Here is a 72,089-nt window from a genome sequence, read left to right on the forward strand (position 1 = left end):
TTTGTATTAAATACAATATTTATTGAAATATGTTAAATCACACTGTAGACTGGTGTTTGTACGTTCTCCCTGTGTTTGTGTGGGTTTCCTCCGGGTGCTTTGGTTTCTTTCCACAGTCCATAAACATATGTCTACTGTAGGGTAACTGGTTACTGGGAAAGTTGGCCCTGGTGTGAGTGTGTGTGTGTGTTTGAGCCTGTGTGCCCTGCATTGGACTGGCGTCCTGTCCATGGTGTACCCTGCCTTGTGCCCGTTGTTTGCTGGCACAGGCTCCAGCTCCTCCATGACCCTGAATGTTATGCCATGGGAAACTGAGGAGGACAGGTTTCGCAGACGTCTGCTCTTTATTGTGCATAGAACTCACAGAGAATGGCAAAAACTAAGGCACCTTAGTTCTGTTACACAACAAGCAAAACATAAGCACGACAGCATCAAAAACAAAAACAGGCTCTGTGCGCCGACATAACACTGAACTGAAAGAAGGTATTAGAAATGGAAGGATGGATGTTAAATCACAGACATGCATATGTACCACGTCTTCAAACTGCACCAATGCAGTCATGACCAAGGTGTGTAGACCCATCACACTGGTCTGCAGAATCTCTAAGATTATATCAACTAGTGGAAACACTGGTAAAACATTTGAAGTGTTATTTGTCCAAATAGGGTACAAATACATACTACATTAGTACTGCAAGGAACCACAACAGTCTGACCAAAGGGATCATGTATTTATCTGTTTAACTAACATTTTAATATTAATTTAAAGTAATTCTCGCACATATATTTTACAACAGCCCCAGGATCGTATGAAGAATAGACGAAAACATCAGACACTGCTTTTCTGCGATTAAACAGTGTGACTGTAACTTCCTTACAACGCCCTCTGCTGGCATTTGGATATTACCACCTTATTATTCAGATTATTCTAAACTTTGCAATCATTATCTTGGTTCAAAACAAAATCTATATATATATATAAAATAAAGTTCACTCATGCTGTAAAGTATGAAATGTTCACTCTGCAACATTAATTGACGGCTAAAGCATTTAAGCTCTTGTGAGCCTCTTTACCTTCCCCGCATTCGAATATCTGCCTCACAGCTCAAAAGCAGAATCTTGCAGCCGTGCATCTGCAGACTGTAATTCCCTTGCCTGAGCATTTTACACCTCCAGTGTCATGTTAAATAATTTGTGCTGTTTGTGAGCTTAATAACACCGAAACAAGTAAATGATTCTTCCTTTTTCAGAATGTTTTGTGGTCACTTTTTTATAAATGTTTTGTTATCATATGCATCAAATAGTTACTTATCTTGGGAGTGAGAAAATATGCAAAGCAAGATTTAAATGCCATGAGCTCTGAAGCTGGAGTAAGAGGTGAAAAGGAGATAAAGACTGATAGTGTCTAATAGTACACCACTGACACAACCCTTAATTAGTAGGTGTTGAACCACCCAGCTGCTCTCTTTGCCCAATTCCAAAAGGTGAAGTCACAGTGGATAGGGCATAATTGTAGGTTAAAAGTGACAGAGGGGACAAAAGATTTGTGTTTGCAATAATGAAGAGGGCTCAATTTGGAATGTATACAAATATAAAACATAAACATGCCTATGCTGTTAATCTGCTCACTTTTGTCATTATTTCTGATCAATTTTAAGATTACAGATTATTCAGGCTACTGTAAAGTTAAAGCAATTTTCTAGCTGCGGAGGCATGAGCAGAAATGTGGGCATGCAGTAATATAATTTCTAGCTAAGTGATATTTTCCTCTCTTTAGAAATCAAGCAATTCACCAATAAAATAACAAACTGGCCGTTTTTATTCTTGGTAATTATCCTAATTCATGTGCACACAGAAAAGCGTCAAACATTATGTGTGTGTTATATATAAAGCAAAAGGAAAAACCACCAGAGTCAATTAGGGATGGTAATACTTTTTATACACAGTGTTGATTCTCACGATTCACACAAGCATCTCTTGTTTGAGAATTTAAATGTGTATTTCCGCTGTGGCACATCTGGAAGGTGTGACTTTCTGAATGGTCTCAATGAAGACGTTGTCAGGATAGCATGCTTATAATAATATTGTTTTGTATTCATATATGTGTGTTTGTGAATTTGCAGTTATAGTACAACAGCCCTGAGACTGTATAAAAACATCAATATCTAGGGAATTTGTCTGTGTCAGTATATGCATTTAAGGGTATGCTGATATTTTTGTTACAACAGGACACTAATGTTTTTTTACAGATGTATTATTTTGACATTTCGTTTCATAGGTTTGGATTTAGAGAAAAAATATGTTTATGTGTCTATACACAGGGGTCAGAATGACCTGCGTTTGATAGCTGTAATTCCTATTCAGACCAGACTGAGCCTAAAATCCCAGTTTACATAACCAGTACTCTGAACACTGCGGTAGGAGCAAAGCTGTTAAGGTGAAAAGGGTCTCTCAGCGGAGTGAAAGAGACTAAAGCAAGTTGAAGTTCTTTTGTGTGTCGGCTCTTGATCATTTACATCAAGTTGACATTCGGAGAGTTTACTCTGGGGTCTGTAATTGTATTCTTTCGCCAGTTCTGCATTGCCAACCATGAAAATGGAATCTTATCATCCCTGACCAATTTTTAATGTACAAAATGAATTGGCAGAGGTTCAAAAAGGGAGCTACAATTCAAATCAGGTGAATGATACATGTATTTTTTTTCAAATCCGCTGTGCTAGATCCCCCCCCCTTCACCATTACATTACAATATTTTTCTTTTAGGGGAAAGACACGCAGCGAGAGGGTGTTAGTGGGGAGATGGGGGTGGCTCTTGCAAGATTTATTATCATCTTAAAGGTGCAGATTCTAATTGAATTGGTGACCTAAAACAAGGACAAAACTCCTGTCTTACAAAAGCTGAACTCACGCCCGTATCTGAAAAGACACCTGTGATACAGTACGTAGCTCAATCTTTCATTTCATGTGCTTGAACACACAGCTTATTTGAAGCAAATGTTTTAGTTAAAAATGAACCTTGTTGGACTTTACACTTTTTGCCAACACATCAGTGTTAGATGGATGGTGAGGTTGGTATAATTGTTTAATTGAATGCCTGAATATATCACATTTTTATCTCTGTAGGTGATAAATCCCTAATGTAATTACTAACAGTAAGGCTACAAATATTCAGACAACAACATCTTAGTTTCCTGTGGTGCTTTCTTAAAATGCTCACTTCCCTTTGTGGAGCAAGATTTGGTAAGTTACCAAAGTCAGCATCCTCAGTCACATAATTGTTAAAACACTAATCAGGCTAATTTTGTAAGGTGAGGCCCTAGGAGCTCCATACAGCTCCTTAGGTCTTACTGTTAAAAACATTATGAATCCTTTCTATGTCTTGACCTGAATTCTATTGACAGGCATTGACTGACATGGCTTGTAAGATAAGATAAGATCACTTTATTGGCCATATACAATTCCTCATATCAGGAATTTGTCTTTTCGCATACCCCAGCTTGCTCTCCATGAGACGCACAAACAGGGAGAGAAGCTGGGGGTCAGAGCACAGGGTCAGCCATTTATACAGCACCCCTAGAGTAGTTGGGGTTAAGGGCCTTGCTCAGGGGCCCAACGGAGTAGCAGTCCTCTGCCGGCCACGGGATACAAACCTGCAACCTTCCAGCCACAGGCACAGATCCTTAGCCACAGAGCCACCGCACTGCCCCCAAAAATAGTGCTCCTTGTGTTTTGTATTCAGCTCCCCAAAACACAAGAAGCACTTAATTTCACTTTCTCTAGTTTCAACATCATACCATCTTGGTTTTACATTTCTACTTGTGCAATTAAATACATTATAAATTAATTATATGTCCAACTATGATTTACTGTACTCAGACTTTTCTGATTCATTTACTGTATTGATTTAACTCAACATATATTGCTTTTATATAAAGCAGTTTCACTGCAAGTCCTTTGAATATCTCAAAACTGAAATTAGGTTGGTTTGCTTGTGCTCACGGTCAGCAAGAACGGGAGCTGCAAACAGACTCTTCTTGTGGGTGTGGATGAGTTCCTGGAATGACTTACAGGTACAGTGTGTTATCTTGGCTTTGTGGAACACTGATGGTTCCATAACTAACTTAGCAGAGCTCCCTCAAAATCATTCAAAAAGCTAAGAGGCCAAGCTAATCCCTAAGGTGATAAGGGGTAACACAGCCACCCTCACTGCCGATTACATCCAGTGGCATCACCCTTTCCTTTCACCCTTAATATGCAATTTACTAGCCCGATATTCTTTCATAAAAAAAGAAACATTTGCTGTACATTAACTGATCAACTCAAATAAAAAAAACATAAAAAACTAAATTTGTATTTAGTAGCTAGAATTAAATATGTCTATCTCAGTTTTCTAATGTGTTGGTTCCCATTTTTAATCTATTAACAAAATGGTTAACACCACCTAGCAGATGTAGATGGGATCTTGGACTAATGTTTATTTCTCTGTGGTTTTCAGATTATTAAAATGAGTCAAAATCCATCTGACATTCCGTCTCCAGTTCACATTCCCACTTCTCTGTGACGGTGCGTCAGGTCTCCAGTAAATGGTTGTTTCTCCTGTATTTTAGTAGACACTGCTCTGGAAAAAATTGGAAGAAAACAATAGGAGCGAGACGAAAGCCATACATATGTTAAAATCACATCAGTAATAAAGATTAAGTAGAAGTTAATAGCATCCTCAGTCATGCTTGTGGAGGTAATCTCTCTTTTTTAAATCAAAATTAGATTTGGAGGAATGAAACAAACAGGGGGCGAGACTTTGGCGTAATATTTTAATCAAATTGTCATGAATGAGTGGATACAATTAGAAATTCTGTCAGTCACTGATCCACAGACCCTTTTGTTGCTCAGCTGTCTGAGAGAGATGCAGTGGGGCATTATAGGGGTGGGATTAAACCTGACCTTTCCCAGGGTCCACATATGTGACCCCTTTGGCTAGTCTCTGTATGTCATATGGCCACTATTTCATTTTTTGGGGGGGTGGGGGTGGGAAGAAGAGTGAAATTAAAAAGATAGCCTTACAGGCAGCCTAAACAGTCAGCTAGTAGCAGATGTAAAGTCAAACTGCAGTGAGAGACGAATCAGCTAATCTCATCAAACGATACTGCACAGTTGAGCTGCATGGGTTTGTTTGAACTGGAATACTGCAATAAAAATTACTTGAAAAAGATTACACAAGTGCACTTATTAAATGGAAGTGGTGTATACATTTTTCTTTTTGTATTGTGCTTGAGCACTTTCAAAACTAAAAGACTGTGAAAATGACAAGTTATTAGACTCATTTAGGCCTGAAAGTTCTTGACAGTGTGAATAAATGGCCTGATTCTTTTAACGCCACAGTACTCTTTGAACATTGGGGTATCTACTCAGGGTGAGATCATAAATTTCTTGCAAACTTAAATTAGGTAAGTGTGTTTATTGTTGTATTTTAAAATGATCCTGGGGCATGAAATAAACTGAAAAAGTATGTTCTTATTAGTGTTGTACTGTATGAGATGTATGTATGAGAGTCTCGCTCACCCTTTTCCCTGTCTTTGTATATAAACACACTGGAAGAAAAAAAATATTTGTGAAGGCTCCTTCAAATGCTCTTGAAATCCTGCTAAGAAAGGACAACTTTTTATACATAGCTCACACAGTATGAACTTGAAAACTGCTTTATTATACACAGTCTTGTGATTAAATTTTGATTACTGCGATTCAATCATTGGTAAAGACGTTTCTGATGAGATAGATGTTGTACAGGTTCCTTGGGCAAGTGATAAGCATCTGGTGTGTCTGGAGTACAACATGCAAGAGATGTTACACAGGGAGCACAGAGACATTTCTTCAGCCTCTGAACTACAAGTTCAGTAAAGCTATTTGGCAGCTCAAGACCGCCACCCCCATTTCCTCAACCTGCCTCACAGCAGTCCAGCACAGGTAAAGGTCTGGCACAACAGTGGGACAGTTGATGACACTGACCCCAGATGGAAGCAGAAAGCCTTGAGTGACCTGTGCCATAAGGGGATGAGTGTTATCATGATGAAAGATGAATGGATTGCATTGATTTACTCACGGGAGTCTCCAGTGTTGCTTTAGAAATGAATGGAAGACTGATCTTGGGAGTGAGCCACAATAATGGGCTGTGAAAGCATTGTAGACTGAAACAAAGCCAGTGCCCCCTCCTTCCCCCACCACAATAAAATTGCTACCACTCAAAAATCTGTGTAGCCTTTGAAAGGTTTTGATTTCACTCGTATACATGTGTGGTACCACCACCAAAAGAACAGGGTTAAGCAGTAAGAGTAAATTCTGTGAGTATTGAAGGAGTTGATGTGCAACTGTAGCTGTGGAGCTCTTGGACACTGAATTGCCTCTTTGCTATTTAGGAATGCCTGCTGGATACTGGGAGCTTGGCATCCTCTAATGTCCTCAATCAGGCTCCAGGGCAGGCCCTTCTATGATGTGCACTCATGTTAGCACCTATACAGTAGCTGTGGCTGTCTGGAACCAAACCGGCTGATATTTACTTAGAGAATACAAAGTCCCTGAGGCAGGTGATAGCGTCTGGTCCAGCTGAGTCTGTTGATTGGGCTGTCCTCTAGGATGTGCTGATAGTTTGGTCCAAACCACAGGCACAAAGAAGGCTGCACTAATTACCTATCTATACTGGTTAGCAAGACATAGACTGTGACCAGTCCTAATGTGATTCAGAGTGGGTCGCTCTCTCCTTGAATGGAGAAAGCCAGGGGGTTCTCAGATGGGGCTTGTGATGAGGTGCTTGTTTTTTAGGCCCTGTGATTCCCATTCTTGATTTCAGGTGGAGTCTGTGGTGAAGTCTTGCAGGGGAGGATGTTTCCAGATTGGTTTTCTTGAAGGCAGGCCTTAATGCATAAAATATGCCTCATGTAGTGGCAGGTGTGGACCGTTTTGGACCTTTTTGAGTATTTTGTGGGTGATTGTGAGTCGACGGATGTGTGGAGGAGTGATGTTTGCTGAGAGGGAACCGGGAGAGTGGGGTGGAGGGTAGGATAACGATGCACATGGTGGCATTCAGCCGCGTGTCTGCTCTGTGAGTGTGTGATGATCTTGACCACACAGGGGCATAGTACAGTACTCTGCTGCTGAGATTGACAAGTGCTCTATCTTGTACCAGCAAGTTTAAGATCAGATGGTCTTGGCTGCTGTTGTCTTTAAGTTCTCTTGAAGGGTCAGTGACAGTCCAAGTTATGTTGGAGTAGTGTGGTGCTTCAGTTTCTGTTTGCTCATCTGAATGTTGCTGTTTTTTTAGCTAAACCCGATGGTGCACATTGTTGACTACGTCTATCTAGGTTTATCGAGGTTGATTCCAGCCTGTTGAGAGTGGTGCTCTAATCCCATTAATAGTGCATGCGTCCTGAAACCTGTAGTGACTTCATGTTCCAATATTCCTACCAGCAACATTCCCAAATTGCATCCTATGTTTTAGTGAGCCACAGTTTCATGTAAACCATCCAACTTCTGCAGCTTTAATGTATGCAAAAATTACCTCCTCACATGCAAGTACAAATTTCTTACCACACATGAGTTGACCCACTTTCTGTCATTTCAGACTCAGGAGGTGATGAGGATGTGAGTTCTAACATTTTAGCGCAGCTGATTATGTATCACAATGCGTTTTCTTTGAGGGGGGGTCCTATTTTGTTTTTGTGTTTAAAATGTATTTAAAAGTTTAAAAGGCCTATCAGAGTATCATATTCACATTAAGTTGTAATCATTTTGTAATTGGTAATTATGTTTCTGTTTCTGAATAAAAACAGGGCTTCCTATATACTGTTTATACAGTGTTCCATAGTCAGCACATAGTCGCAGTAACAGTGGTTATAAGATGTTAATTGTAAATAGTCTCAACAGGATAATGATTTCACAATGATTTATAATTTATAATTCAGACCTGCTTTTCTGTCTTATTCGTTTGAGTCAGTTATGAGTGTTCAGATTCGCCCCCTTCCATCATTTTGGAATATGTAATAATTTTGATCTGTTAAATTCATATGTCAGAATCCATTTGTCACTTTATGTTACACATTGAAGAATAAATTGACATCTTATCATACAGTGCATGGATGAGTATCTATTAAAACAACAAATTAAATATGCTGTTTTCTAGATCATATGAATGATCCAAAACATAATGACAGGCATTACAGAAATTAGTTAAATCAATACTGATATTCAAAAATACCATGTGACAGCATCATTAAGACCTGCCTGTAATCCTTTTAACATTATCATTAAGTACAGTAACTGCTTACCAATGAACTGAAAATAGCTTTAGACTTCTTTCTGAAGCAAATGATCTGTGTAGAATCCTGCAAAGTGGTCATTGATTGCAAATATATATTGTGCAACTCATTGATCTTTCACAAAGCCATGTGAAACCCAGGAATTATGAAATCCAACTTTACTGGAAACTGCAGAAAATTCAGTGCTATATTGATTTTAGACTGGTGATTGATTTGGATCTCTTTTGAATCAGAAATGTGTCAGTCTCCATATATCTCTTGATAGATCCCCTGCTCCTTCTGAATGTTGATTTGCACACATTCAGTAAGAACTGCAATTGACTTAAGGAATTCTATAGCTCATCCCCTGAGTCAGACTCATTTCCCAGGCTTTCACAGATTTCGTCCATCACCGGTGTTGGCATATTAGTAAGAGGTAGCTCTGGAAAGCATGCAGGCTCATGATATGGGAAAACAATCACCTCTCTCTTGTTTGATTTAATGGCAATTTCTGTCAACACAATTTAAAAAAGAATTGCAGAAATAATGAAACATTTTAAATTTGAAACATGAACATCTATGAACTTGCAGCTTTCACGCCTCGTTGTAATAATAGTGAAATGTAGTGAACAAGTACAACACTAGAAGGTTTGGAACATACAGTACATATGGTAGATATACAGTATGTCAAAATAATGGTTATTTTTTAAGAGGAAGGGAATCTGCAATATTAGAATAGAAACACATTAGTTCTTTAATGCTTACAGGGCTCTGCATACTAGCAAGGACCACAGAGCGGAGATATAAGATCAGTTACGAGCATGTACAGAGCTAGATAAAAATGCATCTTATGTGACTTGGTTCATTTCCATGCTGCGAAAGATGACAAGCATGCCTCTAGAATTCAATCAAATTGTATAGATTGTATGAGTATGCCACAAGCTACCCAGCCATGTTGTTGAAGCTAGTAGCCCGGCTTCCTTCAGGAAAAAGCTTGATGAGATCCTAACTAGAAAAAACTTCAAGAAGAAACTAACTTCCGAACAAGTCAGATGGGCTTAATGGCCTCCTCTTAATTCTAAGTATTTTCCTGGGTGAAGGAGGAGACACAATAGGATAAATGACTACTATGTCCCATCACAATTCATCAGCCTGTAGTCCCTAAGTGCAGTTCAAATGTTGCCCTGGAGGGGGCAGGAGATAATAGAAAGGACCAACTCTATTATAAGGAATACATAACTTAACTTGAATCTGTGATAGTTACTCCGGGCCGTAAGTGTATGTGTGCAGTCTTTTTGTATACAAGCAGGCAATCGGTTTGGAGCAGTTGTGATCTGATTTATATCTGCCTTTTTTAGGAGAGTTTTTTTAAATCCCACCATAGTGGTTAGTTTGCTCTCCTTTCTAACTGGTTTCCCTTGCTTGATTTTGGATAGTAATTATTTTTGCAGTTGAAATATTTTGAAGCACGTTAAAACTTGGAGAACAGTCATTTTAATTTTTATTAAACTTCCATTTAATACAATAAAGTTTACATTACAACTTCACTCAACCAAATGATAGATTCCACCTTGACTTGCTAAGAAGGCAGCCATCATTCTGAATATGTGCAGGAGTCTTGGAAGGTTTCATAATATTTCGCTTATCACTTCAACAAAGAAACTTGGAATTCCCAGGAGCATTCATTCAGAAACAAAGAGAAAGCACCGAGGAGCCTAATTCTTTCTGGTGTAAAGGGCAAAAATAGAAATCAAATGCAGGAAAGTCTCGGCACTGAAGTGATTATTAATGTCAGTTGTCAGGATTGTGTTCCAGCAGCAAACATCAGGCAGGAGAAGGGTGTTAGCTCTGCCTTGCCGCTGAGCGGATGGCATGGGGCACGTTGGGACACCTCATGGAACCAAGCTCGCGCTCCAGACGAAACATGCGCTGTTTTATCACCAGGCCCGAAATATTGAAAAGCTGTTTTGGAAGCGCTGGGGATGTTAAGGTAGAAGCAATGTTCATCTAACTGCTGGCATTTAAAATGGCTGGCATTTCCTCTCCTCTTTTTTTCTTCCTTCTGCAGGAACGTGGCTGCCCCATGAAATATAGCTGGTGGTATCTCAGGCCTGCGTGTGTTCTTCAGCAATATGCTCTCAGTCAATCAGATTTGCATAAGTAACCTCTCAGCAGGCCCGCTCCACTGCCCAGGTGCAGAGTTATTTGCATATAGAACTGTGAGAGGGGTCCCCAGAGTCGCTTTAGACTCCAGTGACTGCTGAGTGAGCTTACAGTCCGGAGCAGTGGAAATGAAATTTGAATTAAAAACCTAGCTGGTGCTGTTTTGTGCAAGGGGAAATGGGCTCATATTGAAACACAGGCATTGAATGGAAAGATTGATAGATAGACCTAAAAGGAGGCAAAAAAGTACGACAGACAGACAGATAGATCACTAAAGTACCAGTTTCATAAAACCACCTTTGTTTTGAATACGTGAGCCAGAAATACAATCCTCCATGGGCATTTCTTCTGGTCTTATTTAATTCCTTATTTTAATTAATAATATATTTTAGTAACACCTATGTTGCTTTCCCTAAGTATAAAAATATTATTTTTCTGTGTTCATATCTTCTCCTATTTTGCGTGGTGGACATTTGGTTTAAGTGAAAGGCCACTTACATTAACATACGAATAATTATGAGGGTTACAAATCCAATTCTGAAGGAATTTAATAAGTTTGTGTTTGACATTTCTGGATAGTTCAAGTGAAATTGCTATTACGAACAATATACTGTAACTTGCCAATTCAATTAGGTATCCAAGGCAAACAGATATGTTTATAAAATTCTCAACAATAACTTTCAAACAGTTATTAATAAGCTACTGAATGGTAGCTTAGTTATATACCAGCAAACTCCCATTGCATTGCACTGTAAACAACAGGTAGGATTTAAAAAAGAGCACATTAATTGAAAGAAGGTGAAATGACAATTCCAGAATACCCCTGCAGGGAAAAGATAAAAAAAAGTGCAGTTTATACTGTATGTACACTTTTATTAATGAAATGTTAGTCTTTATGGAAATTGTTTTCAAGTAATAAATTGTCTGTCAGTGACAATTTAAAATAAAGGTCAGAACTAAAAAAATATAAAGGGTATTGTCTTATAGCCATAGTTTATTAGGAAAAGTTGCTTAATTAATTTCTTTTGGACAGAGGAAATACACTTCTCTAGGATAAAAAATACTAAATCAATTTATTGTAATATATGGAAACTCACAGATTGTGTGAAACAAAAAGAATCTGTAATTCTGGCTGATTTATTTGACCTTGATACAAGGGCCTTGCTAACTAAAGGCTATATTCTGAAACCAGTGGCTGTATGTCAGTTTTACTTTTTACATGTTAATGCACTTCTGAATTTATTCTAAGTCCATAAAAAAACAAGAGGTTTGCTATATAAGAGGATTTCAGGAATTGCAGCAAATCCTTACTTTGTGAAAAGAGGAAATAAAACTTTTGATCATCCATCCATCCTTGATCAGAAAGCTGCTTACCCCTGGTCAGTGTGGCGGCAGGCTGGAACCTGTCGCAGATGCTGCAGGAGGAGGCAGGTCTACACGCTGGACAGCTCACCTGGCCGGTGCAAGACCCACAGCACAGCAGTTCATGTAGCCAGCCTGTCCTGGAAGGTGGGCAGGGATCAAACCCAGGACCTGAGCATGGGGAGGCAGCAGTACTAATCATCACGCCGTCAAGCTCTTTGCTTTTAGGGATTCCAAAATATGTTTTATTTTATACGGCCCAAGATGTAAGGAATATCACCCTAATATCAAGTGTTAAATAAATTCAAATGACTACATAAATTCTCTGTATAGAGATATACAGAGAATATTTTCCATTCAGACTGATGGGAAGGCAGAACTCGAACTGCAGTTCCATGGCACAGTGCTTGGAGAATTGGGCTTCAGATCACTGTTGATTTTTTTAATTCACTTTCAGTTCTCCATTTGTTCTGCTTAGTACTGAGAAGGTAAGGCAACACTTTTTAAACGTTTCTATTGAGTAGAAGTGCTGTTACACAGAACAGAAGCTGTATTCAACAGCATAATTCTTCAGTATTCATGAAGTATCTTTATTCCTCCCTTTAAATAAACACAGTTCTCCAAGGAACAGCCAAGGAGGACACTGGATCGATTTGGGGGAATGTTGTACAAACAGGAGCACAAGTCAAGGCAGAAGAGATGTACAGGACAGAATAATTTCTCACCATCATTTACTGTACTGTATGTTTGCTTTTGAGGAAGAACAGAGTCTGGGTTGTATATCTGCGAAAGAATACACATAACACCTTGAGTGAACTATGTAGAAAATAAACAGAATAGGTTGGTGAAATCCCAGAGAAAAAAAAAACTGTTATAAACTACGAGGTCTTCATTACTCATGTATAGAAATTGCAAACATCTGGCCAGCATACTTTATTTTTCTTTTGAGATACCATCACAAAACAGTCCTGTAATGACTGTATGCTCCATTTGATAATCCAAGAGCTTGGTCCAGAGATACATTTTCAGAACCACAGCTTAAGGCTTAGGGCTAGGAAGCATGAGGGCATTACTAATACAAAGGAATGCATTTGGCCTCTCGGCATCGGGAGTGGGTTAACATAATAGCTTCCCCTCCTGGCCCTTGCCTTGTTTTTGATTGATACTTTTCAATTACAGCCTTCCATTCCCCAAACATTCAAAATGCTATTTTTCGTCTTTGATAACTTCAAACATTTAGGGGTACAAGGGCTCCAGTAACCCTGTTTAGCTGTTGCAGTAAATTGGTTCCATGTACAACATAATGGCGCTGACAGGCTTTTGCTAGGGAAATCAGTTCTGCAAAGGGACATGCCAACGATAAGACATCCAGCTTTGAAATTCTATTTCTTGGTATCAGAATTAAATCTGGACTTTATATTTCTTTCCCGGCAAGCACTCTGTAGTTTTCTGTCTGTACTATTTGATCATAGGCTGACAACTAATACTTACACGAGATCCTATTTCTCCAAATTGGATTTATACCCTTTTGTCGTTTTCTCCATTTTGATTAGCTATTAAAATCTGTAATAACTTGTTGTTTTTTTCTTGATCTAAAGTGTCAACTACAGATTCTTAATTTGCTTCAAAAGCTGCACATGTATTGTTTTTTTTTTGTATTTTGTGCTTGCCACAGAGAAAAATAAATACATGTTATGTGGGAAAATGAATCAAACAGTCAGGTTGTCTTTGCATTCAAAACATTTTTGCAATTTAAGGAGAAAATAAGCATTGCTGGTATTTAATGTTTTCCAGAGCAAAGACTGATACACATTCATAATGTATATATATGCCTTGCATATACCTTGTTTAATTCAAGAGTTTTGTATGGCTTTTTGTTTTTATATTTATTGTTTTAGACACCAGTGCTCCACCAGTTGAGAGGTCGCCAGCTCGTAATCCCACAGCATATACATTAATTACACTCATGTTATATATAGTGTGAAACATGTTAACAAATTCAGGTAGTGTGCACTCCCTTGGCAACTTTTTAATGGACTCATTTCAGGGGCACACACTTAATGCTTTAAAGAGCTGCTGCTTTGCTATAGAACATACATGGCTGCTGGAAATGTTAATTAATTCAAGACATTCTTGCAACTGTACACGGAGCAGAACTGAGAAGATTCATTGTGTTATGGTACTCCATAAATTCACTGTTCGCTGAACGTTTTTAATTTCTATTTTTATTGAATAGTGATATTTGCTCATTTTATTACACGCATGTACATTCACACGGCAGACTACAATGTGCGCAAAGCCAATTCTCACTCGTTTCAATTTCATTTAGGTGAGGGTACAGAGTTCAGTGAGAAAAGTCATTGTAACTTTCTGGCTGTGTGAGTTTGGAAGACTGACATCAGAGGCAGGGTGTGGGCTGCAGGGTTGTGCAGGTGTGCAGGTGTGCTGAGCACCGGGCTGTCAAGAGTGTGAGCCTGTCGACAGATTGCACTTGTCACTGCAGGCTGCACGAACACTGCTGACAGAGAGGTGGCGCTACAGTATACACGTGCGACAATATTGAAGGTCAATGTGAGCTGTCCTGTAAAGTACAGTGGTGTAGGGGACAAGTAAAAATGCAAAGGCCATAGTAAAGGTAGATATGTACCAGGAAAGGATGGTAGCTGGAAAGGAGAGCTCCATTGAAATTTCTTGTTGCGTCAGCTTAAACAGAGCTCCAGAACTAACCATTTCCTACCCCATCAGGAATGACAAATCATGCCCTTGATATCCAGGGCATTATCATAAGGACAAGCAACATCTGCTGGTCAATTAAGGTGTGAGAGCGAGCATATTCTCTTGAAAACCTATTAGTAAACTGAGACAAATTCAAAATTAGGTTAGAGGAATACTGTACTTTTAAAACAGCTGCAAAGTAATAGACAAAAATATATGAAAAACAACAAACAGTTAACTATCATTTTAGTTTTGTGATATTATTGGCTGTGACCGAGATCTGAGTTTTCTCTGGTTTACCAGGAATGATCAAAATGGAGAAGAAATAAGAGATTGTACATTTCTTTGAAAATAGTTCTTAAGTAAGTTCAGTTTTCACAGTGTAAACACCACATTCCAAATTATGAGTAAAAACTTACATGTTAAGCATACTGTATATTGACTCAGGAATTCAGCATCATTTCATGCAAAAGTCACTGAAGTTAAATCACACAGCGGGAGGGCATTTTGAAGCCAGCCAGCTGCCAAAAATGAAATGGTTAATGTAGACTGATATATTTAGACAACTCAAAACTGCTATTGTGTAATTATTGTGTAATAATTGACATTTTTGTTTTGTTTTTATTAAATGTCCTAGAAAAATGTAAGCGTTTAGATCCTTCAAGGAGTAAACAGAAAATTTTAATTTTAAAAATTAAAATTACATTTAAAAAGCAATATGGCAAATCCTTATTAATATATATTTATTTATAAAAGAGTTCTAATGATTAGAAATTCTGAGCATGTGTTCCACAAGGGTTTCTCAGTTCACACTGACATTGTGAGTGTCAGCTCCAGATCACTTTAATCAGAGAGTGGATATGCATGATATAACGGATAAGGGACTTTAATCAAAAAAATTCGCTGGTCTGGAAATGTGACACACTCCGACAAGCACGCTTCATCCTGCTGCACTCATGTCACTGCCAAGAGTTGTCTTCATGAATATGCATCCAACAAGGTACCACATTAAAACGTCGCATTGTTTGTTCAGCTGGGGAGTAGAAATAACCAAACAGACTCAGAATAAGTTTTCATACTCGGACAAAACAGCCCTCCTGAGCCTGAGAGGAGGGCTGAGAGGGCTGTTGCAGCTCGGTGTTCTGTCTGTGCTGGGAGCAGATGGTGGCCTGTGAGGCCACTGTTTTTCTGCGCAGTTGATTGACTTATTCTACTCCTTGTCTTTGGTCTCTGCTCCTTTCTTCTAAACTATGGTTGGCCATTATTCTCCTGGGGCTGGCACAGTAATTAGCATTTTTTTCTTAAGAGAAGGAACAAAAACAGTTGGTTAATCCCTTAGTGTATGGTTTGTGAGTAAGAACAAGTTCCAGATTACTGTTTTTCTAACAAACATGAATATATAGATGCTAATGGGAATAATTTCAAAACTTTCCAGTTTACTCGGACTATAGTAAACAACTATAGTAGTATAGAAAACAACTTTATTAAAAGGAAGTACCATATATAGAGAAATCATTGTCTGGTTTTCTTTCCAGTCGGTTGAAGGACTTTCAGTGGTTGAAGAGCTTAGTCATCAAAAGAATGTTATGTGCAATTAGGTGAAAGACACATGTTGCTGTACTGCTTTTGCTGTTAGGGAATGGCATCTTCCTCTCCTGTAGTTGTAGGTATGAGGCCACCTTCACATAACAGATGCAGTACTGCATAATTTGAGCAATTGTGTATCAAGGTTACAGGTATCATCTGCAGGTAGTTCCAGATGTTTTTGTGGCCGCTGGGCTTGGTGTGGGAACATGCCCAATTGCTGTCAGAGCCTGCTTGACAGTGAAGGGGAGTGAGAAGCCGAGCCCTTCTGGCTCCTGTGCTATGCACTGAGCCTCACTGCAGCCTGTGCTGGTTCTTTTAACTGGCTAGTAAGAAGTGATAAATAAACTAGTGCAAATATCAGAAACTTAAAGAGAATCTAATTGTTTTACAGTTTACCATCTTAATTTAGCCATAACTGTTCTCTTCTTAATTGTATTCATTAAATGTCCAAAAATTCTAAAACCCAATAAAGAAATTATTATTTTAAACAACAGAGGGACACAAAAACAGAATAAAATAAAGCCATTAAATATCTTATGACTGGCAACCTTAACCTGAATAAATTACTAATTATTGCTGTTATAAAATATATTCAAGGGAGATTTAAAACATACACTTGTTGTTCTGCAAATTGCTTTGACATTGCTATTTTTCCTACCTAAAACACTGTTAACCTTTTAAAACCAGTCCAATTGGCATGCTGGTTGCAAAGTACCTCATTCTTGTTAAACACTAATCTCTAAAAAAAGTATTTTGTGTGGTTTTTTTCTCACTCTCTTCACAGCGATTAAATATGCAAAGCAATTTCCATGATTATTCCACACCGAATCAGAGTGTGGCTATGCTTGCCTTTTGTGCATAGCCAGTTATTGGATCACCTTCCAGAACAAATCCCCCAGAATTCGGCGGATCATCATTTGGAAAGTAGGGAGCTTGTTAAACTAATGATTAAATTAAACCACCCCTTTAAGAATATTTGGATTTGGTCCATGGAGCAGAACAGAGTAATGGCTTTTAAATTAGGGGCTTTGAATGTGAGAGCATTTCTTGTTCAGGTCAAGCAGGTGAACAAGAACATGAGAATACTGGTAAAACACACTCAGTACAAACATATCTCTTTCTGTAGGTGGTAAATAGGGAGTATGTCTCCTTGTTGGCAACTGACCAAGGGTCAGTGATGAAGATACTGTAAATGAAGCTTTCTGTGAACTCTTGATCAGTGTTCATGATAATCCTGGCTTGCTCATTGTATCTTTGCTATAATTATTATAAATAATTAAACAATTCTTATAATTATTTTAAATGTAAGACCCACTTACCAGGAATTCAAAACAGTCTGTGACACCAGTATAGCATAAAACAAATGACCTTTGTCTGTGCTATAGTCAGCATTTAATCCTTAAACCAGTTACTTAATTTGAAGAAAGGAAGATGAAAACTTAAAATTATATAATAAAGAGAAAAAAAACTTCAAATTCCTGTATGAAGAAAGTCTTTTGCTGGCAGGCTTCAGAAAATGTAATCAATGGGATGTAGCCAAAGCTTTAAGAGGAGCCATACTGCAAGTGACTTCACGGTGACTCATGCTCGTCTGTAAGGACTGGTATTCTGGCCCGTTCTAATGGCTGTGCAAATGAAGCTGAAGGCAACCCGAGCAGCTGTGGCTGGATATTAGACCTGAGGTGTGGATGTTAGAGAGGAGCTTGGGAAGAGGGACACAGCTAATGGAATGTAATTCAGAGCTGACGAACAGAGACCTGCAGTGTGTTTGCATGGCAAATGAAGTAAAGAACATTTCTGACACCAGATCCCGGCCTGAGACCCTCTTCCACCCAGTTTCAGGCCTTCCAGCCTCAGCACGGTGCCCATCTGTCAATTAGCTTCTCCTCAGCTTTCCAGCGCCCTCTGCAATCCGAGACAGGCTCATTACAGCATGCCTGGAAAAACTGAAGCTATATTGTTATTTGCTTCCTATCTTACCATAACCTGCTACGGTTTCTAGTGTATACTTTGTGGGCTGCTCCCATTTATAAGTACAGTATTCTAGCTTATTTAAGAAAGGAATAAATCAATATTTTATTTTAGTATTTATGCATTACATACATTACAAGTCAGACGCACAACCAATAATCAAATTGAATTTTATGTCGTTAAATTTTGAACACTAGTATAAACATTCTTATAATTATTCTGAATTTCCAATATGTTTTGAGTTTCCATAGGTATTCATGTCAACTACGCACTGTGTAAGAGAGCCTGAGTGCACTCAGAACATTCTTTGCTCTTAGAGGAGCTCTAAGATTTAGGAGTTTTTCTTTTTTCCTCAGATGGAAACCAGAATTATCAGGGGTGTGCTCAGATTGTGCTCAGTACTTCATGTGGTTAAACTTGAGGGCCACTGCTCTTCATCTGAGATGACCTAGCCAAGTAAGATCATTTCCTGTCAGGCAGAGCCATTCAAGTGTCACTCACCGGCTCTCACTGTATTGATTTTGGTCAGTGCCTATTGATTTTCTGAGAATATTACATTTTAATTAGTCACTGAAAGAAAAGGCTTTTTCTCAAGTTCTTTTTGTGAAGCAGAATTATTATTTTTCGCTTTTTTATAATGGCACTCTTACAGATCCGCAGACTAAAACAAATCCAAATAAACCAGTAAAATACAAAACAATCAAAAACAGTATTGTGCGCATCCTCCTTAAGGAATGGGCTCTCTTGTGTATTCTTGCTACGCATTTACAGGTAGATTATTTTTAAAATGTCATTGCGATGTAGAATGCATATGTACATATATTTTTAGAAAAAAAGCATGTCACGAAGATGTAAGGTTTCATAATTGCAAGTGAAATATAGCAGATCAATACTGACTTTGTCAAGGCTTTCGAATTCTCCAAGCAGGAAAATTAGGTCTAGTTTTCCTACTCCTATATCAGTATTATTCCTGTTAATTTTGTGCAATATAAAGCATAAATAAGAATTAACATTTTATGTGCTTCACTTGCTTAAAACTTTAACTGTTTATGGAGTTTATGTCTTTTTTATATAAACTGGGTTTTAATAAGACTTTTGAAATGAATAAAAGTATGGTCTAGTAGTATGTTTTGTATTTATTTTAATGTACGTGTGATGCATTATATTTTGCACATTATGCTGTTTAATAATGTGAATGTGAATGTGAATATTATTCAAATCCGTATAATAAAAAGCTGCAAAAAGTAAAAACAAATAACTGAAAACCTCATTAATGCATACAGGTCGTAAATATATATGCATTTATGATGTAAGTACTATCCATTTACTGTATGCTTACTGTATTTTTGTTTTATTTTTTCAATGTAACAACGAGTCTTTCTTACTTTCTGCATCTTGAATTCGATTGAACCTTATTTTTGATCTGGTTGGGGAATCTGAGAGATGTGAGATGTGCCATTGAAATGCTTGCTGCCATTACAGGAAGCCACAGACATCCCTCCCAGTTCACCAGCATGATCCAGGATTACTGAATGGCAGTGGTGGAGTTATGCAATTTTTACTTTCGAATCTGGCAGCAGCTCCACAACAAATGGGGTCATACACTCAAAAAAGAAATACCTGATTTCTGAATGTCAAATGCCAAAATGAAGAGACCTAAATGCTTGCCTAATATGATAAAAGCTAAATGGATTTTTAATGACCTCTGTAATTAGTGTATGCTCAGGACTGATGAAAGAAATAATATAGCGTCAGAATAAGGAAAGAAAAGGTAATTGCCAGGACAAAATGCAATGTTGAGGGAAATTACAGCTCCTCATACACCTGTTGCAGAAACAGCATCCTGCAGTGAGTGATATTGAACACAGGAGAAAAGGATACTGGTGCAGAGCCTGCTTGCACACACCACAGTGGTCAGATCGGATGCAGACGAGATTATGTTTCATTTAAAAGCCTCTTGACTGTGCTAGTGATATTCGGGGCAGTTACACAGAGGCCAACATAAGGTCAGTAGTATGGGATCAAATGGCTTGGCACAAGGATGTATTTCTAAAGTAATAAATGCACATGTTTCAGCAATTGTGGAACATATGTTTTTAAAGTATATATATAAAGTGATGCTTGCATTTTTTCCACATCTGATATTACTGTCTATAACAAGATCAATGGGAGAGTGAGTTAAGGTACAAAACTTGTCATTGTTTTGGATTGACTGACCTGCTGTGGGCTGCTTTCAAAACAGTGACCACATTCCAGTCAGATTCAGTTACACAATAGTGATATCGCATCTGTAATTCTATTGAAGAAATGCAAAGCAATAAAATATTAATCTACTTTCAGACACCAGGATTTTGTTTCCATAATCAAGCTCGGTATGGCCTTCACACACACTTTAAATGCAAACCTCAAAACCTACTCTTCTGTTATCCCAGGTGTAAAGAAGACTTTGACAACAGAGGCATGAAGAACACATGCCTAAAAAAGTATGAATGTAACAAGGGTATATTTCAAAGGCTCTGCCTGCAAAAGTGAATTATATGAAATTAAGTAATTTCATCCACTTTGCAGATTAGCAGAACATAATGAATTTTACTTTAAAAAATTAAAAGCTGTAATGAAAACTTAAATAAGAGGATTATTTCAGAAATTAATAAAGACCCTTATGAATATTAAGCTATTATCTTAATAACAGAGTCATTTTAAATACTTTATACAGTATATGGAAGTACGTAAAAAAGTCCATTCTGTGGCCTTGTGGTTCATTCTGTGGCACGAAGGAGCTTCAAGTTCATTTTCTTACCTTGTAAATATTTGAACCCTCAAACCTCTAGTTAAATAGTAACTTCTCTTGTTTTTGCATCTGTCCAATTTGATGTATCTGTATACAGTATCTAAATAAGATCAGGTCACTTTATTGGCCATATACAATTTCTTGCATTAGGAATTTGTCTTTTCACATACCCCAGCTTGCTCTCCATGAGACACACAGACAGGGAGAGAAGCTGGGGGTCAGAGTGCAGGGTCAGCCATTTATACGGTGCCCCTGGAGCAGTTGGGGGGTTAAGGGCCTTGCTCAGGGGCCCAACGGAGTAGGATTCCTCTGCCGGCCGCGGGATACAAACCGGCAACCTTCCAGCCACAGGCACAGATCCTCAGCCACAGAGCCACTGCACCGCTCCATGAAGTTATACACCATGCAACAGATTAGTAAAAGCTCTGAAAGACGGTGCAAGATTACAAATCTTGGCATCTGCCCTCAGATATGGCTTTTGATTACCTGCAGATTTGGTTTTCGTAGTGCTCTGTTTTTCTAACAAATTCACCAGAACATGCTAACATGCTCATTTGTAAGTACTGTAAATTGGACTTACTGGAACTTTCCTTTATTCTTCTTCATAATCCGCCTTCTTTGTTTTTCATCATTTCAACATTTATTTTTCAGCTGTGCTATGACAGTGTGGTATTGTGCCGTTTCCCTAATAGCCATTGGTTAAGCTTAATTTGGTCTGATGAAGCACTCTCCAGTGCTCGCTTTTCTGCAGAGACAAAACTGGGAAAAAACTTCAAAGTCTGCTTTATGTCCCATAACATAACCCTGCCTTGGTTAGTGTATTCTGATGGCATTTAGCACATTACATTCAAATCTGAGTTGAGCCATGGGCCAAACAATCTCTTATTTATGGAAAGGATGTGACAGCCTCAGACAATTAATTTATTTCGTGAAATTGAGCCCTGTGCCTTTTATTGTATTTGGCATAAAAAGCTGGCATTTTACCAAGAAAAAAAGCTTGATTAGCCAAAGCCATAAAGGAAAGAAAAAGGGTTACTGCATCTTCAAAAGCTAAAAGTAGGTGATTGTGTGCTGGGATTAACGAACTAATTGAGTAATGATTATCAGCTGTATATAACTCTATCTGAAAGAGAAATCAGGGTGGTAATTAATTTGCTTTATTTGTCCAGCTGCAAAGCTTAAAGCAGAAGTGTGTTTGCACAGATTTCTAAACTGTCGTTACTTACTGGAAGACGTTCTCCTGAGAAAATGTGATTTCCTTTGAGCTTAAAGACAAATTTTATAATTATTCTTCCTAGAACCTGCGTTTATTGCTTGCCTTCACCTTGCCCTTGTCTGATAGTTTGGTTATTTACTCTCCTCATTGCTGCATCAATCCAAAGCTGAGGTTAAAGATGCTTGAGAGTTCTTGTCACTAATGATAGACATCCAAATCCTTAACAATTTCACTCAACTAAAAAAAAAATTAACACACGTACAGTATGTACAACAAATTATATGAATTGCTCAATTTTGAGAACAGCTTTTATGAAAGCAAGAATAAGGTTAGCACAGCCAAATTAGTATAATAAAACTATATGTTGACCACTTTCTATAAATAAAGACCTAATGCATAAGAGCATAGAAACGTTAATTGATTCCAGGATCTCATCCAGTCATTTCTTGAAGGAGACCAGAGTAACCATCTTCTTTGTTTCTTAGTTTTAAAAACACTTCTCCATATTTTCCATTTGTGTCCACTGGTTTGTGTTTCATTTTGGTTGATCACTGCCCATTAGGTTGACTTTGCAAGTGGTTTGGAGGATTCAGAATACTTTTTCTAAGATCCCCTTTTTATGAGGTGGTTGTTAGTGCACCATGATACCAACTGAATGACCTCCCTCCTGTACAGGGTCTCATGGTCTCATCAGTTTTAGAAATGAGTCCTGCAAGAGAGATGTCATTTGCAAACTGAGTGTGATGGAAGAGTAGCTGTGGTCATTGGTGTACAGGGAACAGAGTGATGGGAAAGCACACATCCTTGAGGTGAACCACTAATCACAAATAGACAGTGTCAGAAATAAGAGCCAAGCCACACCCACTGCTCTCGATCTGTGAAAAAGCTGAGAATCCACTGGCAGCATCACACACTGACCTCTTGGCCCTATATGCAAACTGTAAAGGACAGAGATGTGGATCTGTAACAGTTTTGAAATAATGAAGTATCACATACTCAACAATCGTCAGTATGATAGAAGTAAGAGCAACTGGTCAAAAGATATTGATACAAGCTATTTTGTGCTTCTTTGGAACAGAAACGATAATGCAAGGTTTAAGGCAGGTGAGGAGCTTACTGATTAATTACTGGCTGATTAAGATACTATACACCAGTGAGCTTTGGAGCTAACTGCTCTGCACTGTGCTTCAATGTGGCAGGCCAGACCATGCCAGGCCCAGCAGCTGTCCTGCAGTTCTGCCTTGTAAAGAGCTTCTGACTTTCCTGTTCTTTGATAATTAGAGGAGCCTAAAGAGGAGAGGAGCAGGCTGGGAGCTGAGCATGTGCTGTATGAGGCAGAAAGGAGGAGGGAAACAAAGAAGGCAATGAGGCAGTAGAATGTGAAGAACTCATCAGGACACATGAGCTATGATCATCATTGAGCCTCTGTTTTTCAAGCCTAAATTAAAACCTTTTCCGTCTACCTGACGGAGATGAGTCACAGATAGCACTTGGAGACTTATTTTTATAATTTGTGATAGTCTGAAAGCTCCTACAAAGAATAGTGAAGTCATTATTTGCCAACTGCTGTTCTAAGCAATTGTTAATCAAGTCTACCATTTACATTTCAGCGCTGATATCCTTGATATTTTTTGCCAATCTATGTGAGGAAAATTCACTTCTCCCAAGATAAGCACCTCTTTCTTTACACATACATTCCTGAGTTTATTTTCTAAGAATGTGCTGTATATGTACATCTTACTTTTGCGTTCTGTAGCACAGTTCTAACACTAGGCCAGGCTATATTGGATCCTCTGCCTGAATGCTCTTTTGATGTTTAGTATTACGTCTCCACATCTTCCATCTTTGCTGTCTCTTCCAAAAGCTTTCTATACTCTTATGTTGTATTCATCACCATCACTCTCTCTTAGCCACGTGTCAGTGATTCCAATTACATCATAATTGCATGGTAATGTAGTCAGCTTCTCACTGTTTTTGCTCTGACGATTTTAGGGTGTTTAACTCCATGAATATATGATTTGCCAGTTCCTCCATCTCATAATGCTTTCTCAGTCCCAGTAGCTCTGTAGCTCTATAGCTCCATCTCCAGTGCATCAACATTTCAAGAAGGAGCTGGATTATTTCACAATTTTCATCAGATCCAGTTTGGCTTTCAGGAGTCCACATGTTGCACAAACTGCAGATCTCACACTTAGGGACCATTTTTAAGGTGCCTGCTTTATATAATCTGTTGTTTATGTTGTATTTGTTTGTATATAAAATTGTATTGTATGTGAACAACGAGAACCCAACCTTTTGTTTTGAAGATGAGAAACAGCTCATTCTCTGCAGCTGCATAAATGCAATCAGCCTGTCTACCTATAAGTGACACCTTGTCAGCTTCACCTGCAATACTTAGCCTCTGAATTAGTCACTAACGATCACTAAACTACCTCTATTGTACACAAAGGCCCCATAGCACTAAAATGCAAACAGTACAATTTCAGATTCATTATTTTCTTTGAGAAAATGGTAAATCACTGACTACAACAACTGTTTTGTAATATGGAAATATTTTCTCACTTCCAAATTTTCTTTCACATACAGTATACAGTAGCTTCACCCTATTTACATATTCAAGGAGGATGAAAGAACCTAAAAATAAAGTGTCATTTTTACATACTTTAAGACAGTTTAGCAAAATCTTTTGATTATTTTTTGGGGGGTAGTGTATTTTGAATGTGCAGCAGAATGTCTTGGGTCACAGATTGTTTGCAGATAAACAGTTTAATTGGACTTTGTTGAGGAAAGCACAAAAACGGCAGAGGCGGGATAGAGTTAAAATCTGGCTTGAAAGTGACACCCTGTCAATGGGAGTGTACAAGCAGAGGACATTGTATCAATTTGTTTACAATTTTAAGGAATGTTGGCACCCAAAGTGAAATATTCATTTAATTGGCATCCAGCACATTTAATTGGATCTTCAAGGCTCTTTGGTGTATTTTAATTTAAATGCACACCATGATTTTTCTCTCAGGAAAACAGGAATTTATTTTTCATAGACGTGTTCATAAACCAATGAATTATGCTTTGTTCTTTAAAATGGAAGTCTGTTTAAACATTTGACTATTCCCTTGTTTAAATCAGCAAACATTGCATGTCTGAACAGTTGGAAGAAGTCATTCTCCGCCTGCCAAAAGAAGACACGAAGGGAGGGAAAAAAGATGCCAAGTATTTAGCGCCATGAAAGCCCAGTTGAAGAAAATCCCTGTAAAATTACGGTGGTTCAACTCTGAAGAGTATTTAATCTTTCAGTGAAATGCAAACATCAAATATTACCGAGGATAAATTAATTACAAATGCTTTGTTAAATATATCTGTTTTGCTGTAACTTGGAAAAATTGTTTTTGGAGAGCCTTTTTAAAAACATATTGTACCTAGGTATATTATAACTTGAAATTGTCAAAAAGCTTGACGAACTTGGCAGTAAAAAAATAAAGACTAATGCAAAAGCAATGGCTGCAAAATAGGAAAATGCCCTTTAATAAGAGCACAGTGGCCTGTTAGAAACATAAAGAAATAGTACAGAAAAGCCCTTCACAAGGGATCTATCAACCGATGCAACAGAAATGTGCCAGCCACTGATGATGTTTTAGTAATTAGTTGTGCTGTGAATCTGTATTATCTGTAGCTATTGATATCTTTAGAAAGAGAGAACAATATAATTGTTTTGATATCCAGCCAAAATTAGGCCTTGACAATGTTCATGCCAGACATTTGAAATCAACTGTGCATGTCTGAATGTTTGGAAAAAAAATATCCCTCACTCATGCCAAGAAAAAAGAGGCCGTGTGCCCATGCAGTTCTAGACCACATTGACTTACAAATTGGCTTTCACAATGGTAAGTGGAAATTTCATGCAAGAGACTAAATTAAAGTATAACAATTGCAGGTATGTCAACTCACTATGCTCTCTTCTGACTCTAGGCCATTACATAAACCAACCAAAACGTGACTTTTGAATACACATATGTCATACCTTACCATTTGAATGTGAATGACCAGTTACTTTGCTTTACATTTACTTGGGTCTTCTAGGATAGAGTATTGATTATTTATGGAGATCAGAAACGTTACCTGTGCCTTATCTCTGTCAGCTGATCTTTAGCTTTCCTCATCAGACACTTCCAAATGGTAGAGCCTTTTTTTGGTCACCTAACACTGGTGAATGCCAGATTTACAATCTGTTAACCAGCTCCTGCCAATTGCAGAGTCAGAAAGCCAGTGCTTTCAAATTTTTCATTTTTATTATTGGTTATCTATCAGTTTACCTTGTGGTTATAAAAAGTTCTCAATTCATCCTCTTTACAACAAAATAAATTTGTTGCTGCAAAGCTTCTGCCATGATAACATAGCACATCAATCACCTTTGCCATAACAATTATCTGACAAACTGACAAACACTCGAAACAGCCTGAAGCTGTAATACTGAAGAGATGAGTGACCAATATGAATAAATGAAAACATGCCACTTTCTTCACTTCACAATCACACTTTGGCAGGAAAAATAGTTTAAATGATTAAGATTTTGAAATTACCTGACTTTTTACACATATGTTGTTTAAATCATTAATTCAGTCCATTACTTCATAGGGTTTCCTGATCTTCACTGGGAAGGGAAGCATTTATTTAATTCTATAGTCAGGAAAACAATGATCTAATAGCAAAGGATCAGATCACAGTAGATTCTAGATTGAAAAACATTTTAAATCAGGATCTTTCAAATGGCTTAAAACATTCCCTATGTCCTTTCTACAGAACAAAGCCTGTGCCTTTTCATTGATACTCTACAGTCATGCCACCTGGAGGAAACAAAGACTGTCCTTCCAAGCCTTAAAATGGAATCAGCTGACAAATATTCAGCTCACCCTTGAACAATGCATCAAAATAGCAATGATGCCAGCAGTGCATTGAGCAGGAGGCATCTACTCGGGGCAGCACTGTACTCATGTGGGTGTGAGTGCATCTGTCAGACTGATTTATGTCATGTCTGGCCCTGTCTGACCTCTGTTTGTGGGCAGGCCGTCTCAACACTGAAATGGGTGATGTCCACCTGGTCACCCCTTTGAAATTTCTCCCTGCCCAAGCTTTGTAGAAGGAAAAATGCCAGCAGCACTAGGTCACTGATCACTGCTAGCTGTTATTGTGCAATAGCAAACTGGTCTGTAAAAATCAATCTCAGCCAGTCTGAAACTGAATGCTAACTCTGATGACTTGCCTCCATACTAGTCAGCTTTGGTGTAGGGGCAAAGGCCAAAGCAAGTCTACGTAGGAGACAATAAAATATAATATAGAACAAACCTGCTCAGTGATTGTTGCTTGCATTTGACTTATTTTATCAGCAGCATAAAGAAGCTGTGCTTAATCAAGACACACCATTGAGAAAGTAGTTTGATTCCACAAACAGAACACAGGGGGGCTCATGCAGATGGGGCATGTAGGCGAGTGTAACTTAAGACGTATGGAAAGAAGGATTCAGGAGCTGCACCAATATTAAGTAGCTTCTTTTTTGGCACTGGTGTGCATGAGTATCGATAGACTCACACTAACACAGATAGGATGAAAATGTGTAGCACTAATCATCAGGGACAGTTGGTAAAATATTGGAGATAGTAGAAACAGAGGGAATAGAAGGCGTAGAGACCAAAAGGATGCAAAAAAATAATAGTTAAAAGCAAAGAAAGAAAGGAGAAGGGATAATACCAAAAGATGACAGTTTATAAAAACAGGGGTTATTAGTGTTGGGGGAGCATGTTTTGCCTTGCAGAAATGGGGTGAAGATATGGGAACCTTTGAGCCCTTTGTGTGCGAGAATGGACAGAAGGAAGACAAATGACTTTGGAGACCTGCACCAAACCGTGATATCAGCACTGAGCGATGACATCAGCACCAAGCAATGACATCATCACCAAGCAATGATATCAGCACTGAGCAATGACATCAGCACAAAGCAATGGCGTCAGCACCAAGCAATGACATCAGCACCAAGCAATGATATCAGTACTGAGCAATGACATCCGTTTTCAGTGGTAAATATTGTTTATTAAAAGTAAACAATTAAAGCAAATTTATCGCAAGAGCTCAGGGAATAGAGTTCCTCAGCCTGTTGAACACAGTTTACAGCAAGAGATGTAATGTGTTAACGATGAAAAGAATGGAATTCGTACAGTTAAGAATGTGGAAACACAGCAGTTACTTTAGGGCTTGAACCATGGAATAGTTGGCAAAGATAATACATTATTATTTATTTGTTAGGTGTAAAATATCAATTTCTTGGATTCCTTGCATTTTGTTGCACTTGACTGAATTGTCTGGGGTCCCATGTAAGGTTAATGGGATTGGAAAAATTCAAAAAATCCCTGATTATAAAGTTCGGCCTCCGATTCATTAGGCAAATCAAAAGAAGTCAGTCTAATGAGAAAAAAAAAACTTGAAACGTTTGTTTCATTCCCTACTGAAAAAAAGTTAATAATTGTTCAATTTCCATGATCTAGTGGGGAACAATTGATTTAGTTCATGAATATTTCATGAAATAGACTTGAACATAAAATGAGAATGCTCAAAGAATTGTCAACTGGTTCATAATAGTTTAAAAATGATCAATAGCTGTTCATCAGTGAAGGTCTGGCTTTCCATGGAGTCTTGTCAGTAAAGAGATGCTGCTCCTGAAAAGAGTTTTATTGGCCATTTCATCTGCTTCAAGTGGAAATGGAAGAAAAACAGTTTCAGTCAACGCAGGTAGAAGATGGATGACAGCTATTGACTGACCCTCATCTTAATTACATGATGATGACAGAGCACAGCCCAGTACCATTAAACATTGTCGTTGTTCAGGTTAATTCATAAATTAAAACATATAGCAATGATCTCGCCTGCTTGGCAATCTTAGGTGGTTTGGGAAGTTCTTTATTCATTAAGAATGCTGGGATCAGAAATTAAGCTCAATCTCCTAGGTTAATGAAATATTTAGGGATATGTACAGGGATGAGACACTGAAAGGCTGCAGTTTTATAGTTTGATACCACTCTTGCAGCCCAGTCCCACCTCTCCCAGCAGGTGTTATGATTAGGTAGCTGAGTGTTTCAAGAATGCATTGATGTGGAAGAAGATGAGATAGGAAATAAAATAGCCATCAATATAGAAAAATAAATGAAGAATGCTAATAATGTTTAGATCCTTGAATACCACAGCTTAAAAGGCACCATTTTTCTTTTCAATATATATATTAATATATTTTTCTGTTTAATGATCATGCAAAAAAGAACAACAGTGAGCCATGCACAGCACCTCCCAGGACTGCTGTGAGTCTGCATATAAAGTAAATCTGTTGTAAAATGTGATATGAAAGACAATAGAAACCCCAAATAGTGCACATTCCTGCACTTTTACAAAATGGTCAAGTGGCACTGCATCGCATTCCACTGACAGACCAACAGGAGTGGTGTTCTGATGCATTGCCTTGTCCCTATTGTCATGACAGTGTTGTGCTCCTTATTGACATCTTGACTTCTTGATGTTTCATAGTCCAGGGAAAACACACCTTTTATTCATGAAAGAGGTGTTCAAAACAAGCATGCATTTCCCTTCTTCTTCTGTACTTATTCTGTCTTTGTGTATTATTTATTATACAATACCTTTTACAAGTATTTCTGCTTAGAAACACAAATGAGTTCTAGTGAAATTCATGATCTTATAGCTGAGAAAAAATCTAAAGAGATTAGACCTGTAAATACAACATCACGAGCTCTCAGGAATTCCACAATATTGCAAATCTTATTACCAGGCACCACAATTGCACGTTGTGGTTACTATTTTAAGAATACCACTGTGTTGTGTCATTCTGTACTGTGGTGTCTAAATATGCACTATTATGCCATCTTATATGTTTTCTTGAAAACATCTTGATAAATACAATCACAACACAGTATCTGCAAAACTACAAATGCAATCTATTTGCCAGGATCCAGTCTGAATTTCTGTTTATGTGAGAGAGATTAGGGTAAAAGCCAAACCCTTCTCTTATATGCAAAATACCTGTGCAGTACTTTAATTTTAATGCAGATGGAATGATATTGTTCTACAGTTCTTAGACAGGACCTTAGTAATTCTTCCATCCTATACTTGGGAAATGGTGCACTGAAAACTTTCTGAGTACCCCTGTATGCCCAGTGTTATAGAGAAGCTGCTTTTCATTTCCAGCAATATTGCTAAGTTGAGGTCTACAGTAAGAAGCAGGGGTCTAGAGTTGTAGGGGTGCCTAACTGGAACAATTAAACAGCTTCTCCCAGCTCTTCAGGTGCCTCTGCTTTAAAGAGTCCCTGACAACCTGCAGAAACACCAAAATTACAAGAGTCAGAAGATAAACATCATTGCATGAAAAGTGCAGTATGTAAAGGCTGTTATTACCTTGTGAGTCTAATAACTTCACAGAAGGAATGATAAGTAAGAATTTAAGCATAAGGCCAGATTTTTTTTAGGACAGCTCTGGATCATCAAGAGTGACAAAATTAAGAGGCGTTGACATCCTAAATAAATAAAACTCACAATCTCCAGCACACTGTACTGTGGCAGTATTTAAAAAGTGGCTGCTGCTGTTTACGTTATGAAATAATTCAAAGTGTTGTGATACAAGAGCACAAAGTTCTGAGTGCGAGCTCTGTCATCCCTCACCTAAACAGGCAAGTGAGAGGAAGATTTTGCTGGTTTCCATGCCTTGTTAGATCTATCATCCCTTTAATTAATAGTGTTTTTACGAAGACGTCTGAACTGTGTCATTTCCATTATTGGAAAACCAACGCGATTAATGAATAATTTTCATTTTTGATCCGTTATATCATGCTAGTTGATCTCCTCTTTCCGCGCTGCTGAGTGATAGCGTCGTTTTCTGCCCCTCGATCAAATTTAATTTGGCCTCCTATTATATTACAGTGTTGCGACTGAAGTGTCAATTTTTGTCAGGCAATTAGAAGCTATAACCTGTGAAGTTAAGTTTGATAGGCATTGTAATTGGATTGTTTCAGCAATAGCTTGGAACGCTTTTAGTTTTTTTTCCCCTTTCTTTCTTTGGTCTCTGATAATAACTGTGTCTCTACATATACCTGTATATGTAACTTCTGAACAAACACAAGATAGGAGGAATAAGCCAATTGAGCTGTTGAATTTGCTTGAGTTTGCAAGAAACTCTAATATACTGCTAATAACAAATTTGCATGGATTGGCCCTGAGTCCATTTCAGTTTTGTTTTCCAGCAGTTGTTTGTCTGTTTCTCTTCACCTCTGCAGGAATATACTGTACTGTATGTGCTGGTATACCTAGATCATTACAACTTCAGATTTAAAAATACAGTATATATAACAAACAACAAAACATCACCTGCACATTCTCAAGCCACGAACAATCTTTTCCAGGATTTGTATGCCAGATTTTTTTGCATGTGTTGTAAATCCCCTTTTTATATTTATTTATTCTAGTTCTTGAGCATAATTACTTTTACACCAAAATTCAATATTACCTTATGAATACGTGTGAGAATATAAACATATAATTAAATTGTAAAATATATAAATGTGATTAATGATTAAATGTCACAAAATAACATATTGAATTTCTCCCTTTAAAAATAATAATACAATGCAGATTATGAAAGTTAATGGAAATTTCTGCTACAGCTATGAAATACTTACGTTTCCTAAAGTACCTGTACATAGTCTTGAAGAACAGAAGGAAGTAATTAGTAAAAACTCTATTAAAAAATTAGTAATATGATTTCAGAGAAATGTAAAACAAATCACAGAGGCTTTATTATATTTGATTTTAATATATTTTTTTGTAATTATAACCTTGCAATTGTACGTTAGTATGTACTGACAATGCAGCTAATTCTGTATACATCCGTGACACATCAGATCAAAGAATCGCAGAGATGCATACAGATGTACTACTTTTGAAGCAGAAGTCGTTGAAGTATTTTAACTGCAGTGATTGCTAAAACCATAATAGATGGTACATTTTTTGTTTAAGGGTAAATTATGTTTTTCAAAACTATGATTTTATTATCAGCAAGACAGGAACTGTGACAGAGAGTTTATTGCTTAAATTAATGAAATGCTTCATGGTGGGATTTCAGGGCAGATTAGGCCTCTTTGAAATTAGCTATGCTCAGAGTTGAGCCATCCACAGATTTTCAGAGACACAAGTATTTGAAACAAGCAAGCACGCTCCACTACAACATACCCATAATGTGGTAATGTGAAATGCATAGTATATGTATGAGACTTTTGGACAGCAGGCTACACACAGTATTGCTCAGGAGATATGCTGAGGTTTTGGTGCAGTTATAAAATAAAAATGACAAATGCTTTCAGTGCTGCTTTTTCTGCTGGAAATCCAGGTGCCTTCATTAAAACTTATGCAGGTCATAAAGGCACATCTTGGATATAATTAACTGTAGTTTTTGGCACTAATCTGAAATGAGCTTTCCACAGGAGTCTCCCAGAACTGAAATTCCTCCTAACAAAACCACTCAGACTAGTAAAATTACATATTTGGTAGAATGAATTGCAGGGTCCCTGGAGCTATTTGTTTTGAGGTATTTCAGGATTGTTTACACACTTAAAGTACATGACACACTGGAGTGCCCTGAGTGTAAAAGTCAGGAGAAATAGTATATTGATTTGCTGAAACTTTAAAAGCCTTGAGGAGGGAACTAAAATCTTTTTAAGATAAATTTTTAATCGCCGACATTGCATGTATTATCATCCAATAGAGCAACCAAGGCTCAAGGAAAGTATGGTTTGAAGCACCTTGTGAGACTAAAATCATTCCCAAGCCTAAAGGAACTCAGAGAGGAGGGAGTGGCCTTCTCCCTGCTGGCCTTGACTCACAGGACACAAGCCTTGGCACTCCAGGTGACACTGGCATTGCTTGAACCCACTGCCTCCGAGGGAGTGATGCCCCTTCGGAGAGGATCCCACCATAGTACTTCATGAATGCAAACATAAATGTGGCTTTTGGGTTTCCTGCATGCATTCACATAGACATACAGGGCCTATAAACAGCATTCACCCCCCTTGAACTTCACATTTTATTTAATTCAATTATTTTTATTTTTAATTAAGTAAAATATCTTGATTTTCTTTTATTTTGACATTATAGAGTACTTTGTGTTGATGAGTGGCAAAAATTCTCAAATACATTAAGGTTCCATGCTGTAACAATAAAATGTGAAAAAGTCCAAGGGGGGTGAATACTTTTTATAGGTACTGTAGTAGGATGACTGGATGGTAGAATAAAGTGAGTTTATTAGAAACATACCATGGGATCATTTGCATTAATTCAGGAGCTCAGATCTGTGTTCCTTCTACAGATTGACAAGCGCTGTAACCAAAACCCACAGGTATCAGAAAAAAAATCATATTTCTGATTAGGAACAGATTTACAAGAGTGTGGTGCAATCCTGCATTCATAATCAGCTTTTTAACTGCCATGTTTAAAAAAGGGGTTATTTGAGAAGAAAAACAGGATGCTTGCGGAAGGAGTAGGTGTGATGATCTACGATTGATCTTAGAAATTGAAATGGAAGAAAAAATAATTTAGCAAAATATTTTAAGAAGACTGAGCCCAGCGATGGATGATCTTCAAAGTGTGTTGCTCATCCATTAATAGAGAAATGTAAAAATATATTTATTTTATTCATATATTGTATGTTTTAATTTACAGTAAGCCTCAAATGAACATTTTAGTATAGTTATCTATTTTAAATATTTGTATGAACGTAATTACACATTTTTATGGGTACTGTATACAGATCAGGGGCTTTTAAATTGCTACACAAAAACAACAGAAAGCAAAGGAAAATCATACATAAAAAACTCTGTTACCTGCTGTCTTCATGGTTAATTCCTTTTCTAAACAGAGCAGTGTGGTTTCCTATAGAAGTATCTGGTGTGATTCATTTACAGAGTTTTATTTTAAGCCTTCCTGTTCCTTGTGCTGAAAACCAACAGCCTGTGTTTCTCTGTGTGCCAGTGGAGGGCAGAATTACATTTCAAAAATTAAACAAACCCAAAAGTTCATTAAAATGCTCAAGGAACAAAATTGCCCTGCTAATGTTGTTGATAAGATTGTGCTGTTTTTAAGAACCCATTTCTAAAATAAGCAATAATTTCAATCAGTGACAGACACCAATATACACCAAAGGGGGTAGCAGCAGGGGAATCCAGTCACTATCGAGTGTGAGATCAAACAGCCATAGAGCTCCTGTTAGACACTTTCTTTCAGCTTCTCTAAAGGAACATTAAGTCTAATAAGAACTTTTTAAAGCACTACCAAAGAAATTACAGGAATGTGGATGTACTTAGATTGAAAAAAACGCTTGGCTCTGTAAGTACGAGTTTTGTTGCATTCCTGGTAATTTGTAATTGAATTATTATTTTGCATTGTGCAGAAACCTGTAATAAATTATGGTAACATTATTTTTTCCTGTCTTTTTGGAGTATGTATAGCACAGCGCAAATTATTCCAAGGTGGTTGTTTTGGTGTTTTGACAGGCTAGCGAACATATTTTGGCAAGAAATGTGTCTCAGAACCAGGAATGGAATTTAATTTTAACCAAGAGAAATCAAAATTGTTTCTGACTGCTGCTTAAAACTGCTCAGACTGGGCCACTTAGGCCATACATTAGTGTACATGGGAGGTTAAAATTCCTAACAATAAAGTGTCATCTGCTTACTAGGAAGGCATTTAACTTTCTAAACATTGTAAACCTGTTTTTTTTTAATACACTTTGGACCAATGATATTGCCGTATAAGTGCACCATGTCTTTCCCTTATTGGATAATCTGAAAACAAATAACTGCAGGACTCAGTTACCTGATAATAAATAGAATATGCCAATCAAATTAAGAAAAAGCGTACGCTTGGACATCAGAGAAAGGAGTGCACAGTGGGTGGGATTTCAAGGTATCTAAACCTCATTTTATAGGTCACTGGTCTCATTTGTTTAAAATGGCATGCAGCAGCACTGTACCAGTGAAAGAAAATAGCTGAAACTGTCTGCAACTATTGGACACAAACAGCTGAGTTACAAAAGCAGCTCTACAGTCCAACAGTATCTCTTAAGAAAACAGGGTAACCTTTCATCAGTGTCTTGCACCAAATAATCATTCATTTGCACTGATACAATTTTATTAAGCCAATTGTTTATTAAGCAGAGGGAGTATCTATTACAGACAAAAGCAGTTATCTCCTAGCTATGAATGCCAACACTCTTACTTTGCAAGTTAAAAATTGTGCAGATTCAAGTTTTTTTAAGTTTTGGTTAATTTCTTGTAAGACGTTATCACAAGAGACTGAATTTCCGTAGCAATTTGGGGTTGCCATTTAGAACTTAGTATATAATGTCTGTAATCACAAAACAGGGGTGATGCAGACCACGCAAAAGTATGTGCCTCACTGCAAGTGGAAGATGTCAGACAAGGGATAGGATTTTGTTTAGCTTTAGCACATGTAATAAATATCAACTTCAGAAAGAAAAAAAATAAAGAATCACACATACTTTAACACAACACACCATCTTGCTCTGACTTTGCCAATTTTTTTTCATATTTTCAACACTGGTAGAATTATGCCATGACTACTACAAGTAATAACACATAACAAAAACACAGCTATAACAAATTAGTCTGCAGCTTTACAGGAATGCACTTCTCTGTGGGGACAGGTGTTCACTTGTTGCCAATAGGGTGAATAGATCCTAGCTACATGTTACACTGAGGCCAGTCATGACAGGGCTCTGGAGCAGAAACATGCAAGGGTAAACTGAGTTTTAGTTAGAATCATGGAAACCCTCTGTTGCATTCCTCTTACATTATTGGGCTAATATTTCCCTTATGCCATACAATGACAAATGCAGTTGTCCAATATTTTACCCAGAAGGTTATTTTCCTTTGATCTAAGTAAGAAAAAATACATTATGTTAATCACAGCTGGAATACTGATAGTTATTAAAAAGAATAGATTTCCAAGGTACATCATAGGTCTTCAGACTCTATATTTACATCTCAGAAGGATATTCTTTGGAATCCCATTTTGTCTGAAAAACAGCTTGTAACAACATTTTAACTGACAATGCAATAAAATAAAGAAATGAACAAGAACATTGTTAACTGTGATACTGTATATCACAATCAACACACCCCTGTGTCCATTTTTAATAATACTATGCACAGTATCCACAGCAATAGTAGTAGTAATGTGGTTTTTTAAAGCTTTCTGCAACTATAACTGGTTTAGGTAACTTCATGGTTCTGCAAAACTTTATGATTTTGAAAAGAAATGTATTTTTTGTTATCTCCTGTAGTCATTGAATGTACTATAACAGGTATGGAAGCAGACTCAGTGGACTGAGCTGAAGAGGCCAAGTATTTTCGGTACGTTCTTAAAAAATATTATTGCATGTTGAGGTATTCATTTCTTTTTATAGAACTATCTTATGTTTTTAAACTTTGTTTTCTCTGGCAATGCTTGAGGAATATCCCCTCAGGCTCTTCCCGAGCTGTAGAGCATGTGTCGCATCCACTACAGCTCACTGTGGTTTCTGCCTGAGCTTCAGATGCTGCTCAGATAATAATGGACTTGTCCTACTCTGGTAGCTGTATCTAACTTGGGTAAACTTAACTCTGCTCTGTGCCCATTCCTGTGACAAGACTGCCTTCCTCGAAGACAAGATGCTGGTCTTCATTTCTACCTCAGAGCTCACGATATAATAGGCTTTGAAGATGATTTAATCCCTAACAGAATTTTAAAAAATAACATTCTAGATAATAATGTGATTCCACATTTAGTTCAAGAGCTTTAGTTTAAAAGACTTATTGCCTCACTAAACACAGTACAAGTCACCTGACAGCCCAGCACATAGAGGCTTGCAGTACTGACTTCTGCCACCAGGATCAGACCTATAGAGTGGATAGTGGTCAGCCTTAAACTGATGTTTAAAAAAACCCCAAAAGTCACCTTAATTTTAATTCCTAGTTCAAAATTTACAACTGAATATGTAGTTTTAGAAATCCCTTGCACCATTAGGTGTAGAGACAATTTAATTTCCTTGCTGAAGGGGAAGAAATTAATATGCCTTTTTAAGCAATTAGAAAGACTTAAACTTCTCCAACACATTTGCTTTTATCTTTTTGAAATCGCATTATGCAATCACTCTGTTAAAGTAAAAGAAAGAGTCTGTTCCCTGAAAGAAGACCTTTTAGTGGACCTGACAGAGACAGACAGATCAAAAGCTACAGCTTAATGAGAGGAAGGAAAAATAACTTTGAATGAAAATTGGAGTAAGTGTCAGTTATATATACATATACTACTGTACATATTCTCACAGTATATTTTAATGTTGCCTATTGCTGACACTTCCTAAGTCCCGTACATTTTTAAAGCCAGGTTCTTTATAAATATACAAGTATATGCCTATACAGTATGAAAGAGAGTTACTGAAAAATGTTTAGAATTAAATTTGATAAAATGCTTACCTAGCATTCAAACTGTTTTTTATGTTAAATACAATGATCATATAAAAGCCTGGCATGAGTGTAAACCTGCAATTTCACATCAGTTGATGTTTTGTTGTAGATCTTCCAGCTAAACATTTAACACTATTACATTACATTACATTACATAACACTATTACTAAACATTTAACACGCATGCAGTAGCACAGTTTCTATTAAATGGGACCAGCAAGGCTAAAACTCGGGATGTCTTAGGAAACCATAAACTGGAAATTCCGCTACTGGAAAAATATCAAACTTTTCAAACCCAATAGTTGTCTAAATAATGCATGATTTCCTTCTACAATGTGAAGTTCCTTGCAGTCAAGCAACAGCTACAGTAACTTAGCATTTCCAGGATGGGAATAAGAAGGCTCATTATACATCCTGCTTATGTTACAGCCCTCCATGTTCTCAGGGAGAGGTTGGGAGTTGCCACAACCTGGGAAAAATGAAAGAGTGATAAGAGAATAGACCTGCCCACGATACCAGATAAGGCAAGCCAGTCAGTCAAACCCAGGGAAAAGATCAGCGGCAGTATTCACCAACTTTACTGGGAGATATGAAGGCTATCCTTCAGAATGACAGACAGCTTTAATTAATGTATTTATACAAGCTATGTGCCAGATGCATCAAAGAAGCCTGATTGGTCAAGTGAACTTTGTTAGAGCAGAAGAACAATGTATATACCTATATACAGTATGTATGTGTAAATATTTCTTTTTAGTGTCATTGTATCTATTTGTATTGAAATCACAGTAAAAAGCAAATGTCTCCCTGTAAAAGAATTAAAAGGTTTCATTAAGGAGAGCAACAGCAAGGCATGTCAGATTGTTAAAATGGCTCAAGCTGTTTACACCAAAGCAAAGTGCTGCACTTGAATTAATTTAGTGATATAAAAGTGTAGATTAACATAAAACAACAGTTGTAAGAGTATCCACAGAGAGGGAGATGTGAGTTCTGAATCGGTGTGTTTCTGTGGGCTTCATAGCCACTCTGAGTGCTTATCACATGGGAAGATTCCAGGAAGGTCAAAACATAAAACCCATTTGAAATATTTTGAAATAATTAATGTGCACCTGATCTGGCATGTGCAGTAGCTCATCTGAGGCTCTCGCTAAGTTTAACATTAATCAGGGCATAAATAACACAAATTTGGGGCTTCATATAAAATCCCTGTCATTTACATTTAGACCTACAGCATATCTCAAATAAAAAAAAAAACACATCTGCTGTTCATTAGCACATCAGTGCGAAAGCAGGTTGGGACAGTATTTAGTCGAGTACATGTTCAGGGTTAAATCACTTCTTCCCACTTCTCTCGTTGGTCATGGTCTGAATAATCCTACAACGACGCAGTTAGGATACATTACAATACACTAATATATAAATTGCAGGATATACAAAAGGTACAGTGTTATTGTAATTCTAACTATTCTAAATATCCAACCAGAAATGGCAGTTGATTTTCTAAGGAAAGAAACATTTATTTCAAAATGCTGACATTCCATAGAAATAATCATAATTGCCAAGGTGAAATGTCCAATGAAATGATTTCTTGAACACATTTTCACACAAATAGCCCTTTCATAAAATGTTTGCTTTCTAGTCAGTAAATATCTTTATATACCACAGATACATTTAGTCGTCATCATTGCACATGTAAAACAAACTGTATTTCTATTGTGCAGAGAATACCTACAGTAATTGGAACAAACAAAACACACTGATGGACACGTAAAGTTCACAATTAAAACGGTTTAAGAGATATTCTGTGGGGGGTATTTTTATGTGTGAAAAGACTATCGCAAATGTTGCGTTATGCCGTCTCTGATGTGAGCTGGTGCAAAGCAAGCTTTAAGGAGATCTCTCGCTGGAAGAGAGAAAGCCTTCCCTGGCTGGCTCATCGTCACGGCTGCGCCTCTCCTCCAGCGCGGCGTGTGCGCCACCGCGCCGAGCTCCCCGTTCAGCTGCGAGCGAGCAGGGTCTCCTGCGGCTCCGGTCTCATTTCCTGCCCGGCCTGCCTTACCTGCGCGCGCGCCCCCACTGCGGCCCGGCTGCGGCTGCGGAGGTGAGCCCACCTGGGCGGGTCTGCGCTCCGGGTGCCGGGAGGCGGCCGTACCCTCCGCTGCCCTACATACAGTACGGTCGGTAAGGTGCAAGCGAGGCACGCCGCATCTCACCGCCTGCTTACCAGCTTCCCTGAAGTTCAAACACTTTCGTGTCTGACAATTTATGTGATGTATATTTACAGTGGCGATAAATATCTCGCTGAAACGGGCTGTAGATGAATATAAGTTACATATGCTTTAGTCTGTATTAGATACCTTAATTATTTTTTTACATCAATCAAAAGGATCCATAACACTGCTCTTCTAGACAACACCTTTTTGAAAAACAGACTTAAGTACTGTACACGTCAAGTGTTTTCTCGAGTTAATGATTGGAGGGAAATGCGCTATCTTAAATACCTGAAGTGCAGAAAAGTGGTTTAATATAATTCTTCACTTTCAATACAGTACGTACACATACCATAATGAGACAAAATGTTAATATAAAATAAAAATGATTATAAAAGTAAATAAAACAAGTACATTTAAATATATAAAATCATGTTTCTCACACCTGAAGAAGGCTCCAGGGCTGAAACCTTGTGTTTTCTTTCTTCTCTTTTCAGCATTGGAATAAACCTATTGTTCTTATGTCTAATATTATTGTGTATTAAATAACACAATTTGAAAATGTAAATTAGTGTACTTATTCTACTACTTATTTCTGAACAAAGCAGAAACTAAACTGTAAATGTACTGCTCATGTTTTTATTAACATGATTATATAACAGAAACATAACAAATGTACCTTTGCTATGCATTAATAGCTATACCTAGTGTTTATAAAAAATACAATCACCATTTTTAATTAAATGTATAAAAAACTTTTCAAAAAAGTTCAGGTATAAAGCTACTTCTGTTAATTCATTCAATGTTTTCCTTTTAAAAGCAAGTATTATTATATTAAAGTATTACGTTTCAAACCTATTTCTAAATAATCTAGTATGCATGATGTTTTTCTTATTTCATGTAAAATATTACTGTTGGTAACACTAATGGTGTAGCAGTTAATATTTCTAATGATAATAATTACTATTGTTGAATGTTATTCTGTATTCCTAGTATCTGTCATTTTGCACTATACTGTATCACCTGTCATTTCTGAAAGCTTTCAGCACCATTTGTCAGACAGCCAAAAATAGTCTTCAACTCAAAATGGAAGTTTCACAATATAGCCAGATTTAAAATAGATTGGCCTTTAAGACAAAAAGTGTTTAAAATGATAAAGAAATATATACAGTATACAGTTTTAAGTTAAAATCAGTTCTAAATTTTGATACATGACGTTTTCTATTTTGGAAAAACATTTAAACTACTTTTAATTGCGTAATTCAAATTCTCTCTGTTTTGTCTAATAATCTCAAAATTGAGAACTGAAGTTAATGAAGAAAAATAGATAACAGTCAACTTTGAATATTAAATCTGCAAAGTTGTCAGCAAAGTTGCAGTTTTGTGTTTATGAGGTTTTCAGTTGAACTGAAATAAATGATCACCATAAGGTACTGATTTGCTTAAGAAGAGCTTCGAATTGTAAGAAACAAGTAAATCATGCTGAATACTTTGTATAAATTTCAAACATTTTGAAATATTACAAAGCTCTGCTGTTACATATTCATCCCCTGACTTCATCCTACAGTAGTTTCTCTAAAACCGACCTAAACTCTGTGATATTTTATCCATTTTGTAAAGGCACGAAGCTTCTGTGAGACGTCAGTGTGTAGGTCTGCTCTCCTATAAACTTGTTTTTTGCCATAAGCAAAAGCAGCTTTTGTTAAAGAAAAAAAAAGTTTAAAAGTTAAGCAAGCTAATGACAAGCATAAAAAAGAAAAAAAAACAGCAGAGTCAAAACTGCACAAAAGTCTGCATGTTCTGTGAAATGGAAAATAGAGAGTCCACTTTGAAAATAACATTCCAATTAACATTCTGTAAACAAGGGCAAAGAAGGAGAAATCGGAATAACAGTGCACCGCACATGTAAGTTACCAATTATTTTCGCATAAGCAGATTTGAAAATATTGCTTTATTTAGCATCAAACTAAGATCTGATATGTCTCTCACACTGCGCCCCCAGCAGAGTGCATTCTTATTTCCTATGATTTGATCACATATTGTTGTCCCAGTTGTTTTAAATAATTTATGATATATGGCTTTTCCTTAAAATAATTTACATGTGTCTATGAGAATTGATTCAATTTGCAGTGCATGTTTAAATACTGGAGACAGACACTTCTAAAGTTAACAGAGATATGGAAGTAACCAAAAATAATTTGAAATAGATCAATATATCAATGTGGTTTTTGATTGCAAATGCATTATGATTAGCAGTAGTATTAGTATTAGTAGTAGAAGCTGGTGATATTTAGAAATTCAGCTAGGATTAGAAGCAAAAATGTAACCAACAAAATACAACTAAGATCTAATATTTCCATTGTTATACACCGTGAATTTAAAGCAAACCTGAGCTAAACTTACGTTTCAGTTCCTATTTATAGCTTGTGTGGAAATACAGTCTCATTGCAAACACTTTCAATGGGTTTTGCTTTCTATCTAACAGTTTAGTAGTTGGTTGAAGTGTAGTATTGTAGTTCTCCTTCAGTTTTTTAAAAACCCATATAATTTTCAGACATACAGCTTCCTGCTTCACAAAAAATAATACTTTGTAAAGTACATTATGGAAGCTTATATAACAATATTTCTTATATTTGTTGTGTGGAATTTCTTATATTTCTTCCACAAAATTATAATTTATATTAAATTATAGTGCATTATTGTTTTCTATTGAACGGACTTGCAACAGGCAGGGATATTCTATTTATTTTTCAAAACGCACTTTAACATGAGGTGTTTATTTACATTATTGAATAATGCTATTAAATCTGAAATACATTGATATATCAGAAAGGTTAAAATGATAACAGTGTTTGTACATTTAAAACACTTCTGTCTTGCAAAGACAAAATGAAAATGATTAGCTGGAAAAAGTCTTAAAACATGTCTTTACCTTCCAGACCTAGAGTGAGATTTAATTTTTACATTTTTCTGTTTTCTGTGTATAATTAGCAATTAAAAGTAGTACTGTAGAAAACAAACTGCTAAATATTCTGTCAACAAGAGCAATGCATGTTACAAAAAAAACATTTTACATTTCTGATGTTCTTTATTCTTACCTTTCAGTTAAATCCCCTTTCTTTCTTGACATCAGGTTTATTCAAGCTACATTCAAGCATTACAAATATTTTAAGACATACTGTATGAGGAAAATGTTTGCTATATATATAAGTAATGGTTGTTAAAATTCATCAGCTGTGAAAAAAGAAATCATCTGATATTTACCACAGTCCTTTGTAAATTATATTTTAGACAGTAACAAGCTAACTGCATGTTTCTACACATGAGAAAGCTACTGTATGTTATGGAAAGTGAAGGATGCAGCACATTTTATACTGAGAATTACTATAATAAAATATAACTAGTGAAATTAATTGCAAGAAACTATTTTGAAAATCTGCTAAATGTTTAGACTGTCTCTCTATTTTATAATCATTAAAATAATATTAAATTATATAGTGTTTGCTTTTACTTTTTTTTTTGCTTCTACTTTGGAAGGGACAGAACCAGTTCTTTTAATATTGCATAATAACTACTAAAATAAACTACTTTTATTGGGTAAGCAGTACATATTCAGTATTCAAATGTGCCATATGATATCAGAAGAAATGCATTTTTATGTGAGAAAAAAATGCCATTGTAACAGACATTTAAATAAAATGCAGGTATAATTCACCCACATTTCAGACTAGCTTTTCAGTTTTCTCAGTAACCTTCAACTATGCTGTTTGTACAGTAAATATTAATGTTCAAGAATGTGCCTTTTTATTTTTAACAATATTTTTCAGATTCTCACAAATGACATATTTTAAAATGGTTTTTATTATAAATATGTATATTATATATATTACATCAATTCACCAGGGTGCCATATTCATTCATTAGTTTTTAATTCCAAAAGACTAGTATCTGAACACATTGTTTTTCATTTCAGAAGACAAAATAATCCTTTTCAGGAATAAAAATATAAATGCTTGTTAGTTGAAAGGTCTACAAAAAATCTGGCACTAACGGCACTCTGATAATGACTTACACAGAAAATTAACCTTCACTTCATGCAATGAATGTGAGAGAATAAATTGGCTGTACTATTAGACTTATGTTAGGATTTTTGATTTGTGTTGTAATGATTTCTAGAACTATCTACCAACGTTCTGAAATTTGTATACTTTAATAAAACAATAAAACAGATTTTTTGCTTAATATCGAATTGTAAGAAGCAAAACTCCTTTATAACTCAAATCACAGTGCTCGTCTTACTTTTTTAAAAGATGCTTAAAGTACACAAGCACGCAGCTAAAACAGTGCTCTTTACACATAACAAAAAGGACTTTTTAAAAAACTGATCTTGAAAAAAAGAATTATGAAACATTTTTTTTTAAATAAGAGAACAACAATTTATAGAAGACTTACAGAAGTTAGGACTTAACACCTGTGAAATGTAATCTGAAGTCAAATCTCAAATGAAGTTTAACAGTATAATAAATGTTTTTATCCTGTTTTCCTCTCTGCTGCCCTCGAGAGCGATAGCGCTGTCTCACAGATGCCGTACAGGAAAAAGATAAGGATCTCCTTCTGTATGCCTCCTTATCATGCCAATCAAGCCTCCACAGTTCATACTGTACTGACAGCAGCTCTGTGGCATCACACACTGTTAATAGCAGCTCATCTTAACTCCTTTACTTTGTTCACTTGCGATATGTTGATTTCCCAGTTTCTTTGCAATTCTATATGCTGAGCACTGTTTCAGCAGAACACATGTGACAAATCCTTCAATAAAATGCAATTAATACAAATTTGTGGGAAAAATACTGTATTTTGCTACCCTATTAATTTTTTAATAACATGTATATATTAATATTTTGGGGTTCTAAAAATATGTTCATGACTTTCACTGCACTGTTAAAGTAATGACCTCACTCATCATTCAGCAACACACGTATGTTTATTATAAAAGGTCTTGTGAGTGTGCCTTGTTAGAGAAGCAATCTAAGAGATTTTAAGTTTCAGAAATACCAAAAGGATTAGCACTAAGTAAACAATCCCCGGATGTTCTCTTTTTTCTTAAAAAGAGTAGAGTGGCTGTGTAATATTATTATGTGTTTTTAAAGATGCAACACATTATAAAAGGTAACCAAAGTACAGAGACGATCAGGGACCCAGTCTCAACTTTTCAGTGCGCTGGCTATAGAGATATTTCTGGTATTGCTCTATTTCTGTGTTCTTAACTTTGCCACATTTAAGAAACTTCAAATACTTTATAAAGAATCGTTATTAAAGATTTATTTTATTCAGATATAAAAATTATAATTTCACATTTCAAGCTGTTAAGTGTTTGTTGACCTCGAAACGTATTTTGCGTTGAGAAATGTAAAGTAACACTCCGATAAAAGTGTTATTGATATCCCATGAGGAACAAAATTCCATTTGAATAATAGATGATGAACATTTGTAAATATACAAATGATTTGCTACAGCCATGCCATACCACCCAATTATTATTTATTAATAAAGCACAGAAGTGCTGCACAAATTATGCTTTATTCATACACAATAAAAGGAAATCTGAAGTTATGCACACAATCTCTAACACAGATTGGAATGTAAGGGCATTATTAGTATTACTTAGATTGCCATAGTAATATTGGTTTATCTCTTTTTCCATAAAATGACACAAGCCCCTATGTAAGAGCTTTTCTTGCAGGTTCTCTGGCTCCTGGATGATATTATCTACATCTGATTTAGGTGCGCCTGAGTGGTCATAATGTTCCTAATACAGTACTCACACACCTATCACAAGGCTCCCAACAGTCACTCTCCACCGAAGGCCTGTCAGCTCTTAAACTCACAGTGCTTTGGCTGTAGCTGACTGGGAATCCCTGCTGCAGAACATCAGAAAGCTCAAGATGTATTGATGGCTGTTTGGAAATGCTTTGTAAATCCAATTTGCAGGAGCTCAATTTACAGTGCAGAGTGATGCCCCAATATGACTGGTTCTATACATTATACTTTAGTGCTATCAGAGGATAAAGAAGTCCTTTTAACAGTATTGTGGGATACTCCCAATCTGTCCCTCATAAAATATTAAGTTACTGTAAATACTGATGTAACTGGTCTGGGCTTTAAAGATCTTAAAAGTATTGTGACTCTGGTGAACATAACCACAACTGTATACTGTACATGGTATATGATAGAAACAGTTCATTCACAATAAATTAGATTTTCAGAAAAACGGCCGTTCAGAACAGTCCGTCAACTTTGGAATCTGAGATTAGAGTTTGCATATGTTTCATAAAAGCACTCAGGTTGAGAGGGATGGACAGATCTCCTTCTTCTTCTCATCCTCCCCCACTGAGAGGTGGCTTGGGAAAAACAGGTGATGTGTTCTAGCTGGCCTCCTGTCACAGAGACCTGTCTCAAAGTCATGGAGATATGCTGTAGAGTTTCAGATTTGGTCATGTTTATCTGCACATTTTCCTCTCACTTCTCACCCCTCACTCAGACAAGAAGAGTTTAGGTAAGATCAACTGAAGCCTCCTCTTCTTTTAAATCATCCTTTGTTCTCATGTTTGAATTGTTTTATGTTTCTTATCATACATCTTAAAGGATGTGCAGTGCAAAGAATTACAACACAGGGTCACAAACTCCCAAGTGCAGTAGACTAGCTGTGAAGTGGTTAGGTCTGAAATGTAGACAAAGCCATGGGATATTCAAGATACTTCTTTAAAGTCATATGCAGTATTCATACTTGTAGTTTTCTGTTTATTTTTTTTTACTTCATGTAAGGTGCTGAGTTTTAAAAGTATTTATTTTTCAGTTTAAGACACGTTCCGGGAAGTACTAATTAGTACTGAAAATGAAGCCTCCTATAGACCTGGGTTATTTCTGAGGGTAATCCTTTTACCAAAAGGTGTCCCACAGTTTCATATCACAATTGAAATAACTGTATGTAACCTTGAAATAATCCAAGAGTTAAAAAAACACCAGTTCTGAATGTAGAGATATAATGATATAAATCTTCCACTTGTTTTGAGATAAAACACTTTGCAAGTTAAAAGGTGCTCATTTTAAGTTAACCAATTTTTGGTATCATATTCAACAAAGAAACAGAGAACTAATTCTATTAAATCAGCGAGCTTGTTACATATGATTTAACCAAAATTAAAATGAATGTCTACCAATGTATCTCCAGAAATCCTGCTGTGGTTGAACACACATGCACCCTGTTCAGTTTTTCTTTAGCAGCATCACACACAGTCCTGTGGTGCAGCTTAGACTCAAGAAACATTTTTGATCAGATAAATTTGTATTCTTAACAAGGATTGGCTCCGATGTCATTGACATGTTTTTTGTATGCAGGTTTTAAAGGCTCCATCTCACAGAATCTATTTTTTCTAGATTACATTGTGTATCAAGTAGTATCAAGTAGTGCTGATGTATTCCTCGAAACCAGTTTTATGTTTCTCTTACTCTTGCAGCTATTTTCCATTGACTGTTTCAGATGTGTGTGTGCGTTGTGTAGAGTACCTACTACAGAGGCCTGCCTTCTTCTCATTTCTGACTGGTTTTAATCAGAAGTTTTAAAGGGGATGTTTCATCCTTGACCAATACTGACTTCTGTCTGTGAAACGTTACAAGCCATTATCTGAAGCAGCAGTGCACTGAATGGTTCTTGCACAGATCCACAGAAACAAACAAGAAGTATAACCCCAGGGGCTGATATTGACACATAACTTAATTGCGCTCACACATTGGGTGGTTTTAAGAAGTCTGCTCCTGAGCCCTTCATTGGAGACCGGCTCCCTGTGGAGCTAATGTGAAAAGTTACATCTTTACCAGCTTTTAACCACTGTGATTTTACCAAGTGAGGATAGCAAGAGCTATAACAGAAACTGTTTTTGTTCCCGTTTGTCATCTGCTAGTTATTATGTGATCAATGGCAGAGTGGTTGAAGCTGTGCATTTTTTACTTCAAATTAAAGGAAATGTCATTGATCGGGTGGACACTACTGAAGGGAGGAGTGTGTGTGGTTGGAGAAACCACCTGCTGCTACTGTACATTCCTTGATCGATTGGGTGTTTTTGGTCGTGGGTCTGCACTGTATTGCAATAATCACTGCTGATAAGCATGTTTGAGGATGAGAAACATCACTTAATTGATTCATTTTCATTCCTTTCATTAACTGCAGCCCAGTATTGGGGGACAAGTATAAATTTAGGTGCTCACAGTCACTGCTCACAGATGACTCTTATAAAACAATTCACTTTATATTTAGATTGTCAAATCAGGCTAAAATTAATAATATTGGTTTGTACTGGTATTTTGTGTAGAGAACACCACTTACCTTAAAATATCTGACACAATCTAATGGAAACATGTTTTTTTACATAATATTTGTTGTAGATCTAACTCAAATGCTTAAAGCCTATAAATATTAATTTGACATCCAGATATACATTAGCTCCCTTAAATTAAACAAATGCTGTCAATCAAAAGAAACCCAGTTCGGGATCACATTGAAAATGCTGTAGTCATCTTGATACGTTATGCCAGCATTCAAACAATTGCAACTCCGATGTTTATGTGCATTTTGATATTGCCAGTTGTGTAACCTTAAGAGCTATCACAATCTCCAGTTAAGGAAAACCCAATGACATTTTTATTATCTTTATTATGCACATGTGTTTGTTGCTCTCTTTATCGTCCTCATTAATATAATATATATAATGATAAAATAAGCCTGGTTGGGTATATCATCATTTTCCAGAATTAGCCGGGAATACTCCCAAGAATCAAACACTAAATTCCAGGTGCATTTTCAAATGTGCTCATAGCATTTTGACTCAGTAAACAAACCTGAGCTCATGTGCACATTAAGACAGGAAGATGAACATCTGGATATCTAGGAGAGAGTGTTTTCACCCATCCATCAAATTCTGCATCCTGCAGCTCTGCTGCAAGAAAAATCGGGATATGAATTAAATGTTAAACCCCATCACTCATGACACTGACCTCCAATTGTATGCAAATAACATCACAAAAGGAAAGAGTATTGGCCTTAATTTGTAACTTCACTAGTGTTCACATCACAGAATGCCCACAGTTTTAACATATTCCAGCTTAATTGGCTGTCCGTGCTTAAAGGCGTGTCTAGCTCACACGGGCAGAGTCTGACAGACACCGCACTCCAGAGTGGTTTCTCAAACTCTGTCTGCCTCAGTGACAGTCTGGAAGCACCCTGCCACATCAGTTTAAGGAAAACCCAGCTATGTCAGTGTCATTTTAATCACACTAATGTATGATTTATTATTATTAAATCTTTTGTGTTCAAATTCTTACTCTTTGAATTAATTATTTTATTGTTTCAGAATAGACAAGCTCTGTCATATACTGAACACATGCCTTTATAGGTTAAAAAAGAAAAAAATCATTAAGGGACTTCTTGATTTTTCTAGGAGCAAAACTATCTATTTTTTGTCTTTCATTTTGATAATATGGTTTCAAGGGATCGGATCTTAGTGTCTGTGCTTACAGGATGTGGTGTGTATTTATGATTCACACAGTAAGAAATAAAAGTATTTTGTGTGTTTTCGTCTAGTGGTTCATTTCAGGAATTTCTGCAAAAGCTCTTTCTTATATTCCATGATTGAAAATTGATAGTCACCTTTAACTAAGGTATGTTATTAAATTAATCTTAAAATGTTAATTACATGAAAAATCTGAAAATGTGAATATTCGTTTCCTCATCATCACAGGAAAATAATAACAGCACAACCACAACAGATTAGTTTCAGTAAATGAGAAAATAGGACCATGAAAAAGTCCACAAGAAGTCAGTTTCCTCTTGACTGTAGATATATCATATATAAAATGTGTTGGAGTTCTTTCAAGTAACTGGCAGATTGAAATATACTGTGGGTGGCTGAATTACGCAGAAAATGCCGCGTGTGTCAATAACACTTGCACACTGTCTCACAATAAATCACAAGAGAAGAAAAAATGCCAAAAAGTTCAACAGCTAAAATCTGACTAGCAATACAATCTGCTAGAAAGATGTATTTATTTATTTAATATGTGTGTTAAAATAGCAGGATACAAGAGAGTTGGCCCTGAAAACTGAAAAAGCCCATCATGGCTTAATAATAATAATAATAATAATAATAATAATAATAATAATAATAATAATAATAATAATAATAATAATAATAATATTCTTTAGTGCTGCATTATGTTATCATTTAAAGCTCTACTAGCCTGTACAATACAGATGTACTTTTGAGGAGCAGATTACTTGTTGTTTCTTCAAAATGTCTCCGGAACCTGGAATTAGAAAAACACTGTAGGGTATTTAGCTCCTTGCATGTACAGTACATTACATTTATTTCAGTTCAGTTTAGTTTGTCATACGCACAAGTGAAATGAAATGCTCATTTGAATGTATGCTCCAGTACAAAGACATTAAAGGAATCCCCCCAAAACATAAACACAGAACAGCAGCAACAACTAGTTGTTAAATAACATACAACTTAAAAAAAAAGTCAGACAAGCAGTGTGAGAGAAAAAAAACAACATCAGTGTGAGCCAGTGGTAGGGGCTAAGTCCAGTGACATCAGACCTTGTGGGAAGGAGCTTTTTAATTTACATGGCTTTTGGTCAGAACTGGAGGGATTTGGATAAGTCCTACTATCGACCAGTGTCTGGTTCATAGGTGGGTGGGAGGTATCACAGGTTTTCTGCTTAATGTCATGGAAACAGGACCTGGCCTGATGAGTCATTGTTAGCCCAAAGCAGTAGGAAATTGACCCGCTTGACCCCCCACTGAACTGCACTGTTCACCTTCAGGCTCCAAGCGCAGTGTGGAATGTGCCCAGGTTTTGCACAGTGACTATTCAAAGAAGCCAATGGGAAATTTGGCCAGAATGCTGGGGTTACACCCCTACTCTTTTCGAGAAACGCCCTGGGATTTTTAATGACCACAGAGAGTCAGGACCTCGGTTTTATGTCTCATCCAAAGTAGTGTTTGTGGTCGCTGCACTGGGGCACTGGTTTGTAAGTTCTGGACCACAGGTAAACAGCAGACGTGGTTTCCCTCAGAGATCTCCTATCCCCGCACCAATTAGACCCTGCCTTGCTCAGCTTTGAGTTCAGGTTCAGATCAGGCTGGAAGGTGGACATGCTGCTGTTTATCAGTATCATACCAAGGCAGTTCAGCAAGTGACATGGTGACTAAAAGAGCTAAAAACCCATCTAAAAATCGATTTTTGATTTGCCAACGTAATTTATCCTAAAAACATAAAAAACACTTTTAGCAAACATTCCACAAAGTAAAAGTTTAAAAATGTAAAGGAACCTTAGGTTAAAAATGATGATATTTTATTTTTTAAAATATTTTCACCTCTTCTATGATAAACATGTTACTGTGACATACAAGCAGATCTGAATGTGAACATTATAGATATGTCTATCTCATTTTTAAAGTGAATAAAAAATATCAGTTTTGTATACCTGAGCCAGGTAAAGCGTGAGGTGTCTGCATACAAGAAGCACACCACGAGCCGTACAATTAAATCTCTGGTATGGTCGAAGGAAGAATGATTTAACGAATGTTTAACTCAGCTACACCAGATGGCTTGCTTAAAGAACCCACGAAGATGTATGCTCTGTTTGAAGGTCTTCTGATTAGATGCCAATGGTTATCAATTAGAATGTAGGTACACTTCAGCAAGATGAAGCATGGTATGACTCCTTCTGACCCTGCTCACCTTTCATCCAGACATGTGGCTCCTTCTTAGCCATCAGGTCAAAATGAATGTTAAGACTCATATATTTATACATGATACTGTATATAAAAATATTAGGAGCTGTAGTCAAGGATTTTGGATTGTGAATCAAATACATTCCATACCACATACATATATATATTCAAATTGAAAACATTGGCTTAGAGAGACACATTTGTAATATTTCAAGTGTTTAACGTGAATTATATTTTAATAAAATTAATAAACAAAATGTTTTCTCTGAGGAATGGAGATCATTTTATACAGAAAGAAGTATTATCCTTTCATGATAAGTTGTCATTGACCTTGGTGATGAAGTAGGACTGTTCCATTAATTTTGGGGGTGTTCACATTGTGAACTCAATTATAATTCTAAGTTACAGTATAACACCCCTTTCTCTCTGCACAGCTTTTTGCCTTTGAATTCTTACAGCTGGAATTATGATTTTTTCTCCCCTGAATGCACTTTCATTGCAACAAATATCTGTATGTGCTGGAAAAAGCTTCCAGCAAGTACTAAAGTACTTGCATCCATTATGCCTGATGCTATATTAATCCCTGCAACAACAGTGAAATCTCATCTTCTATCTTAACATTGTGTGCTGCTTTTTTCTGTTAGAATTAGAAATATATCACCATTAATATCTTCTCCCGTCATACTAATGAATATAATCAAGAATTTGACTGAAAAGAAAATAAAGTATTTTTATCCATATATAATAATTTAATAAGTTTGAATCAATGTTTCTAATTAAATGTATTAATCTCATAATAAGAAAATGCAACACTGACATATATATCATAAAAATATTTTCACTGACATTATACTGTCAGATTGTCTCATCAGTATTTATCAATCACAGCTGCACGAATCCTTCGCCTTCTGTTACCCAGTTTTAGCTGTGTATTACCGTATATTTTGCAATAATGACTATTTGCACACCACCAAACCACAATCACTTTTCAGCATCATTCAGCTTTCTGTTAATCTCTTGCCCGTTTCTCTGTTCATATGCTGTTTTTGGGCCAAGATAAACCAAACATGGCTCAAACAATGTCACTGCTCTCCTTTGCCCCAGTTGCCCCTGTGGCGCCTACAGTGCCTTGTGTCTACAGTGCCTCATGTCACAATTGTAGTCCCTCCTCCTTAAGGGCGCTCCGGCTCTTTTCACTTTGGACTTATTCTGTGCACCTGCCCCTTGTTCCAGTCTCCTTCCCGTTCCCTTTTAAAGCCAGACACTCAGTCAGTTCCAGGCTCTGCATCTGATTTCCATATTGTGCGAGCCCGGGTCCGGATGAGTCTGGCTCCGTCATGGTTTTAAGTCTTTGTTCCTGTTCCCCTTGCCGGTTCCGACCGGGTTCCTGATTTTATCTCCTGTTTCGGACAGATCGCCTGGCCATGGACTCTAGCTTGTTTTTGGATTCTCCGTTTGGATTATTTTTGGATTGTTTGCCTCAGCCACACCTCCCCCGTGCACCAGCGCACTGCATGGACACGCCCCCCTGTTATCATCCCCGTATTCCTGCATGACTTTTCCGTAGTTAGGTGCATTCCATCATGTGAAAAAAATGTTTCCTTGAAATTAAGTTGACAGAGTATATTCATTTCTAAAGGGGGGACACACTATCATTGTGTTGTACCTCATTGCATGGAGCTGTGGAGGTTTACCCTGCACTCCTCTGCTCACTGTCATGACCTCAAGTAAGGAGAACAGGGCACTCAGATGCTGCACTGTGTCTACTTTGTCTAAGTTAATGAACGTCATCAAACTGTCCCAAGTTACTTCTCATTGAGAAGGAAACAAAGCTTTGCCTTTGCAGAAAGCACATCTTCTGGTAACAGTTTATAATACTATTTCATTTACAGTACTCTGTATATACTTTATATATAAAACTATAGCTATGGTTTGCACATATGTATAAACATGGAGGCATTACGCAGAGATTAAAAGAAAGGGATGATTTAGAATTGTGTTTCTGAGTGACAGATCTTCATCAATTAAAATGCACAGGTTGTTACATTCGGTTGAAAGTTTTCCATAAAGAAATTCTGTTAGGTTGGACAGAGAACAAGTAGGATACATCTGTTTCACTTCTCTGATAAAAATCTAGAGAAAACTCCTACAAGCATGACAATTCCGTTAACACCTCAGAATCACCATTCTGTCTCAAAAATAGAGCCGTACAGTAGTTATTATTTTTTGCTCATTAAGGAAGATATAGTTCCAAAAATAGCAGAGGTATGTGTCTCAATATCAACATTGCAGTAAATACACTATGCTTCTTGATGTATCTTTCTGTTAGTAATGCCAAGATGTAACATTGTAATGGAGAGTGTGACAGAACTTGATCGTCTTTGAATGGAGAGACTGTCCCTTTAACTTTTAAACACCACTCCATCTCTACAAAGAGACCCAGTTGTAATTAAAATAAGTGAGTTAAAAAAGTGTAAGTTTTTCTCATTTATTTAGTGCTCTAAATGCATTCTTAATCATATAAAAATTAAGGAAATAAGAATAATTAAAAAAATGGAAAATTTTAGCACTTTCGGGAACGGCTAGTTCCACGCGTCATTCTGCTTCAAAGAAAAAAGATAAATGATGATGCCATTAAAAGTGAACTAATTAAGGAAGGCTTCTTTTAAGAACTCATTAACTGCAACCTCATTTACATAATGATGCATATTAATTAAGTTTTAATGAATCTGAATTTCCACCAAGCCGCTTTTCTTTGGCTGTGGAACAAATTGAACAAATTATTTAAAAGTGTTCTTGAATCTACTTTTCACACCAAAGGGGAGTGAATGCAATCATTTGTAGAAAATCGTTGTTTTTTTTTAATGCAGGCCCATCTGTTAATTATTTTTTTAAATGTAATCATTTACCCTTTGTTTTCAAAACCTAAGAGAATCATTCACTTCCACAAAATTATGAGCTATGGGATTCAAGGGTAAATATTGTACAACCTATAAAGTAAAGCAAAAGTACTTGATTAAAAAAAAAGTAAAAGTCCATATCCTAAGTATTGTAGTTGTGGATGAAAAATTAGCTGATTTTTTTCTTGATGTTCTGTTAATGTGTTTCAGGTTTGCAGGGAGATCTTGGCGACATCTGCGCTGTCTGGAGGCCATCTTGTATAATCTTCTCACAGTGATAAAGGTTTTGTTTTGGGCAGAATCCCATTTTATACTATATATTGTAAACACTGGCTGAGTCACTTTATCTGAGACAGTGTTACCCACTAGAGTATCAAGATTTCTTTCTTGGACTTCACATTTTTACTTTCACATCTAAAAAATCTATATAAAATGTACCATAGATAGCGATAAGTGATAATACATTATATAAACCCTAACTTAAGTTACTACTTTGGAATAAATTCAATATCAATATGTATATGTGCAAATGCAGTACAGCTAATGGAATCTAGACCTTAAAATAATCCAAGCCAATTATTGTTCATGAGAAACATGTGAAGTCAGGTTTACAAAACCATTTGCCCCCATGCAAGCTGATTGAAATATAATTCCCGTGTCTTGTTACTTCAGTTGTTTTTTGTTTTCCATGTATGCATTTGTTTCCTAAAGTGAGAAAGCTGAGAGCATGAGACTGAGATTGGAAATGCCAGTTTAATTAAATGCATTTGCAATCATGGAGCACCTTTAGAGTTGCCAGCTGGTGCTATTTCAGGTGCTTCTGCGATGTGCATTCAGGCATGCGCTCTCTCTGAGCCCCCCCACCCTCCACACGGCACAGACACCGCACACACCGGGCTCCGGCGCAGGCTCCTCCGAACGGGGACGTAGCAGGACCCAAAACCCATGCGCGGCGGAATAATCTTTTGGTCCCTGGGAAAAGAAGTCTAGAGGGTGGGATTTTTTTGTCCCTGTTGTTCATATTTCAATAAGCGGATTGTCCAACTTGCATGGAGGTTTGGAATTGCCTGCAGCAATCCAGAGTCTTTAACACTGCTTTGGGGTGAACTCAGAGGCTTCACTGAGTCTGTCCTGGCAAAACATGGGACATACTTGGTCTTGTCATGAAAAGCAAAAGAAGTCATTGATGTTACATTTTAGCTGCTTTGCTTTAGACATTTTTTTTTCTTTAAAGCAATCACCTTTGTGTTGTGTTGGGTTTTTGACAGTGAGAGCCTTCCTCAGGGGGGTCAGGAGTCAGAGTTTCAGATGAGACAAGCTGGCAATGTGGTGTAAGTGAAAATGGAAAGCAGATGTTAGTTAATTAGGGGAAATGTGACTGACAAGACTTGAGCGGCAAGGTACACGAGCTACTCGGCACAAAGCAGCTGTTGTTACCGACTTCATTGTCAGTCTTGTACACAAGTCACAACATCCCTGCGGAGAGTGCCGCAAACGCTGACAATTATCAAAATAAAATTAAGCTTGATTGAATCGCACTGGTTTCTACAGAACCCCCCCAATGCCACCGCCACCACACACACCTTTTAATTCTTCTTTTAGTGTATAGATTGTGTTGTTCTCTTGTCTTCTCACCATAGCCTTCACTGAATACTGGAAGAGTTCTCCGTGTTTTGGCTCAAGGGAAAAATCTGTGGCATGGTTTACATGAAGGAAAAAAAAACATGACTGCTACAAAACTAGCTAAGAAAAAAAATGTAAACAAACCAAGACTCAAGTGGAGTTACAGTCTCTCAAGCAGAACACTGTTTCCACTAGCATAAACCTGTAACACTGAACACTCATCCCTAATCATTGAGATTTGCTCACATTCTCCAGGGGCTTCTGAACAGCCAGGTCTCCTCAGTTGGAACTGCAGTGGGAAAAAGTGTTTTTGCATCCTGAACAGATTTGTTTGCTACAAAATAATGTGTTTAGATACAATATTATTTACACAATCAAACAGAACCCACAGGTAAATGCCTCCTGTAAAGTTTTAGTAGTACTTCCATATGAGCTTCAGTAAAGAATACACTCTTTACTACTCTGTAGTGAAAGTATTGGCCCCTTCTGGAATGGTTTACCACTTCCTACACTGCTGGGTTAACTCTTCCTGAACAGTCATGGAGAAAATGCGAAGTTGCATTTGTAAGACTGAGATGCTAACAACACCTGGAAACACTTCCTGAGGAAAGAGGATTAGAATTGTAATTTTCCCCATCTGTTCAGTCTTCCAGGCATACTTATGAATGAGGCGGTATTACTCCACACTCCCCATCTCTTAGAGTCAGTGTCAGTATCAGGGAACAAGCTGTGGCCTTTGTCACAACACCATCAGCTTATACAGTACATTTCTGCATATGAATTTTGCTGTTGACTTACCACTTCTACAGTACATTCATTCTTAAAATCTTTACGTTACTTTATCACCCCTATACAATTTCTTGCATTAGGAATTTGTCTTTTCGCATACTCCAGCTTGCTTTCCATGAGACACAGACATACAGACAGGGAGAGAGAAGCTTGGGGTCAGAGCGCAAAGTCAGCCATTTATTCAGCTCCTCTGGAGCAGTTGGGGTTAAGGGCCTTGCTCAGGGGCCCAATGGAGTAGGATTCCTCTGCCAGTTGCGGCATTTGAACCGGCAACCTTCCAGCCACAGGCGCAGATCCTGAGCCACAGAGCCACCGCTCTGCCCAGCATCCATATTGTTTATTATCAACCTCTTCATCTTTTTTTATTATCTCAGTTTAATTAATTTGTGACTTCCAGTCAGAAACAATTCTAACGAACCTCACAGCACCTGTGCAAGAGACCACAATACAAGGTCTCTTTCATATTGGAAGGTCAGAATTCTTTCTCCCTCCCAGTACCAGAAAGTTAGTTAGATGTATGGAACAGACAAGGGGCTTATTTAATAGTGACATGACATATTTGAAAATATTTCACAGGAACGGAAACTTGCTTATGCATTACTCCTGCCTGATTAAGATTAAGGAACAATAACATATAGAACAGGTAAATGTGCTGCCAGTCTCCTTTGTGTGCGGATTCTCTCCCAGGGATGTTTCACAGCTGTCTCTAAGAGTTTCCCCTTTGGTTATAATACTCACACACGATGAAGAGGTCATCAGCAACCTCATTTATTCTGCTTATATTTACAAAATTAAATAAATTTCCTTAGAAATCTTTTATTTTGCTGTAATGTAATGGTCAATACTGGCTCACTATTCAGTCACAAGGAAGTCTTTATATTTTACATTTCTGAGTACTGTTAATCTTTTTCAAAGGCATATTTTCTAGATTTATCTTTAAAAGCCTCTAATTTTGTGGCTTGAAATAATTCATGATGTGCATGTTTTTGTTTTGGTTTTAAAATGACCAATCGTATCCACTGCATGAAATCGACTGAGAGCCCGTAAGGAAGCGGTCTCTGTTCACACGCTCTCCTTCATAAGGACATGCTGTTTTTAGACCTGTGTTGCGTGTTGTGAGAGTCTATTATTAGTTGTGGGTATATCATTATTCAGAATTGTTGTAAATTCTGACATACTAGATGAAGAAGAAATTGTAGCTGGAAAGGCATATTTCTGCTCCCTTGATAAATGGCAAGCTGGCTCTCCACTTTATTGAGTCCCAGAGTTTTAATAACCAGCAATCCACAAGATTTAATTCTGAGTAATTTTGTCAGGAACGATACTTTGATTGAATTGCAGGGGCCCCCATGTTTATTGTAAATATGCTCACATATGCATACCAAGTTGATTATGAGTTGATGTTTCTACACTGTCAAATATATTTAAAGTTTTTAGGCAGTACAAATATTGCACCTCAAACTGCAAATCAGGTAAAATGTGAACATGTTTATTTCATTGAACCTCTATGCAGTGAAACATAATAGGTCAGTTTAAGACTTTAATAAGCCAGCTAGACCAATGAGTCAAACTGATTAATGTCACACCAGACATATTAAAAGCACATTTTCTTTTGAACAGATTTAATTAAAGAGACTTTTATTTAGTGTGGTGAAATCCTGTGGTTATAAACTTTTCTGTTCACAAGACAACTCAAAGGTCTTGAAGATATTAAACAAGGAATAGGAAAGTAGTACATATCTGGACAATATAACAAAGGATTTAATGTTTTATATTTAAAATGTAGCAGACTGATACTGATTATTAATCGAGGTTTTAATGAATATTGTGATTTAAGCAATGGCTTGTTATGATAAAAATCATTAGTGAAAATACAAAGAACAAAGGGATTTTCTTCAAAGATTACATTTCCAATTGAATACATTTTTTAAAGATAAACAGAGAAATGTATTTCAATTTGAAATGTTTTTATTAACTATGGATAAGGCAAATGCTAATATTATTATGCTAATCTGAAGGGTGCTGTTGTCGCTGTGGAACAGGACTGTGAATGAGCCAGGCCTCCGAACTGGGTTTATTACCATTGTTAGATAACTTCACGTAAAAGAGGCTGAACAATTCCTTTCATCAAAAAATTCATTTAGACAGCCAATAAAATAATTAAGATCCAGTAATACCTCATTTTATAATATAGACTTGGCTGTCAGTCATTTCCTCTCCTAGAACACTATAAGTACTGTATTCGAACCCCTTACTCTGCCTCTCATACTGTACGTCTCCTGCATCCCTCCTCCTGTCCATCTCCACCTCTGCAGCTGCCCCAGGGTCACTCCTCACTCTGCTTGCTGTTACGCCACGCCCCCGGAGGACTTGTCATTCCCTCTCGCATTCCAGCACGGTTCCCAATTAGCCCATTTACCCCAGTCTATTTAATGCTGCTTCACACACTCCTCTGTGCTCAGTATGAGGGTTTTCCTGGCTTGAGCTACTATCTCTTTCACTGCGACTTACTACTTGGTTATTGGCTTCCTGACCCTGGTTTGTTCCCTGACTACGTCTCCTGGTTTTGGTTTTGGCACTTTACTGAAGGTTCTGGTTTAGACTCACGGCTTCCTCATGGCCTCCAGCTCCACTTCTGGTTTTGTACTTTTGCACCAGCTTATTTACCTACGGCTTTCGGACCTCAGATTGTTATTTCGACTACACCTCTGGAGATCATTCTGGTTTTCTGCGTAGGGTCCTCACTGTTATTTCCTAACACATGGGGTCCCAGCCTCCTCATCCTCTGGGCGGGAGGTCAGTACTCAGCCAAGCGGGCTCAGCCAAATTTTCACTAAACACTCCAGAATCCGCTCAGTACACTTTAGGGTGTTGTTATTCCCAGTGACCTGTAATCATGATGGGTTAGATGGAATAAGCACTTGCAGTGGGTTAGAATATTTGCAGAAATGTGGGCCATCCCTGCTTTGCTTCCTTCACCGTGAATCTTCCTGCAAGTGCGTGGAATTGAATCATTGGTCAGTGATACCACTGTGAAATTGATGAATCACTAGGCATTAGCCCCATTCAAACAACAGATGTTAATTCACTTCAGATGTGAATTATCTGATCATTTATGTCAGGGAGTATAATATGAATGACACTGATTATCTCCAATTCAGGTCTTCCCCTGGTAAAATGAAAATCATAGGTCTCTTCAGGTGATGTGAGGCAAAATGTTTAAAGCATGGTATTATTCATCTGTGCCTCACAACTCATTAGTTGTTCTGTGATGTTTTCCACTGGGCACTGTAAATAGAGAAACTGATCTTTATTTAACAGGGAATATCTTCTTTTTCATACTAAACATAAACTTCTTTTTAGGCAAGGCTCCAACACAATACTTATGAAAATCTCCCAGAACTAGTTTGATTTTTAAGTGCATACAAAATCACTGCTTATCTTTAATAAAGACATATAAGTGCTTCTTATTTCTTATTATTTATTATGATAGTTGGTAGACTCACTTGTTTTGTCTTTACCTTGTTTTCTCATTATTCAGAAACCAGTAAATATTTCTTCCATGCTTAAAATTAGAATAAAATAAAAATATTCAGCCACCACTGACAAAAAAGGTTCAACAGCCAAAATATTACTGTATGTTCTTTCTTTTTGCTTTCAGCAGAACCTCTACTTATTCCTTTGCAGACAGGGCATAAAGACAAAGCTGCCCACTTGTTCCACAGGACGATATAGCACTGGGCAACTAGTCCAACACAGTGAAGCAGGGTGAAGCACAGTCAAACCACCAGAGCATCACTTCTCAAATTCAGTGATACATTAACCAAAGTGAACCCTCATAAGTGAACACATGTTATTTAAAGGTTTGAAGTTTAAGAAGCAAAGGTATTTTTATCTCTTAAACTAGGTTCTAGTTATTTTAATCTAAATATCAATAGAAAATTGAAATAAAAAATACAATTTTATAAACAACTAGGTGTTATTTCTATTTAAATATTTCATAGGTCATATCTGCTGGTGTTAACTGTGAATGTGGGCTGTTTGGTCAATACTGAATCAGTGCTTAACATTTCTTTTCTGGTTCAAACGTGCTGCATAGATTGCCATTATAATCAGGAGTTTGCAGAAGGGGTGCTGAGAAAGTGTGATAAATGAGGAGGATGGAGAAACAGGACTTTTTTTATTCAGTTCTGTGAACATGTTTTATATAGTTCATGGTTCTCCATTGTATCTCAAAAAAGTCTTGAAAGTTTTGTGCATGTTCTTTCAAATATTGTGAATGCGTATTGTTTTTTGTCTACACGTAAATATACTAGAAAATACATTTCTGCACCTCCCTGTATTAATGTTATTTATATGAACACATTTAAATGAGAATGAAAAGCCAGAATTCAGTTGTTTAAACTATAATTTAAATCAAGACTTATTTGAAGGACTGTATGTACACAAAATAAATTTTAAAAATGTCTAATTTCTAATTGATTATGTAATCATCAAACTGCATGTCGTAATCATATTATCAAAGAGAAAGAAAAAAATTACAAAAAAATATGAACAATTGCACACCATCCTTTACGATGATTTTAACTGCTTTTCATACTTTTCCTCATTTTAAAATAAACTTTTTTTCTTTCAAGATATGCCCTAGTTGACTCGGCTTGATCAAGTCTTTGCTGTAATGCAGAATAAGAGCGTTGTTATAGTTCCCTCTCCCGGGAATTATGAAGGTGTACCAACAAAGGAAAAAAATAGCAACTTTTTTTTGTGCAAATCTCCAAAGAGGAGACCAAAGGTAACAAAACAAAAAAGAAAACCTTGTGATTAATTTGGATTAAAGTGCATTGGATTCCAAAGTAGAATCTGCACTAGTTAGAACCAACAACAGTGGAAATAAATAGGTCAGAGGAAAGAAACAGCTAAACTCCACAGTTCTTTCTCATACAGAATGCAGTCGTGCATCTGTTGCATCAACGAAGTAAAGATGTAAACTGCAAGATAATGGTGAAAGAACATTCTCATCAAGCCAGGATTTTATTATTCCCGTAAGAGCCAGAATGGTACAAATAAGAGGCCATTCAGCCCTTCTAGCCCATTTCGTTGCTAGTAGCTAATTGATCTAGGGATCTCACTTTCTCAAAGACAGGTAATCGGCATCAGCAGCAGGGCTGAGCAACTTGTTCTAATTGCTAGCTTCCAGTTGTGTCCTCCTACAGCGGCAGCAGCATCGACAACAGTAATAATAATAAAAACCTTGTCTCACTGTTAATTTGTGGGTTTAGCCTTTATTTAGACTACATTTTTTTGCTGTTACTGTGGGTCCCAAATAACATTATGCATCTGGATTAAATTGCATCACTCCACCAATAAACACAAATGCCTGTTCCAATTCAGCAGGCAAATGCTGAAATACAGAAAACCAAGATGGATAGGGTGATATACTTTATCAAAACACATTACAAGACCCTTCCTCAGATGACCACCTAAGGCTAAGATCTACACAGACAGTCCAGTGTTGAGCCATTTGTAATGGCTCTAATTGCATTTGACTTCATTCTGAGGTACAGTATCGTTGATGACTGATTCTCTCAGCTGATGCCTTTGTGTGTTTTTGGCAATGATGCCAGAATATGCTACAAGTGTGTAACTTAATTAATGATGCCAAAAATGATTCAGTACATTTACATTAGATGTTAATGACTTCAGATTGCACAGGGAAAATAATTCTTGACAATGCAACCAATGTGCAGATTGTACCACTGCACAGCAGGGAGTGAGAAAGTAATGTTTTTCACTTGACCAGTCTCTCTTTGTATTCAAACATATTTTAATTTACTACCATCTGGATTAAATATCATCAGCTGCGATTCAGTAAGGTGGTCTAATGTGTACTAAAACAAATAAAAAGTTATCATACTAGCACCTTTTATGTCTAAAGCAATTTGTGCACTACAAATGAGAGAAATAATTTATTAACAATATTTCACACTGTTGCTGTCATCTATCACAAAATAACAAATATAAAATTCGGTTCTAACCTTATTTATCCCTTTATAGAGAACACACATAACATTGTCTGCTAACAAGAAAAAATAAAATTACGTTGTTTTATATCATTTAATTAAATGTTCTGGTCTGAAATAAAGTCATTCTAGTATAAGAATTAAAATATTCATCTTAAATTTTTATTTAAGGGGTAAATTATTGTGTCTTTCATTGTAAATTATAGAAAGAGGGCTCAATGCTGCCCTCTTTTCTGCGCAGCATCAGGTGTTTCTTTTACTCAGGCATTGTGTGGAGATCCTGCTCTCCTCCCCGTGGTTTAGAACAGGACAGGCCCAATACCCAACAGAAGCTTGCTTTACTTTCTTGTTCCCCCTAAACACACCTGCGGCAGACAATACACATTTATAAAGATGAAGACTGAAACTGACTGAACTCTTATCTGCAGATCAGAATACCGTGTGTATAGTAAACTTATACTGTCGTTCCACATATCAGTGTTTTTAAAGTTTTCCTATACGGAGGAGACATTTATTGTACACCCCCCTGAAATTATTCAAAAGCTAGTAGCTAATGTCATAGACTTTCCTGGCACGTTACGAAAGTACCAAAATATTCATACAAATGCATAGCAAATATACAACAAGAATATACAAAGAAATATTACAAATATTTTTTACATTATTTATGAAAAAGGATAGATATTAATGGATATTATTATTAGAACCTTTACATAAAAAACAAAACATTACTATCAGTTTTTATTTTATTTCTGTTTTTGCCATTATGAATTCGACAAATGCTTTTAAATGGCAATATCTAACACTATATTTAATTCATACAAAGATGCTAAAATGTGATTTATTTTACAACTGATCAGTAATTGTGCTCTACAAACAAGTTGGTAATGATAATCAACAACGTTTTAACCTAATTTAATTTGGCTTCTCCTGAGAGGTAGTTAACAGAATAATAACACCAGCGTTGTGGACCTTGCTGCTGTTAATCATGGTCTAAATATGCAGACAGTCCTAATATTGTATTGGCAGAAATTAAATTAACCACCAGCTCCAACAATCACCAGCCATAAAGCTGTTAAATGTAATAAAGGCACTAAGTGCTGGCTATGGCCAATTACATTTAGACATGGGAACGGACCAGGGCAGAAACTAAAAGTTATTAACTCTGCCCTAGACTGCTCTTCTGATGTTCACACTTCAGTTGTGAGTAACGAAACCAGCCTCTAGTGATTTACGTATTGTCATTTATTGAAAAGGTAAAAAAACAAAGAGGATGAAATGGGGGGAAGTCTTCCATTATTATGCCTCCCACATAGAGAGGAATGATTTGTTGTATAGTGGAACAAAATTCATTGTACAGCATCTACAGTAGGTGAAGTGCTGTGTGGTCTGTTTACTTGAGTTTTGTGCTTATATTCCTAGAATGACACTACCCCCCTTTAATCCCTCACAAAGACGCAAACTGTGTCAAAATGCTGAAGTTGTGTAACACCCACAAGTCCTTTAATACTGCAATGCTACTGCTGAAGCAGAGGGATCACAACTCCCAGGGAAAAGCAGAAAGAAGATACTGCTGGTAGTTCTCACAAACAAATGAAGAAACTCTTACAAAATTTCAAGGTTATGCTGTATATACTACTAAAAGATCTCTGAGAGAGATCTATACTTAAACCTATGAGCCTTTTTAAATTACTGGTATCAATCATTCATAACGATCTTTATGTCAACTATTGAGGTCTCCCTCTTTGGATACAAACATTCTAAAAATTATTAAATGAAGGATGTTAATATCCTATAATAATAATAATAATAATAATAATAATAATAATAATAATAATAATAATAATAATAATAATAATAATAATAATAATAATAATATATTGGTAGTAGTAGCAGTAGTAGTAGCCATCAAATGCTGAATTCAGATTTCAGATTGATTAGTTTTTGAAAAAAAATCTTATTTTAAAGAAGAGTTTTTGGTAGGCAATCTTTTCGTCTCATATAAAACTGTAGAAATTGATTTTCTCTTTACAAGAGAAGATAAAGACCATGGCAACAGGAATACCTGTAAGGGAAGCATAATTACTGTCTCAGGGACCCCCTGCAGAGCCCATTCACCATGGCCAACAACATGCATTTAAAGCCTCAGCATCGTGCTACAGCGACACATGGATAGGCACAGATTTGATTAAAATTACAGCTCTTTTGCTCTTACTTCATCTATTAAGATAAGGATATTGCTTAGGACATTTTTAAATATATATACATGTAAGTGGGCAGTTATAATTTAAGATTTTCCACCTGCTGTTCTTGCATAAAAAGATTCTCAATAGGATGCATTCTTCTGTTACCTGTACACAGCTGTTAGTATCAATATGGGTGATACTTGTATCTCTGAGTTCTCTATTTTGTTTTGAGAAATCACTGTAAAGTGTGACTTGATTGTTTGCTCCCTCAATATTTTGCATTCAACAATAATTGTTTTGAGTGTGCATATAAATATTTGTCTATTAAACACACATATATATTCAAAGTTTTAGGCTGTATTATTTTAAGCACATTTTTAAAAACAATGTTGCACTCACAGGCTGTATCAAATAAATGTATACATGCTGATCTGCACAGACATGGACTAAATGTGTACAATATACAGATTATACCTGTGATTTAAATGACTGAAATAGAATAAGCAGATCAATAGGAGGAGCAAGGGAGTGGAGGTAGTGTTAAACACAACAGGTGGGTCTGCCTCTTTCCTGGGCCTTCTTACTTCTATGTGTTTAAAACAATAAAGACGACTCCGCTGTAACACCCTGCCTTTCCTCTCTGTGAACTGGGTTCAGATTTTGTGTTCACATGTGGCTTAGTGTTTTATAAGATACTTATTTTTGCAAAGGTGTTTGAGCTTTAAATACTTTTAATGCCATTACACTCTGAAGCACTGCTTTGGGTGCAGCAGTACAGAAAGTCTGAAATTGTTCTGCTGTTGTTACATTAAAAGGCTTTGGCCTTGCAAATTCAATATCAATAAGGACAAATGTGTCCAAAATGTCAGGATGCGGATACAAGTACTTGTTATGATTTGAGTGTTCTGACATAGTGTATTTTCCACAGAAGGGGAAAATATTTTTTATGCCATTTCTAAGTAAAGTATTAACAGACTGGCATAAATGTGTGTACCAGACTCTGCTGTTGGTTTATTGCAAGTTAAAAAACAAAACTCTAATCTTGATCATAGCACAAACCATCCTAAACCCTGTGTTAGGGAAATACTGCAATAATATTGTATACTGATTTATAATCTAATTAATAGGTTAATAAAAAGGTTAATAGGTGTATTACAGACAATTAAGATTGATTACAAAAGTAAAAGTGTGATCTATTTAAGGAATAAATAGCCAAGATACTAAACATATTGAACACTTTAAACTTATACTCTTAGAATATATAACATTTCTGTTTTAAATATTGCATAACAATGCCATTAGTTTTATTCAGTGAGTATATTAAAATATTTTTAATAATTAGCTTGACTATCCAATTGAAATTATGTCTGCAAGAAAATGTTTAAAAGATAATTCACAAGAATACGTAAAAATAATATTAATACAGACTTTTTTATTTTAAAGCTTATCGTGAATCTTAAATGAAACCTTTTAATCTTCAAGCTGCTAAAGAGTCATTTTGATGTGATTTCCAGATGATAATATCATTAAAAACAGCATGGAGACCGCCCTTACATAGACTTATCTTGAAACTTCATGAAAACTTTACAAACGATCTGTTCTGATAAAGCTGTCAACAATCTGCCGCAATCATCCATACAAAGAAGCAAGGATCGCTTCTTAAGTAAAATATGCATAATATTGCACTGGTGCCTTTTTTTCTCTTCTCTTTCTCAGTGACAGATATGTCAGGGCCTTAAACCTTGCAGAACAATTATGCCATTGTAGCTTTTTGAGGAAAGGAGGTGTTTCTTCGGCAGTCGAGTGCCATTAGATCTTCAAACTTATGCTAAAAGACAGCCCAAGGGACTTATTTCTTTAACAAAGCATATCTGCGCTTTAAATGTCTTTAAGTACATTTCATTGAATTCCTCTGAGTTTTTTTAATATTTGAAATATGTAGAAAAACTGTTTTTTATGTAAGTCGAAAATGAGCTAATGTGAGTAGAACAGTGACTGAGAATGCACTAGCTGGTGTCACCCCTCCCAGGAGTCTCAGTTTGAGTGGCTTGTCTGATATTTCAGAGGTTTAATAGGACATCAAACATCAAATCTCTATATCATTTGCTAGATTTGGACCCTTACAGGGGTCAGAGTCGATCTCCTTATTTGTACAAATGTATGCAGCTTGTTTTTGTTTTAAATGAGAGACATTCAAAAAGGAACAACAATTAAAAGGATATACTGTGTGAAGGAAGGAAAAGAATAATAATTAAAGCAACATCAACACTTTTAACCTTCTATAGTGGTATGATTTTTTCAAAACAGACACATTCATGTTTTCTTCAAATCGCAGAAGACAGTTTAATTTTGTCTAACACTGTAACAGGCTAAATTATTTGTCAGAGTAGCAGCCTTAACCTGGTGTCCTGGCTCAATTCCACTTTGGGAAGCTGGTCTTCCTAAATCCATTGATCTATTAGAATTCCAGTTTGTCTTAAGGGCTTTGATGCCAACTATGGCCACAAATTTAAATGTTACAGGCGATCCCCAGTTTAAGTCGTCCTGCTATATATCACTTTGCACTTACATCATTGATGAATTGGAGAACTCAACTTGAAAAATCCTTGTGTTTATTTATATCATTTGTAAGGTAGGTGGTTTATGGATTATTTTGTTCTGGAAATAAAAAAATATATTGTGAAGAGCAAAATCTTACATTAAAAATGATCCTTCTTGTACACAATGCTGTAACCCTTGACTTAGATTATGAATCTTTATACCCCAGCATTAAAGAGTTTTTTCCACCAAGCTATACGTCTCTGATTCAAACATAGGATTAAGGTGTGTATGGTAATTTTAAATGCTTGAACAATGTGTGGAAAACAAATCCTACCCTGAAAAGTGAATGACTTTGTTGGTTTCGACAAGACCATAATTTGAAAGAGTTGGTGATGCTATGGATTTCAATATATTGTTTTTGTGGGTGATAGGCATATTAAATGTATATACCTGTGCCTGAACTGTATGCTGGGGATGCATCTCAAACTAATTATACTGTATTATTCCTAAGTTTTTTAATTGCATTTCACTGTTAGTTGCATTACTTAGGAACTTAACCTGAATATAATGGAACCCTCTTACTACTGTATATTTTGTTAGGTAGAAACACACTCAATATAATTTATTGTCCCTAAATTGACTCTTTTCCATTAATTCTTAAAGCCTCCTGCTTTAACTCACATGGGCAAAGTGTGTGCTATTGCAGTCCCGAAGCCATATTTCCATTGCTCTGATGGGGAACAATTCCTCTTTATGCTTTATTTTGCTCTTTGTCCTGACTTTTGGTCCCTAACCCTAACTATTTATTTTGTTAATTAAAAGCTAGAATGGGTATGCAAATTCATGCCAGACATTAAAAACAGGGACAGGAAAAAAAACCCAGGAACAATAACAATGGAAATCATTATTGTGATGCAGAAAAAAAAAAACAAGTTTAACAAGTCACATTTTTCAAAGTTCATGGTTTAAAGTTCACCAAACAATTCAGAATTTGGGGAAAGATACATGATACAGGGTAAATACAGTACAAGACAAATTCCATACATCCATCCATTTTCAAACCATTTTATCCAATACATGTTCATGAGGAAGCTGGAGCCTATCCCAGCAATAGGAATAGCAATAGGGCACAAGGTGGGATACGCCCTGGACAGGACACCAGTCCATTAGAGAGCACACACGCTCACAGCAGGGCCAATTTTCCCAGAAGCCAATTAACCTGCTGAAATTAGATGGAAAAACTGCTGAAGTTGAACCTGATTTTGCTGTGACCACAGAGATTCTGCACAGCTGAAAATCAGATATTAGGACAGCAGTGATTTCTTTTACTTCCATGAGCACTGGACTGGCAATGTTAATTCTGAACTGTGCACTCTAAGCTTATGATAATGGTGAGCACAATAGCAGGGAAACAGACTGTACTCTTATACTTAGTGGTGCCTTACACAGCTGACTACTTCAGATTTCAAACTACGTCCCGGGTCATTTTCTACCAAGAGCACAACATGAAAGAGTGACATTAATACAAGTTAATACAAGTAAATATGTTTTAAAACATTCATATCAAAACCTGAAATACTCAATTAAAACTAAATTCATTCTCTTTATCTTTTTGTTTGATGTAAATATTGACAATATTTTTAAAGAAAAATTAGCAAAATCCTGGAAACACCCAAAGACTTCTAGGGATCCGCTCAGTAAAAATACATTTTGCTTTCATTCTAATGAGAAATCTGTAGGCAATAATGTTTAACAATAGGCTAACATTAGCCTGCTATTTTAACAACTGTTCAAGACAAATAATAATTATTTTTATTTTTTTAATTAAATATGTTCCCAATGTAATTCCCATTCTATTGAATATTTTGTGATAAACATCTTTAAAAGTTCATTGGTTAAACTGAATTGGCAAAAGAAATCAATATGTATTGTTTATGTGAAATTATTTGTTATAGCACAAGGGATTCTTGATCAATTAAACATTATTTTCAAGAAGAGTTAAATTTTATTTTTTTATATTTGAAGTATTGCACCAGTATGTTAGTGTTTTATGAAAATTCATATTAGCAATTGAAAATTTATTTTCATATTCTAGAATGCTGAATTCTATATTCAATTAACAATGATTGTCTTAAATAAATGTCCTTAAAGCTGACTTTTAGTTAAGCAATGTGTAAAACAGAAGTTCCAAGATACTGATAGTGGAAGTGAAGTTTTGAATCTTTCCCAGTTACAACATATAGCGGCATTTTAATGTGCAAGTAACAACTTCACTGCATTTGTGTTCAGACCTAAGTAGGTCAAACTATCTGAGAAAAATTCTATAACAAACTTAAGGTTTGTAGAAATCATTGTAGGAAAAACAAACTTGTCACCAACTTGACACTTTTCTTGTTTTCTAAAGTAAAAAAAAAATCTCAAAAGAAAAGCAAGGTTTCATTGTTCTGAAATTCCCCTTTGCTTCCCACATCATGCTATTGAAATCCACACTTTACCTTGTCAATGACATCTGGCAAAATTGCAACATATTAAGCATAGTGTGCCTTTCTTTTGAGAGTAGAAATATAACTGCATAATGCATTTCCATCCTTCGGGGAAAAGAAAAATACAATTGCCAAAAGATGTTTTGTATTGTATTAATGCCACAAAATAACAAGTGCTGGAAGGACTTACAGAAGGTCATAGGATGTCAGAAAAGTTGTTTGATTTTGAATCTGTTTAATATGAGCATTGTTTTCTGTTAATTAAAGTGCAAGCAAGGATTTCTGCTGGCAAAGAGTCAAAGAGCAAGGCGGAGTAAGAATTGCAGTACAATCACACAAACAAAAACATAACAAATAGACACAAACACAGAGATTGCCTGAATTAAAAAAAATTATGAGAATATCTTACGAAGTGTAATGATGTCTTTTAGGTAGTAGGGGCTGGGGTGTATTTCAGAAAGTAAATGTGTGAAGGATAATCACACAGTTGCAGCCTGTAGGTGTTTTCACGGTATACATTATGTTGTGAAAAATTAAACAATATTTTGAGACCAGTTATATATTTTCACATAAGAAGCAGTTACAGAACTATAGTGTAGATTTTATTAAATTATTTTTTAATCATGCTTATTACAGTTATTATTTTGTTAATCATTTATTTAATCAGATTCTTTAGACCTAACTGAAACTGGACACCCAGAGCTCTGTCACTTGTGTTCACTGTTCCAATCACTTCCAAACCCAGCAAATAATATACCAAAAAGAATTTAAAACACAACAAATGATATCAGTTCCAATATTACATTTGATTAGACACTTGTCAGCTACTGCAAATCAAGAACTGAAATATGAAAAACATATGTTTATACCCACTATGGCATCTTGATCTGTTTCTGTTCTGTCTTTCCATTGCTAGTACTAAGTACAGTATGTGTGAGGGTAGCAAATTACAGTGTTATTCTTTACTGAAATAATAAGCTCCAGAGCTAATAGATCTGATACACAGTAACCTGTTTCTACATGAGTGAATCTCTCAAAAGTTATTGGGAGTCTTTTTATAGATATTGTACTATGACAAATGTCGAGCTGATGGTGATACCTTGGAAGTGGAAGAGAACAACTTTTCAAATTATAAGTGGATATTTGCTTATTTAGTGGAACAACTTTATTTAGTTTATCATGCCCTGAAAATTTCCATCACAGACTACAAAGCATTACTGTTAACTCCACCAGCACTAGTTTGCATACATTTTGAAGGATAGCTTTAAAACATCTGGTCCTACTTGCACCTTAAATACAGTATTAAACTTCTTTGATATTACATATGAAGATAGTTTCTTTTGACTGGGTTCACTTATATATTCAGGCTGCCTCCATAAACTATCCTGAAAATGAACAAATTATAGTACAGTAAATTTACTGCTCCATCATATAGCTGTCAAAAGGCAGAGAACCTTCATCAGAAGTCATTGGAAAAGCAAAGCTCATTGTAGGAGAATCTCACTCTTCTCAACTTTCAAGTTGGCACTATTGCTCTGGTTACAGAAGTTATGAGTCCAGGCTGGAAAGCCTCAAAGATTTCTCCACTGTGTTTTTGGTTTCACTCAGGTACTTATACGCATGGTGTAAGTAAATGAATTTTCAAAAAGCTTGATTTAATTAATTTTGTACATTAATAATTACTGCTTTTCTTTATAATTGATTTTATTTAAGGCTTTGCTGCTCTGTTGCTTGGTTCGGACATAGTCCTTAAACACTAATTAGTTCACACTAATCAGAAATTGGTATGGTTGTTTACATGATTTTGAACATATAAAAATAAAACAATCACTTTGCAATTTGAATTGACTAGAAAACCCTAAAGAATAATACATTTTAGATATTGTACATTGTACA

At 36.5% G+C, this 72,089-nt stretch overlaps 2 long non-coding RNA genes across 4 annotated transcripts; one reads left to right on the top strand and one right to left on the bottom strand.

Moving 5' to 3' along the window:
• Nucleotides 1–9,573: 9,573 nt before the first annotated feature.
• On the bottom strand, nt 9,574–22,939 carry LOC148652993 (uncharacterized). 2 transcript variants are annotated; one of them, XR_015941565.1, is made up of 5 exons: nt 14,945–22,939; nt 14,458–14,656; nt 12,536–12,593; nt 11,823–11,981; nt 9,574–10,676 (listed from the first exon to the last, which is right to left on the bottom strand). It is a non-coding gene; the product is annotated as an uncharacterized LOC148652993 (long non-coding RNA). The 2 variants fall into 2 exon arrangements; XR_015941564.1 differs by having other exon boundaries at nt 9,632–10,676; nt 14,458–22,939.
• Nucleotides 22,940–34,218: 11,279 nt separating this feature from the next.
• LOC148652994 (uncharacterized) lies at nt 34,219–56,259 on the top strand. 2 transcript variants are annotated; one of them, XR_015941566.1, is made up of 3 exons: nt 34,219–34,510; nt 36,510–36,558; nt 54,762–56,259. It is a non-coding gene; the product is annotated as an uncharacterized LOC148652994 (long non-coding RNA). The 2 variants fall into 2 exon arrangements; XR_015941567.1 differs by lacking the exon at nt 36,510–36,558.
• Nucleotides 56,260–72,089: the final 15,830 nt, after the last annotated feature.

This window comes from Lepisosteus platostomus, chromosome 10, assembly GCF_059453375.1.
Source record: "Lepisosteus platostomus isolate fLepPlt1 chromosome 10, fLepPlt1.hap1, whole genome shotgun sequence".
Classification (NCBI taxonomy): Eukaryota; Metazoa; Chordata; class Actinopteri; order Semionotiformes; family Lepisosteidae; genus Lepisosteus; species Lepisosteus platostomus.